A 67512-nucleotide genomic window follows, 5' to 3' on the forward strand; every position below is an offset into this window, starting at 1 on the left:
ATGGTGTGACGGGCCGGATCGGAATTAAAATGCGTCCGGGCTTTACAGAAACCCCTATGTACTTACTATGTTCGATAGCAATATGTTCCAGTTACATTATAAATTTAAATCAGATACCCCAACTTGAACTACAGATAGACCGCTGCAGATTGCAATAAATTGAAAATTTTCATCAAAAATATGCGGAACTTACCGTGTAGCGCACAAAGGTTAAATGAATTGAGAAGCGCTGACAATGTACGAAACTGAAAGCCCTAGCATAGTAGCTTGGATGACATTTTTTCAACGTGAATGGGGTTTTCAAGCTTTTGAACCATTTTCCTATGTTGAATGAAAATAGTTCGTGAGACTATCGGTAATGTTAAAAGAAAAGCGGATTAAAGTAATTCCTCTCCTTTTGCACCTGTTTGTTGGGCTGTTTGTTTTGTTTATCTATTATACAAACGTCAACCGCGACTGACAACAAACTGTACACACAATTTCATGCAGCTGGCATTCCGGCTAGCAAAGGGGGCCGCTCATCGGTAAATAGCTGGAATTAAGTGTTCGCAGTGTTTTTGGGTGCTCGGAATTATGTCCGCGCTTAAAAGTAACGCGGTCGTCGTGTTATCGCTTGTAGTAGTGCGTCTCCAGTCCGCCCTGTATTCGATAATTTCCGATTGCGACGAGACGTACAATTACTGGGAGCCGTTGCACTATCTGCTTAAGGGCAAAGGTTTTCAAACATGGGAATACAGTCCCGAATTTGCCTTGCGGTCCTACAGCTACCTATGGCTACACGGACTGCCGGCGAAAGTGTTGCAGCTGGTGACTGATAATGGTGTTCTTATTTTCTACTTCGTCCGGTGTCTACTGGCTGTAACTTGTGCCTTGCTCGAGTATCGCCTGTACAGGTAATCATACTTACACACAATGAAAGACAATCCTGTATAATGCCGTAAATTGATTCATTTTCTCGTTTTTTTTTTTGTTTTACGTTATCACGGTTAGGATTTTGGGACGGAAATGTGGCGGCGGTGTGGCTAGTCTGTGGCTGCTATTCCAGCTTACCAGTGCCGGAATGTTTATCTCTAGCGCTGCGCTGTTGCCCAGCAGTTTTTCCATGTACATTACCCTAGCAACGATGGCTGCGTGGCTGAATGAAGATACGCGAACGGCTATTGCGGTAACAGCATTTTCCGGACTGATTGGTATGTGGCCGATTCTCAACACCTCCAGCTTTCAGAACTGTTGGAAACGTACTAATCCTTTTTTTTACACTCAGGCTGGCCTTTCGCTGTTATAGTGGCCGTTCCCTTCGTTCTCGAGCTGCTTTTTAGAAAAAGAAAGTTTTTGGATTTCTTTAAAAATGCCCTACTCTATGGAGCCATGTACGGTGTGCCGATAGTGCTCATCGATAGCCTTTACTTTGGAACATTTACGGTCGCCGCGTTAAACATAATCCGCTATAACGTGTTTACCTCCCACGGACCTGATTTGTACGGCGTAGAGCCTATAATGTTCTACGTGAAAAATCTGTTTCTAAACCATAATATTACGCTTTTGCTCAGTCTGTCATATCCGTTGGTGGTACTGACCGCTGCATGTCTTGGTGTAAGGAACACAAAAAATCGACTCTCACCGATGCAAGGCCTATGGTTGATGTCACCTCTCTATTTATGGCTTTTTGTGTTTGCCATACAACCGCACAAAGAAGAACGGTTCGTAAACAACGATATTATTGGGTTTTTATCACGTTCATCGTTTAATATCTTTCTTTTTTTATAGATTCATTTTCCCCGTCTATCCCTTATTTGCACTTGGAACAGCACTGCTAATGGATCAACTGTTTTCCCACATGCGACGCATCCTCGGTGCAGGACGCTCCTCCTTTCCGAATCGTCTAATGGGTTTCGCCGTCCTGGCAGTGGCACTCTGCCTAGGTGTATCGCGAATGCTGGCCACGTCGATGTACTACCGTGCACCGATGAGCGTGCTGAGTGACCTGCCTCCAACCAATGAGGAATTGAGCGTATGCTACGGCAAAGAGTGGTATCGGTTTCCCGGGAACTTTTTCTTGCCCCCGAACTATCGGGCCCGGTTTGTCGAGTCCAGCTTCACCGGCATGCTGCCGGCATACTATGACGAAACTCAAAACGGCACGCAAATTGTGCACGATTACTTCAACGACCAGAACATGGGCCATCCGCACATGCTGTTCGAGCTGAGTCGATGTGATTATCTGGTGGATTTCGACAAGGGCGCGTTTTACGACGAGCTCAGCGCGGAACCAAACTATTCCGTCGACAGGAAGACGTGGTCTATCGCTAGTAGCGTCGAGTTCGTGCAGGCCGACGAGTCGGCATCATTTGCTCGCGCTTACTATGTACCATTGGTGTCGTATCGATATTTAGTTTGGGGCAGGTACAATCTGCTGCGACGTAACAAAATGAAACCTATATCGTAAACCTATTTGGCTGGTGTGTTGCTACGGAAGGACTCATCGGGACCCTTCGTCGGTCGTGGTCTTTGAACATCCAGGGTGTTGAGCCAAAGAAGAGGAAGCAGCTGTCAGAATATGTGTTCGTAAATGAGGAAGATTCTATGTTGGTGATTCATGGTGATCCTAATGCCATTACGGTTGTTACACGTGTCTTACCAGTTTGCCTAGTTATTTAGAGATTTTAAAGTGCAGTCTATTACGACAAATATCATTAAATATTGATTAAAATATATACTTTTCAACTAAATAATTCATCCAGCTTAGAGTTAATGATCCACATCCACAGCCGCTTGTTGCGGATTCTTATGATGGCTTTTATTCACCCCTCGGTCTTTATATTTAATTTTACTGTAGAACAAATGTAAAAGAACGAGAATGGCTTATGATACAGCGCTGATCGCAATGTAGCAAAACAGAGATAAAAAATTGCAATAAAATTCTCTTGGTACCATCCTCAATTCAACAGATGCTAAATTGCGTGAACAACCGTTTACAGGGTTTCACACTTTATCTCAAGACCGCGGGACCTCTTCCCGAATCTGTCTTAGCCAAAGCCAAGATTGCGGTATGATGCTTGAAATCGTTGATGATACCTGAAAACGTTGATGATACCTGAATTCATCGGATGCAATGCTGAATCTGCGGCACATTTCTCGAAACACACTGGTCCGCGCCGAGGACATGCGGTCGAATATTTTTTTACACGGATAACCTTTGTGTACATCAGTCTATTAGAAACACTCAATTATCCTTTTCGTTTTTTTAACCAAAAAAAGACAATTTAATAAAATGAGTGAATGCATATTTGTTTAATTAAAATATTTACAAATGTTAAGAAAGTAGTTTGAACTGTTTAAATAATCTTTTCTGGTAAAAACACGAAAAAATAATTCACTGTTTTCAGTACACTGATGTACACAAAGGTTATCCGTGTAAAAAAATATTCGACCGCATGTCCTCGGCGCGGACCAGTGTGTTTCGAGAAATGTGCCGCAGATTCAGCATTGCATCCGATGAATTCAGGTATCATCAACGTTTTCAAGCATCATACCGCAGTCTTGGCTTTGGCTAAGACAGATTCGGGAAGGGGTCCCGTGGTCTTGAGATAAAGTGTGAAACCCTGTAATGTTGCTAATCGTTTGCTAATTTGAATAGCTGTCAACGCGTCGGTATATACTCGCTAGTTCGTCGATCGGAACGTTCCCCGTACATCCTTTCAGGCAATCCGTGTTTTCGGAATCGTCCCGTGATGCTGCGCTGATCCACCGACAAGTGTTGCGATGTGGGTCAAGCTTTTCGTTTCGTATACCAACTAAACCTTACGTACCCGTATCCGGTTCTGTTCGAAGCAAGGGATGATACGTGCAAATCCTCTGCAAAACTCACACCGCTGACAGCTGTAGTTGTTTTTGTCTGTTTGGGTGGGGAGGCAGGTGGGGTGATGTGTACACCGCGAACGATGCACCGAAGAAAACCCTTGGCTTCCGAGAAAAACATTTTCCCCCTGTATTTGTCGGTTACCACGCCCGTTGCCGTTGCTGTGCTTGCGGACAGCAGACAATAATTGCTGGTGGTGGAGGTGTCCCGTTTTGCCAAAGTGTTTAGCCGTACATACCAACTAACACTACGGTCGGTGTGTTTGATCGCAGCATTCTGGCCTCATTGCTCTCACTACGCGACCGTGTGCATGAAGGCAGCATAGCTGGACAAAAAGAGCAGACTAATCAAACTTCAATCCTAATCTCGCAGCCGCAGGTGAGTGGAAAGATAAAGAACCCTCGAGCAATAACACTTCATTGGCACGCGCTAAGCAATACCACGGCCACAATTAGAACAGCAGCAGCGGAAGCAACAACAACCGGGGCATACGAGATGTACATGGAGCTTGTTTGATTTGTTTAAGTGAAGCAATAATTAAGCAAGCATGCTCCCCCTAACCATTCTTGCTCTGTTCGTTTTTTCGGTGTACGTGGAGTAACGTGTTGCGTTTGTTGGCGCCTTGTGTTGTTGCGAGAGTACAGTATGTTAGAGAACTTTTCAACTAGCTTCTAATTTTTTGTTACCACCTTTGCAGCATTATGTCGAACTACCGTCCCCGGGGAGCGATAGCGAAAGTATTTTTCGATCGGCTACATAACGACGATGTTATCCAGCAGATCGATATGACCACGGTAAGAGCCCTTGGATAATGGGATGGCGTTAATGGGAGGGAGGAAACATCGGAAGCAATCAAAGGAAAGAGCGTTTTAGTTTATGTTCGATTGTGCACAGCCCACACAAGCACGCAGCGGGCGGGCAACAAGTGCCGATAATCGATTAGAAACTGTGGATACTTTGATTCATTTTAATCGCCCACTCCAGATAACGGAGTATCGGCGGGGTGAGATCGGTCACGTACGTGAGGGCAATCATTTTAGCAACTCCCCATTGTTGACTGTATTTACCTGCAATTGCAACTTTTATTAATTTATTTATTCATTTTTTTTTATATATTTCAGTGGTATACTATGGGCAAACTGCCCCGAAAGTATGGTAGCCTTTACCATCACCTAAACGGTCCAGACGAGCTAACGCTCGAGTGGTTGGAACGGTCGAAGAAAACGTCCGGCCGGTTCTGGTTGCAGCTGTGCCACGAGGTAGCGAAACTGTTTCTCAACATGTTCATGACCCAGACCGACATCAATGGTTTCCTGAAGCGCGGATCGATGTTTATACTTTCCGAAATGCAGTTCGACCAGTTTCTCACGGCTGGTGGCTTTTTCCAGCATCGCGAAAGGCAATCAGCGGTAGGTGTTAGGGGAAGGCTCGGCTCGTTTCAACGGTGTACTGTTTAACGCTTCAAACTTTGGTGCTCTCTATCTCTCTCTCTCAACCCACCTTAGCTTAGCGTATGTGACATCGGCGCTGGTGATGGAGAGGTAACGTTACGCTTGGTGCACACGTTGCAGCAGAAACGCAACTGGCAGGTAACGACCTACGCCACAGAATCCAGCTGGACGATGAGGAACCGACTAAACGAGAAGAATTTCATGTAAGTGCACATGGATTGGACTTATTTGTCTGTTTAAGGATATGAATGGAATACTAACGACGTTTCATTTACAGTGTGCTGGAGAATTTAAACCAAATTCATCAAGCAGATCTCATCGTATGTTTTAATGTGCTTGATCGATGTTTCGATCCACACGTTATGCTTAGTGATATTTACGAATCGTTAGATCAGACGGGATTCGCATTAATAGCGCTGGTGTTGCCATACAGCCACTATGTGGAGAAAAGTAAGTACAAGTTGTTCAATTCTTCTCATTTACCTTCAGTTATGTTTTCTCCGCGGAGATGGCGCACAAATGCATTACATTTCATGCTTAAGTCATTAGTAAAGATATTCGTTTTAAGTTTTTTGTTCGTTGTACACGTGCAGTATTCCTGTTCTTCCTTCCTGACCCTTGTTTTAAAAACATTGCTCAATACATTAAGGAGTTATTATATGAGCGTGGTTATCTTGATCAATTGCTAGATTCCAGCCATTTACCGCTAAGAACGTTGCTGGAACCGTGGCCACCAGAGAAGCGGCTCACGGTCGAGGAGGAACTGGAAATGTTCTTCGACGTGCTGCAGGCGGTCGGATTCAAGATACGGACATGGACCAAAGCGCCATACCTGTGCGAAGGTGACCTGCGCCAGTCGTTCTACTGGCTAACGGATTACGTTGTACTGTGTTCAAAATAAATGTGCAATCATTCCAGTTAAAGATAAAGGAATAAGATTTATGTGGTAATCTACGGTGCCGTTCCTTCTTTGTATCAATGCATTTGCATGCGTAAATAGTTAGTTTTGAAAGAAACTACGCAGTAAACTCCTGACCCGAGCTGGCTACCGGTCATGCCACTTCGTTCGGTTTGTTTCGTTACGGTCGAAAAAAGAAAAAGAAACACGATTGCATCTGTAAAGGTTTAATATACCAGAATTATAGTTTATTTCGTTTTTCGTTCTCCTATGCAAGTAACATGTGTTGAAAGTGATATTCTGTAAACTTTTGAAATATTTGCTACACAAAACATGATATATAATATGTATATAATCTTGTAAAACGGATCGTGCAGACATAGTCGCACGGCAAAAAACATGCCTCTATAAACGAGAAGGATGATGAATGTGTATAAATTAGCCACCAGTGCGCCTGCATATGCCCTCTTTATGCCGTTGATCAATGGCTACGGTTCCACCAGATGCCGCGTCCAATCCCATTCTCGCCTTGGTGTGTCGTTACATAGCTACCGCAGCACATCGGCTCCGTCAGCTTACACTTTACCGTTACCTATGCTTTGTGTGGATATCGTTAACATCTCCATCATCATCATCATCATCATCATCGTCCTCATCGTCATCGTAATCATTGTCTAAGTTTCAAAACCATTTGTGTGTATGTGTGTGTTGGCAGCACCGCAACCACCACCAGCAGTACGATCACTGTCACATGGTGGAGCGCTTTGCTTGATTGTGCTTCTGGTATCCTGTTCGTTCGTGCCGTTTTCATCTTCGTGTCACGTGTTTCGTTGCGTTTGCGGGTTTCCGTTTTCCTTACGAAAACAGGCGCTTCTTTTTGCGATTCTTCATGTCAAGCTCGCGCGAAAGGCTCATGGTGCGCATAAATTCAGTCCGCGATCCTCCCCCGCTACCGATCCCGCCGATCGTGCCGCCAAACGAGAGCTTCCGCTCGGTTGGCGGCGCATCGCGCCCACCGGCCGTGCCGCCCCCCGCTCCCGGCCCGGTGCGGCCGGTCGAGTAGCGGCGCGAGCCGTGCGGCACCGGCCCAACCGCCAGCTGATCCTTCGAGTCCTGAAAGGAGGATCGGCGCGACCCGGGCAACGATTTCGAGTAATCCTTCCCGACCTGGTGCACCTCGAGCGTTTGCATCTGTATCTCGGACTGGGTCGAGCCGCGCCGGCTCCCGGAAACGGACCAGTTCGGATGCAGCAGGTACCGGCCCTCGTCCAGGCTGTCGACATCGTCCGAGATCGAGCGCTGAAAGCGCGTGCCGTCGGTGCTGCCGTACCGGCCGAACGAGGCGGAACTTTCGTCGATCGAGCTCTGGGAGCCGGTGGTCGAGCGGCGCCGGGAGCGGGCGGGCGGCACCGGACCGGAGCCGCGCAGATGGTTCGGATCCTCCAGCCGGTACCAGACGGCCACATCGTCCAGGCAGGCTTTCTGCAGCTTCACCGCACACTCGCCGAGAAAGATGGGCTCCGAGTGGGGCAACAGATCGTAGAGCACTATCTCTATCTTACGGTCTAACAGATTGTCACTGAACACGTCCTGGAAGGTAATGGTCGCGTTCCAAATGGGATTCAGAGAGGGAGTGGACACTTCGGTCTGGGCGACATGCGATTCGTTCCTAGAAAAAGGGAGGTGGAGGGGTAAGAAAGAAACCGGTTTCAGTGCGTTGAGATCGTGAGAGCCGTGGGTTGGGTGGGGTTGAGTGTGGAGAGGCGGTGTGTGAGTGGAGACAATCGTTAAAGAAATGAAAATCTTAACGGAAAAACAGAAAAAGAAAAATTGCCAAAAAACAACGATGGAGCAGTGTTTTGGTAGGGGCGGTGTGGGTTGTTGGCTGGTTGGGGCTTGGTTTAGGTGTGTGAGTGTGTGTGTGTGTGTGCGTGCGTTCGTTTTCCTTTTCCATCTGTGCCCTGTCTGCGTGTTGTGTGCAATGGAGCGATCGAATGATAGTTGTTGTTTGTCGGCCATGTTTAACCGGCCACCGAACAAGATGGAGGCGCATGATCATGTGCTTCTAATGCAACTCGTGTGACGTGTGCGCGTGACTGTTGTGGGAACATCAAAAAGTTGTTTTTATATGTTAATAAGAGTGTGTGTGTTTGTGTGTGTGCGTGCTCGTGTCTGATTTCGATGGAACGCTTGATATTACGTTTTGGGTAGCAACTTGATCGACGCATAGGCTTCGGGATACATGCCATAGCCCAGCGATTCATCGCGCTCCGGCAGGTCATCGGCAGCCATCACCGAAACGACAAGTTCGTTTCGCTCGCCGTGATAGTAAACATGCACCTGAACCCTACCGGACACTAACTTGCCCTTTGCTATCTGTTCCTGAAGGAAAGAAAAACAGAGAAGGGGAATAACATTAATCTTTCCATCGTGTGCATGGTTCTTGTGCGTGGTGGCAGTGGGATTGTATACTGGGTGTAAATGTCCTTTCCTGCACTTCCTCTCTATACACTATCGCTCTCTCTCCCTCACGCCCTATCTTTCTCTCTCTCTATCTCGCTCGCTCTATTTCTCTCTCCGCTTTCTTTGATGTTCGGTTCAATGTCTGTTTCCTCGCTCGCTTGTACTATGAATGCATCATGCACGCGCGTCTATCGGTGGGTGCGGGAGGGCATGCTGGCCAGGGGGACATTTCAGCACGTGCCGGATGTGTGTTACACTGCCGGTTACTGGCCGGAACAAGAACGGAACAAACATATCAACACAACACACTAACGAATACTCCTAACAATAGCAACAAGGAAACAAATTGGCAAGGAATGGCGAACTCCTTCCCCCTTCCCCCCCATTACACAGCCTCGCAATAGAAGGGAGAATGGGGTGAAGGGGTTTGTTGGTAATTTGGTTGCTCCTTTGACTAACTTTTTTTTAATTTTAAATCCAAAACAGTAACGGTTACATTGTGTGACACGTTTCCAAAGAAAACGGCAAACGGGAAGGGTGAAAAACAAACGAACAAACAATATAGAAAGCGGGTGGCCCATGGGATGAGTGGCATTCCAGGTGAAACATAGAGCTAGGATTTCCAGTGAAGTGTAGTGTAGGGTGGGTGGGTGGTTTTATGGTAAAAGCCTTTTTGTTGTGGCATGATGGCCATCGTTAGGATGGTAAATACAACAAAAAACAAACAGAACACCGATACAGCAAAACCGAAAAGCAAATGCACAAGAATAGGAAACAACAGTGTGTGTGTGTGTTGGTATGGATGTTTGTTAAGTAGTGGTGACGAATAAAACAACACACGTAGAACAAGAAAGCGATGGGAGGAAAAAGCGCACATCGTTCATTATCTAATTTCATCCCACAATTTACCTTTCCAATGCTGTCGGGTGCATGTGTACGTGTGCGTGCGCATGTTTGTGTCCGTATGTGTGTGTATTTGAACGTGTTCGGTTTACTATTTAGAGTAAGTGATTAAATAAGAACTATAAAGTGGGACAGCCTGCGGTGCATGTGCGAGTTGCAGCAGTAGCAGAGGGGTTGGTGGTTCAGTAGGTAAGCTGCGAACGATGTTACGATCGCATGAGTGTTGGAGGCGGGAAAGGAACAGAAGAGTAGAAAACGAAAAATCTAAAACCACAATAAAACTGTGTTCCTTTCGAGCCGAGAGCTTTTCCACTTGACCCGACTGACCCTCTCGGTATGGGGTGGGTTTCGGTGCATTCATGGCTCTACTATGTGCTCACTACCGATCTCGACAACGCTCCCCTAAACCTCTATCATCCTCTCCTCCTTCCCATTTCCCCCATTCACCACCCTGTACTGGGGAGGGCAGGGGTTTTCCGGAACGAATCACATGGTCGCCTGGTTCTGTTCCTCGGGGCGATCGACCGATCGCCGCTGTGCCTGCATTAGATGTCAGCATAAAGAGGGAGGAGGCACGCACGCATATGAGATTCAGCACGCTCAGCTGCAACTAATGGTGGTTTCTTGAAGGTGGTGGTGGTGTTTGTGGTGGCAAAATAATACGTAAAATCTGTCTAAAAAATACAAACAAACAAACAATACGATTAGCAACTGACAGCAGGATAGAATGTGCATGTGGTTAATTTGCCGCACGATCGAAACGCCAACGGCACGCTCAACTGAGGCGCCTTCGGCAGGTGGGAGACAGCGCGCGCGTTAAGCAGCTTAGCAGTAAGAGCAGTAGAAAAGGGGTGGAAGAGGTGAGGTGGGTGGGGGGGGGGGTGAAATGGCGATGAGAAACGAAACGATGCGTGTGTGAGTTGTCCTTGTTCTGCTGGCGCGATTGTCTCATCAGCGAAAGCCTTTGTCCACGATGATCGTAGGCCGCCTTTCGGTTTGGGCGATGAGCGCAGCACATGGTTTGTGTAAAATGTGTGGTTATTTGTTGTTTTTAAATGCTGAATTATTCAACGGTGTAAAATAACAGCCGTAGATACAAAAACACACACTGAGGGACATCGCAAATTGTCCTACGACGTGGTAGAACAATTTTCCATCCCTTCAGTGTGTGTGTGTCTGTTTGTGTGTGCGTGAGTGAACCACTCAACGTTGTGGAAGATGATGAGGATGAGATGGTGGAGTTTTAACGATCATTTTGACGATGCTTTTGGTATTGCAATTAAGACAGCAGATTAAGACAGTATGTAACAACTAAAACGACAACGATAGAAAAAAGAAACACAACTACAACAACATTTTCTACTGCAATTAATTTGCCTACTGGATACAATTTAATTGTAAAGATGTTTTTGTTTGCTCGCTTGTTTCTGGTTTGCCGGCATTTCTGTACGCAACGGGGTGTTTTATACAAAAACAGAACAAGAACGACAACGCAACGGCGGAACATACAGATGGCGTCGAGAAAGGAAATGAAATTAAATCAACTGCCATCAGCAGCAGCTGCTAGGGTTTGGTGGTTTTTATCGGGGCATTTGCTATTGTCTCACCGCTCGGACCGGGCAAATGCAGACGTTACTTTTACCCCGGTAGCGTTACGCTGCCATGCGGATTGCAGCTTTTGCGCCTAAATGTAGGCAAGATCGGTGTAGGTGATGTTTTGCACAATTTCCACAAGATCAATTCAATCTTCAGCATGGTAGTACCGATCAACAGAGAAGCGTTTTGTTTTCATCCTGTTTTGAGTCTGCTGCTGATGATGGTTGATTGAATTTCATTTTTTGTGTTTTTTTAATTTTAATTTGCTACTGACAACTATGTATCCTTTATACTTTGAATATTGTTTCCCTTGCATATCTCTGTTCTCTGCCCAATTATATCTTTCTTTTCTGCGCCCTTTTTGCCTTTTGTTACGCCCTTTGCCGTATCATCCTTTGCTAGTTTATGTGCCTTTTATTTGGTTCTGTCTGTTCTGCTACTCTTCACACTCCTGATCCAACCCGAGCAGCAGCTGTGTGGCATTTTGGGCCGGGCACATGCTTGTTCCAGCTTGTTCTGTGACATAGTCCTAGGTTTCTAGATCTTGGATCATTTTCGTACGTACGTTGCTCTAAATAGGTTATCCACAAAATTGATATTTTTAGTTTATTCAGCTTTTGACAGGTGTATGTATGTTTTTGTTAATGAAATCATCGTTTTACATGCATTCGCTCTGTTCTTACTTCTGCTGTTGTTTTTGTTGTTGTTGTAATCGCGAGTTGAAAAACACTTGCCACAACTTGTTCAACTAGTGTCCCAATGTGTATTTTCTTATCTGTCGGTGAATTTAGGTTTCTGCTCATGGTTCAAATGGATGATCTGCAGCTTTTCCTTTTGCTAAACACGTACCTACTTACTGTTTTGTCAGTTGCCGTGTCCGGTAATCAACGAATAGTTTTAAAAGCTCAAAACGACTTGTTTGGCTCCAATTGTTTCGACATCCTCGTCGTATCCGTGAAGTCCTCGCTGTGTCTGTGTATGTTTTATGTTGTGTGCGTGTTGTGTATGTGTGTCTTTACTCGTTATAATAATATGCATTGAGTATAAGTATTGATGTATATATACTTTTATATATATAAGTATGTATATATATATAGATTATTGTATCCTTTTCCCCATTTTCTGTTGGTTCTTATGCTACTCAAAATATAAAATATTTAACTCTTTTTCTCTCTATCTCTTTCCCGCATTGTTTCTAGCTTTGCCTTTTTTTCATCTAATCACGTGTATACGGGCTATAAACAGTACAAGAAAAGTCGAGAGCAGACCCGATTGTGTGTTTCGAAAGCGCAACATTGTTTAGTTTATACCAATTAACTACAAGAAAGTAAACTGTATTGCGGAGCCGATCCTCCGGGAGACTGACTTAATCGAACGTCTTGCTTTTTTAAGTTGATTTTTGTTCAGTATAGCTTAGTTTGCAAATATCTCGCTGCAGTGCTCCATTAAACGTAGAATGTTTTGACCATGAAAATTGTCGGGTTTTGGGCATGTTGGTTGGTTTCGCCTACCCTGGAGCCCTGTTTGTCCTTATTGTTTGCTACACCTGCTCGCTCGAGTACAATGCCAAGTGTTCAGGAGTGTGCGTTGGCTCTGCTGCCTTCCTCTGCTTACTACACGCTACTACTTTGCACTACTACTCTTGCTACGGGTAACGGTTACATAATGTAGTTGATATTTTTGTTCCTTTTTCTGTAGCTCGCTCTTTGCTAGTACACTAGTATGGGTTTGTCTGATCGAATGCGCTGCAAGTTATCGGTTTGGCTGCATGTACACGCACATCAACTTGATAGAAAAAAGAGGAATAACGTATTGATAGATTTATACCGGTGTTTTAGGCAATTTGCGTCTGGTCGGCGAAGAGGGCGATTTGTCCATCGTTGCTTCACTTTCTGCGGGTAGGCCAAGAACAAAGAAACATCAGCATCTCATTGCAGTGCCGAGTGCTCAAAAGGCGGGGAAACGGTAACGGCTCTTACCTGATGCTAGCGTATGCACATTAGTGTCCGGTAAAGCTCGTGTCGAGTTGCTGCTACTGTAGTTCGAACTAACGTTCATGCCCATGCCGCCCTCGTCGAGCAGCTCGCACATCTTAAAGTCGGTTGCGTGCTCGACCAGCAGTTCGGCCGTGTCACCGGTGCGGTCCATGATGGCACATACCTCCTCGAAGCTGCGATCGGTGAGAGAGGTTCCGCACCATTCCAGGATCTAGTGGAAGAATAGAAGACGCCCAATAGTCCCAACATTGTAGTGTATTCCAATCCTTGTTTCCCTTCAACCCTCTTAGGGGTGACCCGTACCTTATCGCCCTGTTGGAGACCTCCTTTTTCGGCTGGGCCACCCGGCACGGTCCACACGATGTACGCAAAGAGTCGTCCATCGGTACCGGTTTTACCGCCGACGACACGCATTCCAAATCCTCGTGCTTTTTGTCGTGCAAGATTGTGAGATACAGGGAAAAGAGATCATAAATTATACTCAAGCAACCACAAATGGGGGAGGGGCAATAGTGTTTGTGAACCTACTTCTGTGTGCTTTATCTGATGGGTCTCTTCGCAGTAGGACGCTCCGCTTGGCGGCACACAGTGGCCCCGCGTCGGCATCGTGTATCACGATCTTGATGCCTTCGCCGTCGAGCGATGTCTGCCGTTTCGGTGCCTCCAGGTCCTCCAACGCCGGGCACTGATAGACTGATATGTTCGCAGAGTTCTGGGCAGTTTTGTCTTTCAGTGCCGGTATGTCGGGTCTGCAAGCGATAAGAATAGGAGAAAACCAAACATAAAACTATTCCACCTCACAGGGATGTTCCCAACATTAGCCTGCTAGAAAAGGGCATCTTACAACTGCGATCCACGTCGCTTGTGTCGTCGATCATCGTCCACAATCAGTCCGGCCGCCTTCATGTCAGCCATCGTATGGTCATCCCCACCGAACTCGCCTCCGTCCCCCATCATCTTCATAGACGCGCGGCGCGATGTGCTGATCTTTTCGGAATCGTCCGGGGCCAGCTTTACCGACTGCATCGCGTTAATCAGCACACCCGGCGCGTACACGTCGTACGCCGACTTGCGTCTCGGCATCGGGGGCGGCAGGTTGAGGCCCGCCTCGGCCAGATTCGTGTCGGAGCTCATCGTCTTGAACTCGTCGTCGTAGCTGCGCTGGCGCGACATCTTGGTCGATGGCCGGCGGGAAAAGACGCGCGGTGTTCCCAGCTCCATCTCCTTCCGGCCGGGCGGGCTGGACGATCGGCTCGGTGCGGCACTGTGACCCTTGCGCCAGTCCATATCGTTTTTCGGGTTCTGGACGCCCTTCAGCTTTTCCAGCTCCTTCAGCGACGCCGGCGAAACGTCCGAATGGCGACGCAGCTCGGGGCTACGGGGTGGGGCCAACGCCGAACCCTTGCCATCGTCCAGATGCTGGTTGAAGCCTAGCTTGATGTCTGAATGGCGCCGCTGTAGCGTCTCCATAACCGGTACCTCCAGGGCGGAGTCGGTTGATTCTTGCGGTATGCAAATACGGGACGCCATCTTTCGCCGACAGACGCTACATCGCCAAAGATCCTGTTAGTAGGGGGAAAGAACGTCAAAAAAACAGACGAACGTAAACAGAAAAAGGTTTCCACCGTTAAAAAAAAAAGAAATAAAACAATCCCAAAACATTCTTTCTTGATTAAAAGAAGCTCGGCGGGATGACGCAGCGACTCCAATTAGACGCAAGTTCAAAAAGAAAGTCTCGACCGAAAAAAGCCCTCCCTCCCACCCCTCCTCCCTTTCTCCGGCCCACACTTACCGAGTCTTCCGAGTCCTGTAGCTTGCTGTAGCTGGCACAGTCTTCGCAAACCTTCTGATCACACTCGACGCAGGTCTTTTTGAAGTCGTTCGGTTTAAACGATTTCAAACATATCCGGCACGAACCGGACCGTGTGTTGAACTTGTTGCCTTCGCTCGCCGTCTTCTCGCTGGCAGACGCATCCTTGTACGGATCGTCCTGTGGCGTCTCGGTCGCGTCCGGTACCAGCGAAGGGCGCGGGGACATTTTGTTCACTTTTGTTTTTTGTTGTTGTTGAAGAAGAAGAAATCAGTTCGGGGTAAAAATTAGCTTTCAAATTGTTGCTTCCACCAGCGCCCGGAGTAATAAGTAATAAGTAGCAGCAGGCACTACACTATTGAAAATGGTTTGTAAAGCGAATTGCATAACTTTAGGCGCGTTGCCATGCAATCGCTTGTTTGTAAGTTTGCCATTTCGCGCTTATTACATTCGTTTGATACCGGTAAGAGTGCTTACCTCTGTCCTGGGCCGTCAGCAGCGATGTGGAAAGGGTTTGCTTCAGCTTCCCGAACGCGCCCGTGTTCTCCATCGATGGTTGCTGATGTGACGCCTCATCGGTAGCAACCATCTGCAAATAATAGGACAGTCGCAAGAGAGTACGTTGCTTAGCAGTGTTGCTTTTGTCTCTTGTTTCGCCGTACGTCGAGTAGACAATAATAATGAAAAGCACAAGGAATCGTATCTCTTCGCTGGTCAAAAAACATTAAAACAGTGGAAATAGCACCGCTAACACCAAGTGCCACCGTGGTGGTGGTGGTGGTGGATCGGTAGAAGGGCTCGAAATGAAATGGCACTATTAAATTCGTTCGTTTTCTCGGAACGCTTTCAATCAACTGGTGCTTGTGTTACGTTCGCCCCGTAGATTTGGCCCCGCGTCCCTTGCAGTTGCACATCAAAGCACATCGATGCCGAACCGGGACGTAATCTGCAAGAAGGGCACTAGCCAACGCACTGTAGAGGCGGACAATCGAAAGGACAATCAAGTAACGGGAGTAGCTTTAATATCTATTGACACAATATTTTAGCACCGACACGATGACTCTATTGCACGATCATTTCCATCGTCCTTCCCACCCCGTTACCAATGGGTGTGCGTGTCGAACAGTGCTTACTCTCCTCTACAGGGTAGTATTTTTACGACAAACCCTTATTGTACACGGCACTCACACTGGTGCTGGGAAAGTTCGCAATGAATGTTCTCCCCTGCTACTGCTGCTGCTCGGTCGTTTTCTGTCCCACAACCATGTAGCGCTTGTATTATTGAAGAGGGTTAGCACTTTGTAGGTTTGGCATTTCGTGAAATAATTCTTCGCGAACAAGGAAACACAATGTTTACTTTTCCACCGCAAAGACGTACCGGGGAAAAGGGTAGTCATGTGTTATTGTGAAACTGTGCACCCATCCCCACTAGAGCCTGTCAGCCCACCAGTTCGCAAGCTCACCTGTGCTGACGAACCCTGCCAACGTGTGCGGAAGATGCCCGTTCTAAAGGATGGTAGCGTTCTACAAGCCATTGTTTTGTTGTTTCACCCGTTTCCTTCCTCGTTGCCTGTTGAGAGTGCTGGGTTGGGTTGGGTGAGTGTTTTATACTGGCGCAAAAGCCTTTCAAACCGTTTTCCTTCGGCTACAAATGCCGAACGTTGTGTAATTAAAATGAAAAACTAGGAGCGCCCGAACACCCGCCACCCCCCTTCTCAGTTCTCTCAGGCGGCGAAGGAGAGAGGGAGTGTTGGTGAGGGACGTCTCGGAAGAAAACACGGGAAACACTTGGCTTGAGAATGGAAGTTGAATTGCTTCGCCGTACAAAACGCTGCGCTATTGTGCTGTACCGAAGGCAAGAGGCTCAAATGCTATCAAGTAGGAATTGAAAGCTGGGAGAGTTTGTTATAATTATATTTTTTTGTTTTGCAAATTCTTCTTTTGGGTTTGTATGAAAAGTAAGCTTTTGGCTAAATACGGCAATCCCCTTGCGCTGGAGAGTTTTTTTCAGAAAAGGCTTTTTACTTGAAATGCGCATCAAACGCCTTTAAAAGGCTTGCCCCTCGGATGTCGTTTTCTGAAGCGATTGCTTCTGCTCTCATCCGGGGCGGCATTAACTAACGTCCACTTTAAACCGGCCGACGGAGCTTTACAGCAGACCATTAGCCTCCAGTCTCCAAAGCGAACTCCAAACTCCAAACTACCATCATCAGTGTGGCTAATAATTTTGGGATGCAAATTAAATTATGCAATGTTGCGTTTCGCATTCGCCACCGTACTGGCAACGTTATGCAAAGCGGGTGAGGCTGTTTTTTGCTGTTCCTTCTTCGACTACGCGATTCGGAAAAATGGCATCCAGGGAAAAGCTTCGTTGTACAGCGGGATCACGTTGTGACAACTGAAAGCGTTTGTGTGAGGGGATCCCAGGGAAGATGATGGGTGTTTTTTTTTTCTGCTTCCCCTGCGACTGTTTCTGTGCGGGCCGGAAACAGCAAATGCTGCATAAATGAGCAAGAAAGCAAGCTGCTCCGGAAGCTCCAGGGATGCATTACGTCGGTCGAGAGCAGCGCAGGTATGGCGGTATGGTGGCCCGGTGCTTCCTCCGGTCGATGTGTCCCATCACTAGCTTGCTCCGGTGGACAAGGATTAGAGACCAGATTGAAGGGGGGAGTTGTTTGCTTTGCTCCTGCTCTCCATCTCTCTGTCGCTCTTGCTCGCTCTCACTCTTGCTCACTCACTTCGCGTCGCTGCATGATGTTCGGTGTGCAGGCGCATAAAAATGATGTCTTCAACTGCGCTACTGCCCATATCCCCTCTGTACTTACCTTCTTCATGAACGACATTACGTTTGCTGGAAGCATTTTGAAATGTTAAATTCCACCGCAGCAGGCAGCGATCCCCTCGAGCGTGTGTAGTGTGATGACGTAGATGTGCTGCAAAGGGAGGGAAGAACGAGACAAAAATAAGAGAGATAGACGTTGGAAAAGTATTGAAATGGGGATGTGTTTTAGCTCCTTCCGTTTCTATCTACCAGCACAATTTCATCCAACAACCAGTTGATGGTAGAAAGATGGACAGAGCCACCGGGTGATGATGGGTGGGGAAGGGTGTGGGCTGGGTGCACTGGGGGCTGTAGGATTGATATTATTTTTTGTGTTGCTGCTGGGGTAGTTGTTGGTTTGCTCCGCTGCCACCATGACCACCCCGCTCCACGAGGCGAAACGGTCACATCAACGGGACACGGTAAACGGAGGAGATAAAATCAAATGCGATTTCCGAGCAATTTGTATGTAATGCGATATTGAAAAATTTGCTGCAACATATTGAAAACGAATGAATGCGCGCGGGGGGCGGGGTGCAACAACACCCTCCGTCTGGTGGGAAATGGTGAAGAAATAACAACTGTGATGTGTTGTTTGCTGTGCTCGGTTTACCCGTGCGCCAACAACGGCAACAATAATATTTCTCGAGAAAATAATCCAGTTGTTGACAATCTGCTACAACAGGCTCGTATGGGCGTTTGTACGAACTTTCCTCGCCTCGCGCAAGGATGCTCGTTAGGGTGTGCCCAGCCGGGTGTAATATTTTCGAAAAAAAAAAAAATAAATAGGCAGCGCTAGATTTATTACACGCTGCTATTACAAACCACAATCGATGCGAATGGCCTTGATAGAAGTGTTCGGGGCGAATTAGGAGAATCGTCGGATGCGAAGGCACCACCGAATAATCTTCAGGCCACTTTACGCTGCCACTGATCATGACTGATAGAGATGATTGAAAACGGGGAAATTGGCAGAATAATTAAAAGAGCGGAAAGATTGACACCACATAGTATTTCCATCAATGTTTTTGTTGTCCGAGGCGTGAATGATTTTGATGTAGAACAGAATTTTAACGTTTTTTTAACCGTTTTATAAACTGTTGTTTCTTTACCATGAATGGACAACACAAACGTTTGCTTATCGAACCAAATACTTAAAGAAGATGTGTAGAATAAAAGGCAAAGATCTTTATCCAACTCGCCAAATCTACAAAGGTTAGTCACCGAAGATACCTGACTAAATACTACAATTCAGAAAAGGCGTGTGGCTTTTCGGGAACCATTACTTGGCTTTGGCTAGTTAGAGAAGAACAGTTCTCTCAGTAAATTGTGAGGCGTTAAATTAATTCAAATTAAGTTTAAAATTGTCCAAACTCTGTGTGCCTGTTAAATCGTAACATCATGAAATCTTGAAGATTCAGTTGGAGCCGTATCGAAGGTATTTGTTATCATCTACTTCTGTCGCTACCCCGGGTGTACGGTGTAACCACAGACGGCGTCCTGCTGACTGGTGGACGTCATGGAGGCCGCACCGTTGGAGATAGACCCAAATTTATATTCTTCCCTAAACCGCATGATAAACTTGATATCTAATTGTATTACAAAATGAAAATATTCAACACGTTTCGAGAAAAAAAAATCTACTCAAAAATGGATGCAAAGTTTGCACAAAAGGAGATAATTACTAAGTTAAGGAAAAAATCAGCTCAATAGTGTCTAAAAACATTTAAAAACAATGTAAAACGCACAAATTCAAATCGCATTTTAGTTGGGAACTCCTTCAAAATACAGGTTGTTCCCGAGATACGCTATTAATACGGACCGAGTAGAAACTGCGTACATCAAATTTTGCGGTTTCCAACGAAAATAATGTTTGCGTAATTTGGATACTAAATTATTTATTTCATATGATTCTGCCTGAAGATTACAATTTTGAGCCTTTTTGAGTGATTCTTAAAATTCGACCTGCAGGGAAATTATTTTGCATTTGATAATTGATGTGTCAAATCAGTACCATTCGTTCAAATAACTGTGAAATTTAGAAAACCGCGCTTCTCCGAATCTGCGTGTAAGTGTTACTGTGTATCTACTGGACAATCTAGTAACTAGTTTCCAACCTTCTAGAGCTAACGAAGATCACATTAATTAACTAGACCGCAATGCTCTAAACCAGCGGTCGGCAAAATCCGGCCCGCGAAAGGATTCGGCTGATTTTGAAGATGGGAAGAATCTTTTCGTATACAAATCGTACTGAAGATCTTTTGAAATGTAATGTTATACCGTTGTATCCTTCAACTTTAATTATCGTAATGTGCAATGACAGAACAATCAGTATGGTCGAACTAGAGTTAAGTATTCTCATATGTAATAAAAACATTGTTTCAACACGACAATAAGTCTTTAAGAATGGAGAAAATAGCATACGAAATTTTGTATAGAGAAGACTTTGACTAAAAACTAAAGTCTGATTGCAGTAAATTTATTTAAAGTTTTGCATACGGCTTTCCTTGATATTTGATATTTATTTGTTAAATTCAATGGGCCTTATGGTGGCCCTCTCGAAGCGAGGTTGCATAAATGTTATACAAAATTTTAAATATGAACTTAAACGCAGTAAAAATAAACTAACATAGAGTAGAGTAGGTCTCGTAGTACGACTTAACAACATGCTCGTCATGGGTTCTCAAGCCGTTCCAAATTGACCGTGTCGCCATACGTAGGACTGACTATCCTGCTATGGAGGGTTAATCCATAAGTCACTGAAAGCCAAACCCACAAGTGGTACAGGCAGGTCTTGACCGACAACGGTTGTTGAGCCAAAAGAAAAAGAAGAAGAAGAGTAGGCCGCACGGCACGACTACAGTTCATAAACGACATGTCGGATTGGTGACGATCACAAACGCAACGACCTGGCGCGGAGCGAACGCGGTTTAGGCAGTGGTAATCGCTCCTGCGTACGTTTTCTGAAAATGTACAGAATTTGACACCCGCTACGGGTGACAGTTTGAAAACGCACGCGCCAGAATATAAACAATTTTGATTTTTCCGCACGCACGCCCGCATGAGCGATTACCGTTGCCTCGTCTTTCGATTTATTCCCGCAGATTCATCAAAGTATCCCGCACTCTTGAGTTCTATAGGAAAACCCTGTAACTGTGTTTTTACACTAGCTCCTTCGAACCCTACTCCTTTGAGCTTCATTCGCTACTGTACACTATAACTTTCAATATCATCCCCTAAATTTTACCCACAGAGGCAACATATAAAAAACTACCCTTTTATTTTACGTTTCAGTTTTTACTTCCTACAGTAACTATTAACAGCACACAAGTACCTCACCTCTGGGCTGTTGATAGTAGCAACATGTAGGCTTTTAAGTTTTAGTACGTTCGCGGCGCTCATCTCATATGAAGCGTCTGGTTGCTAACGTACCACATAACCCGTACACCGCTTCCCCCCACGGGGAAAGGCCCTAATGTACGGGATGTAAGTTACCTTCGCTCTTTTTTATTCCCTACCTGTTACAGTTCACACAGAGAGCAAATAAAAACCAACTTGCTAGTTTGGTGGTTAACTATGAACTGCTTTATTACTAAACATGGCATAGGCTACTATGCCTAAGAAGTGAAATTCTGCTGAGGCAAAATCCCACTGTTTGGTAGCCATAGTAGTCATAGCCTACTACATCTCCCCCTTTTTAATAAAGGTCGTATGATGAGAGCCATCGAGGGATTCTCGGTGTTCGTACGGAACGACGTAGTAAGCATCCGATGGATTCGGATGCGACGGATTCAGATGCGATAGATTCGGCTATGACGGATTCGGATGCGATGGATTCCGATGCTGATGCAGATGGTTGTTCATTGGTTGTTGGCGGGTTGAAATCGGTTGGCGGATTTTCAAAAACAGGAACATCAGCTGGCACCGTAGAGTTCAAATTAATAGCAACATGATTGCCAGCTGGTTTCACTGTAGCAGTAGTACCAACTTCTTCTAATAAAACTTCCCATGGAAGTTGTTGTTGTTCTTGCCCAGGGGTTTCGGAACCGTAGCGAGAACGCATTTGGTTGACATGCGATCTAACCAGCTTCTGTCTTCCATGCAAGTCAAGCGACACGACATAGTTAACGGATCCTTTTGGTTCAATGACTCGACCAGGAACCCACGACTTTTTGTTGTGTACGTGTTGTTCAACATACACCAAGTCATTCTCTACAAATGATCGCTTGACCGCTCCATGCCGTTTGTTGAATTGTTCATTTTGTTTGTGGTTAACGGCTGCAGTCGGAGGATATGGTTTCCTCAACAGATCCAACGTAGTGCGCATCGTTCTTTTTAAAAACGCTTCGGCTGGAGACGTTCCCTTAGGTGTGTTCCGGTTGGGTGTTGATCGGTACACTGAAAGAAACGTCTGTAGATGCTGTAATGTTGGTGATTCCCCCTTACCTAACTTCTTAAGGCCGCGTTTGAGGGAATCCACGAAACGTTCAGCTTGGCCATTCGACTGCGGGTGGTATGGAGCAGTACGAATATGGTTGATGCCATTCTCACTGCAAAACTGTTGAAACTGTCCGCTCGTAAACTGCGTTCCGTTATCTGAGACTAGCGTGTCTGGATTGCCGTAACGGGAAAATGTTTCACGAAGCAGGTCCAAAGTTGTTGTCGTGGTGATGGATCTAGTGCGAAAAATTACGTGTCTCAGCCACAATCATCTGATGTGTGACTGGCAGATTGTTGATGGAGTCTTCGAGAATCGCCTTTGCTTCGGATTCGACATAGACGGCAGCTATGACGTAATCCTCATCTGGTCTGCGCTGTGATGACATCAGCCGGGACAGGAAGTCTGCGTAGCCGAAATTCATCGTCGAGATGTGCTTGATCTCGAAGTCATACAGGAGAAGTGTCAAAGCCCATCGTTGCAGACGATTGGCTGTGTAAACTGGTATTCCTTTTTTCGAGCCGAAAACTTTGAGTAGCGGTTGATGATCGGTTTCGAGAGTGAAATGCCGTCCGTACAGCATCTTATGGAAACGGGTGACAGCGAATATCAACGCCAATGCTTCCTTTTCCACTTGGCCGTAGTTCATTTCCGCTGCCGTCAGTGAGCGAGAAGCATGTGCGATTGCCTTCACCTCACCGGTGGGGAAACGATGCATGACGACAGCGCCTAGACCATACTTCGATGCGTCTGCCGCGACGATGATCTCCTTAGATGGGTCATAGTGAGTAAGCAGCAGGTCGGAGAGTAAAATGGTCTTGAACTGCTCAAAAGATTTCTGACACTCTTTTGTCCAGTTCCAGCGAGCATCCTTTTTCAGCAGGTCATCCAGGGGAGCCCTGAGGTGCTTCATCTGTGGAACGAATCGACCATAATAGTTGATAGCTCCGAGGTAGGAGCGAAGTTGCTTCACGTCCTTCGGGGGTGGCATCTTGGCAATGGCTTCTGTTTTGGACGGGTCAGACCGAACACCGTCCTTGTCGACGATCAATCCAAGGAAACCGATCTGGGGAAGCGCGAAACGACATTTTTCAAGGCGTAAATGGAAACCATACTCACGGACGCGTTCGAGAACAGCATAGAGGATACGGTCGTGCTCCTCTTTGGTGCGGCCAGCAATGAAGATATCATCAAGGTAAGGTTTCACTCCAGAGATGCCAGCCACCATGCTGTCAATAATGCGTTGGAAAGCACCAGGTGCCGACTTGACTCCTGGAGGAAGTCGGTTGTACTGGAAAAGGCCGCGATGTGTGTTCACGGTAAGTAGCTTGCGCGATTCCACCTCGACCTCAACTTGTAGATAGGCGTCTGATAAGTCAAGGTGTGTGAAATAGCGTGCCCCAGCCAGCTCCGCGAAAAGATCGTCAGGATGAGGTAGAGGATGACGGTCACATTCCAGCGCGTTGTTCAGCCCCGTAGAATAATCACCGCACACACGGACCGAAACATTGTCCGACTTCCGTACGACGACTATTGGTGCTGCCCAGTCCGAGAATTGAACTGGAGAAATTATACCGTTTGTTTCGAGCCTTTCGAGTTCCGCATCTACTTTGGGAAGAGCCGCATACGCCACTGGTCGCTTCGGACAGTAGCATGGACGGGCATCAGGCTTCAAGTATAACTTCACTTGCGCTTTTGTGCATCTACCCAGCGTGCTTCGGAAAACCTCCGGAAACTGGTGCTTGAGGCGATCAACATATTGGTCAGAGTTTTGATGTACGACGTTGACCAAGCTGTTAATCGGTACGGACCACAGATCAAAGAGATCCATAGTATCGATTCCCAAAACGTTGAGATCGGCGCTATCAGAGATGAAAATGCGCCCTGTCTTGGTCACGTTGTTAATAGTGATGTCGGCTTGAAACTCTGCGAGGAGATTCAAATCACTACCAGACGCTGTGACAGCAGATTCATCGGTCGGTTGAGTGGGTGGTCGTCCGATGCTAGCCCATGTTTCGTTCGAAATGATGGTGATGTCGGACGCCGAGTCGTGCTGAAGCTTGACTGCTACCCCGTTGAGCTCGACCGAGACGAATTTGCGTTTTCTTCCGACGTTGCGAACAGTGTAAATGCCATTCGTCTTCATGCTCTCTTTGGGCTTCCATTGCTTGAAAGGCTTGGATGCAGCGGGCTTACTGCTTGAACAGTAGCCTTCTTTATGTCCTTGCTGCTTGCATCTAGTACACATGTGCGATGCAAACGGACATTCACGAACGTAGTGCAGTTCCCCACATTTCCAGCAGGGTGTCTTGGGCACTTTGTTGGTCTTCTTCGAAGAAGAATGATTCTGGTTGCGCGAAATGGCGTTGACGGAGCAAGCCTCCTTGTTTTCCACCATCTGCGAGTCATGCTTAAGGTTGGCCACACGATGACATTCTTCCACCAGGTTTTCCAAAGTCACCTTACTTGCAGCTTCTCCTTGTTCAACAACTGCAGTTTCATCAGCTTCCAGTTTTGAAATCAATCTAGCTCGGATGTCCGCATCCCGTGGCGATTGGAGTCCACAGACAAATCGGAGAGCTTTGAATTGATCCGACGTGAGCTTGGAAAGTTGAAACGCTTCGCAGTGTTTGTTGACCATGGCAGCATACGAAGTAAAATCATCCGCGTCACTCTTGGCGTACTGCAAGCACTGGTAACGGGAGTGAAAAACCGACTTCTGGCGACCAAACAACTTCTTCAGTTTTGTAACGGTCTCATCCAGAGAGAAATCGCGAGGATGCTTTGGCAGAATAGTGTTCACGTACTTATCGTGCAGAGGGGTGCTTAATTTGCGTAGAAGCAATCTCACACGGGCGACATCGTCGAGAGAATGACCATCCTGAATGAAGACGTCTTCGTATCTAGCGTACCATGCATCAAAGAAAACTCCTGCGTCCGGATCGTACAGGAAATCTTGGATTCCATTTGCCAACGACTCGATTGTCTTCTCGCTTCCGCTAGCCGCCGTCGAAAAAGTTCGATTTGCTAAATTTTCGATCTGCTGCTGCTGCTTCGCGACGAGATTCGTGAGTTGGACGATGGCGTTTCGCAGATCCTCTTGGGACATTTTCGTTATTTGATGATTTCGCTAAAAAGACCTTCGAGATACTTCTGAACTTTTCCTCGTCGCCAAATGTTACAGTTCACACAGAGAGCAAATAAAAACCAACTTGCTAGTTTGGTGGTTAACTATGAACTGCTTTATTACTAAACATGGCATAGGCTACTATGCCTAAGAAGTGAAATTCTGCTGAGGCAAAATCCCACTGTTTGGTAGCCATAGTAGTCATAGCCTACTACACTACCAAACACTAAACAACCAGCTCCTGCTGTTCAAAGGTAAAGGATACTATGGGGCACACACACACACACACAAACACACGGCACAGTAACAAGTTTATCCTTAAGGCCCACTTGAACCGACCACCCATGTGGCTGTGTTGAACCACATTTATGTAAACCGTTGCCACCTCTCCCAGAGCCCGTCCAGAGCCAGCCTGGTGAATGCATGCGGTGAAGGCAGGCGATCGCATTGACGCTCAAGTGCAATGGGGGCAAACGCGTTAGCTGGGTCGGCTAGTACTGTGTTGTTGTGTTGCGCTCTGTGTTGCTATCCTTTCTAATAAACAACATTCATTCTGCTGACGGAATAGGAACAGGAAGTGCGGTTCCGTGCAAAACGGGAGAGAATGGAGAAGAAAAAGACGAGATATGGACCGGGACGAGGTGCATGATGCAACCCGTTTCACCCATGTTACAACACCGCCCGACGATGTATGCCACGCGCGCTCCACCCGCTCATATGCTCGCCGGAATGCATTTATTAAACTAGCATGAGCTGCGCACATTATGTTATGAGATGTGTGTGTGAGCTTTTCACTGGATTTTTTTGTTTTGTTTTGCCCGCTACTGATGCCTTCCCATCTACAACCATCAAACCTCGGTCCTAGGGCCTAGCCCTGCCCTACTACTCCATTAGCGATAGAGATACACTCACACACACACACACACACACACACACACACGGGGGTGAGGAAGATGATGCTGCACGATAGTGGTGGATGCGACTGATGCAGATGCGATGCTGTAGTGCGATATGAGCAGCAAAAGCACACAGGAGGGAAAAAAAGGAAAAGCTATGGAACAGCGAGAAAAAATGGTAACCCGTGTGTACATAACGTGAGCGGCACAGCGCCGTCGATATTTAGTCGCGTAGATGGGAAGGTTCTAATGTTTCTGCGAGCGAAACGTATTTAGCAAACCGACCTGCTGGTCGGTGGCCCCGGATGGAAACGAATCCATCCTTGACCTCTCTTCCGGTCCAGGGCATGGAACGGAGCAAAACGGGACGCGCAACCCCAGGGGGAGTAGTGCAACATTATTTCGAATGGATGAGTTTTGGATCCTGCACGAAGCATGTTTCACGGGCGCCGGGAAACTGGATCCCACCAACTACCAGTTCTAGCGCTGTTTTCACCCAACGGGGCGGCAGGTACCGTGCGGGATAGTGGTGCCGGTGGAAGAATAACACGGAGCGGCTGGATCAATTTTTGCGATGTTATTTTAGAGCCTCGCGTGTGCTGTGGAGGGGATGCGGTCGAGAATTCTGAACTTGCCGAACTGCCCGGAACAGTTTTGGGATAGTTTTGGTTTGCGGGGGATGATTAGCCGCCGGCCTCAGCATACCCTCGGTACGGGGGGGCAAGAAGGAGAAAGGGAGGGTGAACGGTGGTTAACCGTTCAATCCGGCAAAACGAAATTTTCGGGGAATCTTGCCCATTTACGATGAATTAATTTTCATTTCATCACATACCTTCGGAAAGGGAAGATTTGTGAAAATTCGATCGAGAAAAGCAACAGAAAAAAGGGCCGTTACACTGCGACGACGACACCGATGGAAATAGAATTTAAGCCGTAAGCCGTTAAGTGTCTGTGTGTGTGTGTGTCCCAGTCGTTTGGAAGCTTTAATATTTAACGAACGTGCTGGGAAAACTTCATTCTGATTGGGGGGCTTTTCCTGTGTTTTCTCAACTGCATGTGTGCGCGTGTGTGTGTGTGTGTTAGATGAGATTGAAAAATCAGAAGTAAGCTGAGAGTAAGAATGATTGGAATCAAGGAATCAAAAAATCGATTCCCAAACTGATGAGCGGGTGGAGTGGGTGGAGTGGGTTTTTTTTGCCGCTTGGTTCTGTTTTTATTATCACCTGCTGGGTGCATGAACAGCTTTGGGCAGCAGTCCCACCCCCACTCCCACCGCTTTTCCATCACAGATTGACGCTTAATGCGAAGTGCTTGGAATTCGGAAACCATCATCAAGCGCGTCAAGGCGGGGTAGGGGCTAAGATATGGTCGCTTTTGTTTCATTCCTTTTGCCATCGCACCAGCCATTCAGGCTAAATATCCGGGCGACTTGGCGACCGCCATCTTGCTCGATCGCACAAACGCGTGCGAAAGCGCTCCTCTCTATTTGGATTTTATGCTTTTCTGCGAGCCTTGATCCTTGCCAGCAGAGGTGTGTGTGTGTGACGGACGTTTCCGAGGTGTCGACATACATCGGCGGGTGGTTGTGGTGGCTCGGATTTAATCGATAACGGTAATGGGGAACGGCCACAGGGTGATTGCCATATATTCGCAAACCACCAAGCAAACGACGGGAGGAGAATTGAAACATGGCGACGGAGGGGCCCTGCTTTATTGTTTTAAGCGAAAGCGGCAAGAAATTACATCTACACATCATCCGCGCACAACACAATGCCTGCCTTCTGCTTCTCGGTATAAACCAAAAATTACAACTCAATCATAGCTGCCCTCGGGATGTTTTGTTGCAGCTGCTGCTGCTCGAGTGGAGAAGACTGACGGAGGGAGGATTGGAGAGTCCCAACAGCAGCCTGTTGCTTGGATGGTGCAAAAAAACCAAAAAGGAAAAGTGGAAGAAAAAAACAACCACCCCGTGGCCGAAAAACCGCCATCTTCAATCTGCCGCTCGGGTGTGTGTTTGTGTGTGTTGGCTGGCACGAAAATAAAACATGATTGATTATTATCGTTATTACTATAATACGAAGGTATTAGCCACCGGATACTATTTATAGCACGGTGAGGCAAATAAATCAACAGCGCTGCGCCACCATCGTGTCTCCACCGCTCAGCTTCATCCGAGTGTGTGTGTGTGTGTATACGAACACACGAACACAGCTACACACGGGCGCCCCGACTCCAACTGTGCACGGATGATTCCTTCCCAGGTGGCCACCTACGCACGGAGAAGGTCAGCTTTTCCTTCTGTCAACCGCAGACACACGCACGCACACTCTACCAACCCACACACACACAAACACACGCACACACGCACGCATGGAGAGGAAGAACAAATTGTAAAAAAAAGCAAATATCCTCTCCATTCGCACTCCTGGGTCACTGCGGGTTGGTGATGGCCACACTGCGACTGATTTGTGGGTGAGGTCAGCTTGCACGATGTGTGTGTGTGTGTGTGTGTGTGTGTGTGTGTGTGTGTGTGCTCTGCCGAACCACCGAAGGCTCATCATCGTCCTCATCATCATCACCACTAGCCAAACCCCAGCCAGCATTCCGTCAGCCGTACCGGAATCTGACGTTAAACCGTACTGCCTGCTCGATCGCTGTGAGGATATGCTTCCAAGGAAACCCTCTTCCCCCCCTCCTCCACCCCACCATGTAGCAGGTAGTAGCGGAGGTTTTGTTGGGGGTGTGCAATGTGTAATGGAAGACCATTTATAGAGTAACTGAGAGAGCGTAGAGGTGTGCTCCATTGAGCAGTGGGAGAGTGCGAGAGAGTGTGTGTGTGTGCGAAATGGAGGAGATTACTAAATGTACATTATGTACTACTTGAGGCTGGGGTGCTGATGGGGAGTCGACGATTTTTGGCTGATTATTAGCCTTCCTCCCTCTCTTTCTCTCTCCCTTTCTCCCTCTTCTCCTTCCCTCTACTGAGTGTAAATGTCCGCTCTGGTGTGCCTTTCGCGAATAGGGTAGGTGTGTGTTCGTCCCTCCAATACACATGTTTTCGGGATGCCAATGTGTGCGTAAGGATAATAGAGAGCAGCAACCAACGACGGCGTTTGGTTTTTTTTTTGTGTATGTGTCTGTGTGTGCGGTAGCATAAAATTGTGTTTTGTTCCCTGGTCCTTTTTTGTTGTTTTTCTCTGCAGCCCGCTTGGAAAGGTTACCAACAACGTTGTGTCTATATTTACCTGTAGCGTGATACGTGCCTCCCTCCTCTGTCTCTTGCGCGAATGTCCTACAGTGTGTCCTTATTTTCCACCGCTGACACTCGTATCACACGGCTGGTGACGCTAACGGGAGCTGACTTCAGCGGATGCGATGCTGTCATTGGCGGTATCATGCGCGGCAGCTGATGGATCTAAATGGGGCACGTACGACATTGAACCACTCTGGTGCTGCTGCTGCTGCTCATTCATTTGTTGCACATTTTCTTCAACACACACTCACAAATTCACTTACACAGATACACTCGCACGGACGTACACAAATGGAATGCTTCCCTGCCAATCTTCTCTTGGGACGAGCAAGAAAACCTGGAACAACGGTGGAGCAACAGCGAGCGTTGACTGTTGCAGAATGCGGTCCGATAAGGGAAGAAAGCAGCGGAAATAGTTCGGGAGGCCTGCCGTTCGGCCGTGTGTTTGCGTGTGCTTTATTGCTCTAAAATTTCCAGCACCGAGCAATATGCGTATCGCGCACACGGTTTGTTGTCGCGCGTGCACTGCACAAAACACTGCTACAGCAGCAGAATGGCGAATTGGCACTGCGTATCCTGGCAATACCCCTTCATACGATGCGGGCGAGCGGGTGAAAAACACACGGGCAGCCTACTCTCGGGGGACTTGCGCTACTAAACTTTCGCCTGATTGCCCTTGATCTAGTAAGCTTGATGGCCGTCTCTACGCAACAGCTACGAATGATCCTGTCCCTTCCCCCGCCTTGGATGGATGAAAAATGGGCACCACACAAACCACAAGATTCGGGCGAATAAATTAGGATGCCATGCGCCACCACGGCACGGTGAAGCAAGTGGCACGGTTTGGCCTACACCTGTGGAGCGGATGTTGAACTGTGTGTTTCGATGTTGGGTATTATCCTTGCTGATGCTGCTGCTGCTGTGCAGTGATCTCTGGCTCGAAACCCCGTCGCAGAAGTGTTTGCCCACCGTGTACCGTGCTCTTCTCGACCCCTTCAGAGACGGGTTGTGATTTATGCTGAAGGGAACTTTGGTGGCACTTAAAATTGATGCGTTATCGTGTCTACGGGGCGGCTGTTTGTGCAGTAGTGCCCCAGGAAAATCGTCACCAGTAAAGCTGGAGTACTCCTGCGGGACATGCGCATCAAGGGCCCCTTCTCGCAGGACGCGCCGTGAGCAAGAGCGAAAATACGCGCGTACAGCGTACGCATACACACTCACGTTCGATTGTTTGCTGTTGAGCGAGCGATGAAATAAATACGAGAGTTTTCCTCATTCTTTATGGTGTCCTGTTGCGCTGCTGCGGCAGGATGGGGAAAGCCACCCATCCCCAGCCACCCATGGAACCGCTCGCACCGTGCCCGCCTCTTCGCAATGTTTATCGTCATGCTGTCGCTCTGGTTGGATTTGAAATTCAATTAAAAATTGATAAACAAACGGAAAATAACCATAAGAAGCAGCGTGCTGGGGAGCATCCATGCGTATGGTCAGCGTTGATGAGACTAGTTTACACTTATTTTGCGGTTAACGCATTAATTGGTGGAGTTGGTGCACCATTGGCCATGTTGCTGGTGCCGCCCAACTTGACGGAAGGGTATGGCCGTGGGCCGTGGTGGAGTGTACGCGTAGGAATGTCCTTGCAGTGGAGCATGTGATTGGTGGTACAATCTAATTGATTTCCGGTTTTTTGGTTTCCGTGTTGCGGGCGTGTGCATTGTTGCGCTTGCGGGGGAAGAAAAGTTTCAGGTTTCGTTCGTTGGAAAATTGTTTTTTGAGTTAAATGGCAGTCGAAAAGGGCAACCGAACGGTTGGGAGCTTATAGCGATTCGTTTTGATTAATCTGCATAGATAATTCATAAAACAAATTCCGGTTGAATCGATAAGATATATTTCATGCTGATGTTTTATGGCTAATGTACCAGGATGCAAACGAATAATTTTTCTTACAAAACAACAATCAACAAGTGGTGGATGGGAAAGAATTACGCAAAAATCAATTGCAACGATCGGTTTAGTGTTTGTTAAGAAAAAGTGTTAAACCTTTTCTTAATATGGATCTGAGCAAATCGTAGTTCAATTGCTCTAATTAAAAAACTGTAGGGAGCATTTTTATCCAAATGCGTATTTCCCCATGTTTCATTTATCAAAAAAAACGAATTCACTACGAATTCAAAAACGTTTTCAAAAATTCCCACAGAAGCAACACAGGGCACAGTGTGCGACGCGAACAGCAGCTGCGCTTGCGTCAATCGCGCTGTCCGCTGTCAGCATAAGCTGTCACACGAAATGACAACTGAAAATCAACCTGGCATCACTGACAGCTATTGTGTTATGAGAATTCTACGCAAGGAGCGACGGTGCAGATAGCTGAATTTCGTCGAAAGTCTCGAAGAAGTAAGTTGTTGCAGCGTTTTCTCCCCCGATCCGCTGAAATTCGCTCCCTCCCAACCCTAACCCTGAGCCGGGGGCAGTCCGTTTTGCCGATATTGTTCGCTGCCTACCAGTTAGTGCGTGGTGAAAAGCACGGCCCCGTTTTCTTCGGCAACAATTTTCATCCATCGACTGTGGGCAGCGATGAAAAGTGATGTTTATGTTTGGCCGATCGAAAAATTCGCTTACTCATGGGCAGTGGGCTAGCAGCGGTGGTAGCGAATGGGTTTGGGTGGGCGGTGGTCGCTGGTGCGTGCTTTAAATAGAATACACGATTTAGTTCTCTTTTTTTTTTTTGCTTTTCTGTTTCATGCTTGCCATTGCCGCCACGCAGCTCTACAGAGATGTCGCTCAAGCCGCGCAGAATAGCGTTCGACGAGGTCTGGAAGGAGCTGCGCGAAACGGTACAGCAGGTGATCACCCTGCAAGACATCAAGCGCGACGTTTGGAACAATCGATTTGTGTAAGCAAGCCACCCTGTTCTGCAAAGAGAATGTGCTTATCCCTCCCCGCGTAGCTGCAACAACAAAAACTAGGCCACGGCCGACTGTACCGTGGACCGGCAACTGCGACGACAAAAACGTTCGCCGAACGTCTTTGTGTGCCGTGTCTTGGGTGTTTGTTGCGGTTGTCACAATTCCTACTGAAGAGGTGTTGTCTCTCCCGTTGCTTTCTTTCTTCAGCGATGTGTACGAGATATGTGTGGCCCATCCGGAACCGTTGGCTGATCGGTTGTATTTGGAGACGAAAACGTTCCTAGAGAATCACGTGCAAACGTTGCTGGAGGAGCGAGTGCTGATCGGGGACAGTCAAAATGCTTCCAACGAGCAATCGGCCGGCACTGGGTCGTCGTCTGCCTCGCCATATCTGCTGCTGGAACGGTACTACGACGTGTGGATGGAGTACAGCAGTGGTTCGCAGTACTTAAATCATCTCTATCTGTAAGATACCCCGCTCGGTACGCTTTACTAGCTCGTTCATGTACTAATGAGTCGTGGTCCCGCTCGCATTACAGGTATCTCAATCAACAGCACATTAAAAAGCAAAAGCTGAACGAAGCGGAAGCCGTGTACGGTTGCAGCAACCATGGTGATAATCAGGAAAAGATGGAGATCGGTGAGCTGACGCTCGAGATCTGGAACCAGTACATGATACAGCGGCTGGGCAACGAGCTGGTCGACCAGATACTGAGCGGTATCAACGCGGAACGGGTGAACAATTCCAGCGGACAGCACAACAAGAGCACGGAGGTTATTCGGGGCGTGATACAGAGCTTCGTGGCGGTGCAGGAGGACCGACGCAAGGGATCGCTCAAGCTGTACCAGGAGCTGTTCGAAACGCGCATGCTGGAGGAAAGTGGCCAGAACTTCCGCATCGTCGCTAGTGAACTGTTGCAGGTGAGCTGATGGTTAGAGGGTCAACTAAAGAAAATGTTGACACAGCATATAAAACATTGCTTTTCGGGTTTTTTTTTCAGGTGTGCAGCGTAAGTCAATATATGGAAAGAATAATCAAAAAGTTTGAGGAAGAAGAGAAGCTGGCTAAAATTTATCTACATGAAAGGTACGTCCCAAAATTCAAGTAAAAAAATGCTAAGCCACTTCATTAACCATTTTGGTTTTGTTTGGCCAGTTCCCTGCCGAAGTTGCGCAAGGTGTGCGAGGAGGAAATGGTGACCAAGCACATGAACTTCCTTTACTCCGAGTGCAAGGAGATGGTAGCGACTGAGAAGAGCACTGATCTGCGCAATCTGTACATCCTGCTCAAACCCGTTACGGACGGTTTGAAGCGACTGATCGAGGTGTTCCTGGAGCACATCAAGGAGCAGGGCAAGAAGACGATTTCGTGCATGAAAGGTGACTCGGTAAGTAGCGCATGCGGTAGCCGTTTTAATCCGTCGGATGCCATAACCAATTCCACCTCCTGCTGTTCGCAAAGGTACACATACAATTTGTGGAAAACATGCTGGACGTGCATCGAAAGTACGAAGAGCTGATACACACGACGTTCAAGTCGGACCCGCTGTTTCTCGGTGCGCTCGATAAGGCTTGTGCGCGTATCATCAACGAGAAGCACAGCAATAATCAGGTATGCCGTAGCGCCGAGCTGGTCGCCAAATACTGTGATAGCTTGCTGAAGAAATCGAAAACGACTGAAGGCGAAATCGATCAAAAGCTGACGCGCAGCATCATCATCTTCAAGTACATCGAGGATAAAGACGTGTATCAGAAATTCTACAGCCGCATGCTGGCAAAGCGGTAAGAGAGAAAGAGAAAGAGAGGGAGAGAAATCGTTGAATAAGATATTAGGTACATGACTTTTGTTCCTATTTCACAGATTAATTCACGAGCAGTCGCAAAGCATGGATGCGGAAGAATTGATGATTAACAAGCTGAAGCAGGCGTGTGGTTACGAGTTCACCAACAAGCTGCACCGCATGTTCACCGACATTTCGGTGTCGACGGATTTGAACGCAAAATTTAGCAAATATTTGAACGATAACAAACACGAGACTGGTAAGAAGCTGTTTCATTCTCTGCGAAATGTCCACGAACTAACGCAACAACTAACCTATCCCATCTTGCCCGCAAAGGTATAAACTTTTCCGTCAAGGTGCTGCAGGCTGGTGCATGGCCACTGGGACCAACGCAGGTGGTCGCCTCCTTCGCCATACCGCAGGAGTTTGAAAAGTCCATCCGCCTGTTCGAAGAGTTTTACCATATCAACTTTAGCGGGCGCAAGCTAACCTGGCTGCACCATCTGTGCCACGGCGAGATGAAGCTGTCGTTCGAAAAGCGCAACTACATCGTCACGATGCAGACGTACCAGATGGCGATACTGCTGATGTTCGAAAACACGGACAAGTACACGTGCAAGGAGCTGCAGACGTCGCTGCAGCTGCAGCAGGAAATATTCCAACGGCACCTGCAGAGCCTGGTGGAGGCGAAAATTTTGCTGCTCAACGAAGAGGTAATAGAAGTGTAGTGGATGGCGGCAGTGAGCCCGCGCTCAACTTGCAACCCCTAACCAATTGTTTTGTTTTGCTCGCTTTACTCGCAGAAAATGAATGACGATACGGAGGTTAGCATTAACGTAAATTATAGCAACAAGCGTACTAAATTCAAAATCACCACCAATCTGCAGAAGGAAACGCCGCAGGAGGTAAGTGAAGATGGTTGTATCAAGGGTTGTTTTTCTTGTCTCATCACGATTCTTGTTCGCAAACAGGTGGAGCACACGATGAATGCCGTCGATGAGGACCGAAAGATGTATCTACAGGCAGCGATCGTACGCATCATGAAATCTCGAAAGGTGCTGCGGCACAACACCCTGATTCAGGAGGTCAGTAACTACGCCTGCTACCGACACGACCGAGTAGGCGGCATAGGATTGTGATAACAAAATGTTCCATTTGCTCCACTTTGTCCTCTAGATTCTTTCCCAATCGAAAGTGAGTTTCGCACCAAACGTGTCCATGATCAAGAAGTGCATCGAGTCGCTCATCGACAAGCAGTACATCGAACGAACGCCCAACTCCGGCGATGAATACAGCTACGTGGCATAAGCTGTGTAACGTTCACGACTTCCTACAACCCCTACACTCCCCCCCCTCCATCCACTTAATGCGCACCACGGCGAGGGACCCCGACTATAGACTAGAGCTGCATGGAAATGGTACGGATTGTTAAACAATACTCTTGAGGAAGCAATCAGCCGCCTCCCATATTGTTGTGTGTGAGCCCAGGGCAGCTGCTCACGAATTAGTTTTGATCGCGCAGCGATAGTAATCCATGTGCAAAATCTTGGAGCAAGTAATACAGTGAGGAATCTGAAAATTGAAAATTTAATTTAAAATTGAACAGTGTCTTCTCTTACTATGTGATGGAGAGAAAAACAAGGAAGAACCGCGGGACACCAACAATCAATCACTCGCGGGACCAGCTGTAGGTTTCATGAACATTGATTACGGCTTACGGCTGAGAAAAGTCGCTATACATCACCGCTGCTGAACGGAACAGCTAATTAATGGAACAGATTGGGTTTTTGTTGGCATGTGTGTGCGTGTGTGTGCGTGTGGGTAAATCGTAAGTTTTTTTGGTCGTTTTTTGGTTTATTCTCTCTGTGGTAAAAGAGAGGAGGAAAAAAAACGCGATCGCGGACGTGTTTTGTGTTTTCGGGCGATCTTGTTTTTTGTGTATCATTCTTTTTTTTTACTGTAAATACAATCTTTTGTACGTGTTCATGTTTTCTCTAAAGAAAAGCGACAAAGAAAAAAAGAAAGTGTTGCATTTTGTGTTTTTTTTAATTCCTTTTTTTATTATCGGTATCATTTAGTTAGCATTTATTCCGACAACCTAAACCACAAAACAAAACAAGAATTAGAAATGTACGCTTCTCCCTAGTAGCTTACACATTAGAAGAAATATCATTAGCAAAAGAAAAATCCACCTGATTCCCCGATCGGGAAGCTGCGGGATGATGCGGAGTCTTTGTTTTCCGGCACTCTTACACACAAGTACGCTATCTAACGAGTGAGTATGAGGTATGAGGGTGTTTGTGTGTGTGGCAAGAGAGAGTAAAAGTGGAACGATCGTGCTCGGCAACGGGCAATGTAATAGTGAAATGCAATTTAATACGGCTGTTTCAACCCCCCCCCCCCCCCCCCCCTTTGACCGACGATCGGTCAAATGCACTGCAGAGCAGCCTCGAATGCAGTCTTAGAGCAGACTGAAGAGTAAATAGCTACCGATGGCATACACCCAGAACAAGCTGCTGGAGGTGCCGAACACGGTGGCGAGCAGCCACCCCAGCAGGGCGAAGATCAGCACCTGGAACACCAAATCTACCACGAACAGGCTGTGGAAAGAGAAGGAAGCGAAGGTGAACAACGGAACCGAATGGCGGCAAAGTCGTCAGTCACAGCAAATCCTTACACTTTGTCCTTTCGGCGGGCGGCATCGAGCGACTTGGGATGCTCGTTGTTGAGGTAGCGCCGAACGCCCTGCGTCAGCTGTACGAAATACTCCGGCCATTGCAGCTGGGCAACGTTGAAGTTAAACAGCTGCTTATCCTTCTCCGGCAGCGACTGGGCCAGCTGCTGGGTGGCCGGGTTGTGATACTTCCACTCGGTGAAGATGAACTTCTCCAGCCGGTTCAGCGACTCCCACACGTTCGTGTGGAGGCGCATCAGCATGGGCCGACCGCCGGTCACCCGCAGCAGCAGGTCCAGCACCAGTGCGGGCAGTATGTGCACAAAGATCGAGGCCAGCTTGTACACCCATAGGCTCGAGACGAACTTCAACCGTGGGTACCTGTAGGCGGAGCGTCATAGAAATTCGCAAATCATTTGGGGTCTCGCGGGTGTGTTCGAATAGCACGGGACAGTGTCCGGCACCTACCAGATGGCCGATTTCAGCGGGTACTTGTGCAGATGATCGTTCACATGATCCACGACCGAGTTCCACTTGAACGGGTTTGATGTGCTGGAGGTACAGTGGAACACTTTCACCTCGCGGAAGCTGTGGGGCGGAAGATGAAGCAAACACGGAGCCCATTGTTAGCTTGCCCAGGAACTGGTAGCGAACGCTCTCTGAAGAGCTACTCACCTGTTTGTGCCCATGTACCAACCGAGTACGAGCGTTTGGTTGACGACGGCATCGACCGGGATGTAGTCGTAGACGAGATCCACCCCGACGGGCAGACGGCGGATGACGCCCTTGGACGCACCCATGAGGAAACCTTGCGGCCCGTTCTTGGAGATTGTCCAGCCGGGGGTAGGCTCCTTCCAGGCACCGGTAACTGGAAAGCAAACCCCATTTTAAGCTACTTTTGTCTGCAAAATTCGAACAAACGACTTACTCATGCTCGGCCGAATAATGGCGCACGGGAACTGGGCCGCGTGTTTGTTAACCTCATGCTCCGCCAGCTGCTTGGTAAACGTGTAAGCGTTCGGGTGATCTTTCAGCAGTCTAAAGAAGCGAGAGAGAGAGAGAGAGAGAGAGAGAGAGAAAAAAGGTAAGTAATGAGGGTCCCTGTGTGTGTGTGTGTTTGCGTGGTTTCCTTCAACTCAATATCACTTACTTGGGCAGCAGATCGTCGAGCGCCGCATCGCTCAGCGTGTCCACCAGATCGACCACCTTCTGGGCGGTTTCCGTGCAGGGGTACAGCTTCTCTTCCGCTTCCGTTAGGTACGAGTTAACGTACGCGCTCGATATGTGCACCATACTCTGGGGGAAAAAGGAGGGCACAAGACAAGACAAAAATTGCGCTTGCGTTAGACGAGCGTTTCTTCTCCCACCACCACCATCCATCGTGCCGCGCGCATACCTTCAGATTGCGCATACGCGTGCACAGCTCCAGCACGCGCTTGGTGCCGAGCAGATTGATGTTGACCGTTGGCCGCAGCGTGGCCTGAAAGTCGAGCGTGGCGGCCGAGTGGATGACGACGTTGGTGTTTTCCACGACCGTGGCCTGGTCGGCCGGCGACAGGCCGAGAAAGTTTTCCCCCACATCGCCCGACACCGGTATCAGCTTCTTGAAGATGTCGTCCGACTGCGTTTGGAGCAGTTGCTCGAAAACCTTGTTTCGTTTTATTTTCGCGATAAAAAGTGAGAAATTAGCTTACGAGGGAAAGACATTTTGAGCCTTATAATCTTACCGGGTTCTTTGTAAGTTCCTTCAGTCGCTCCTCGATCACTTTGCCCTTTTTCGGGCGCATCAACAGATAGATGCCAGCAACCTTTAAGGGGATAGGGGAAAAGAGGGGATAAATAAATTAACCACAATAAACCACAATCGGTAAGAGTGTTACGTTTTATATGCCGAGATAAATCGATCATTGCATTATTATATTGGTTTTAATAGCTCGTTCGGCGTTAAAATCAGCGGACTGTAAAAACGGTACATTATCAACAACCAAAACACCCGCCGTAAGGCCACAGCCTTACAAGAGCTCAACATATTTGAAAGTAACTTTCCTTGAGCAAAGCGTGTGGCCGGAGTGAGAGAAGGGTTTAATTGAGCTTGGGAAAGAAAAATAAACTACCACAGAAACACCCACCTCCTCCGCACTGAAATGGAAGGCAAAGAAGAGCACACACAAAACACAAACAACCGGACACTGGTGCTGTGCAGCACACAGCTACCATGAAATTATTATGATGCGCTAAATGCGTACTCGCGCGATTCCGGCTCAAGTGAAGCGATAAAATCATAGGCAAAAAGTAATGCACTGCGTAATGCAATGGCTTCGGGATGGAGGGTGATCATAGATGGTTTCTTCTCCACTCCCTCCTGCTCGGCAGCGCTCCATACCGGCAATAATTCAAGGTCAGTACGGGAAGCAAGATGATGATGGAATGGACGGCACAAAGTACGCAAACATTACAACCTTCTCTGCCGCATTAGCCGCGAAGAATAAACACAACGGGCTAAAAGAAATCGCTCCTCGTGGTGGCAAGAAAACGGCGTTGCAAACAGCAAACAAATGTCCGAAGCGTAAAGCAGACACCATCATCCCCCCCCCTCATCTAAACCCCTTTTCGGGGGGTATTGCGTCGGTCGGAAACTTCACCCTCATTGACGCATAAGATCCGCCGTGTCATGGCATTATTCATTAGAGCGAATGGATGGATGGTGCCTGATGACGTAGATAGCGCAAGCGAGCGACCGCGCGAGGAGGAAGTGGTCGCTCTTTGGTCGCCGTTGAAGAGATTAGATTCGCCACCGACGGTGTCGTTTGAATATTTTACATGTATTGGAATTGGTTTGCGCTTTGCGCTGTGATCGTCCTCACTGCAGTTTGCTACGACGAAAGCGATCGTACAGCAGACAAAAACTTGACTTGTTGATACAAATTATTATTACAAAAAAAGGAAGCAAATTTAGTTACATCCATACCCGAACTCTCTTCAGCAAACCAAGTGTGTGTTACGTGAGCGTCTTCGAGGCGCCCAATCTGATGTGATGATGATCGCGCAACGCGAGATTATTCAATTGCCAACGCACGCTCTCAATATGCATTGATACGCTGATCAACGATCTTTTCGATGGGGGGGAGGAGAAGGAGGATCGCGTACACGTTGAGCTCTTAATAAGAAATCCCTTTTTTCAGTATACGTTGTAAGACTGATCGTTACTTACCTCTGGTGCGGAGCGCAGGATCTTCTCGATGATCGCAACACCGAGAAAGCCCGTACCACCCGTTAGGAAGATGTACTTGTTTTTGTAGAAGTTTTGCACCTCGCTAGCCATCGTGCTCACGGGGGATGATAATATTTGGTTTTATACACTCCAAACTATACTTTAACTACACCCAAACGCCGAGTGTTATGCCCGACCGAACAACCTAAAGCACTGTGAGGGAAATTAATGTAAACTATATATTTTCCAGCGCTCTGCACAAAAACTGCTTTTGCTGCTGCTGCTGCTGCACACACGCGTGCTACTGAGCGGCGACCAAACACGGACTGACGATGATCTAAGATTCGGTGCGCGCTGTTGCTGGCGGACACGCGGACGCGATCTCTGCGTATGCACACTGCCAACAACACTACACTGAACGCACACACACCCATACAACCACACGATCGATCTTGGCTGATGCGTCCGCTTGCTGTATGGGGAGAGGGTGCGTTTCGTGCGGTCCCTACCGGTGGGGCTGGTTTTGTTGTTGTGGTCCGGGCCCTGTCCGTCTATCCCGCTGTGGGACTGCATGTACGCACCCGCGACACGAGCCTAACCTGTGACGACCGGGTCGGGCACCGTTTTATGTAATGGTGAAAGTTAGAGCCTAACGGAACGAAGCAAACGAGCGAGCGAGCGAACGAACGATTTCTATGACCACTAAAGCGACGAACCCTCAACCATCGTTTGGGACTGGGCGACTGGGAAATGGAAAATAAATGCTTTTCGAGGGCAAACCGCCCGAAAACCAGAAGGGCCCGGGCAAGAAAGACAACACGAAAGCAACGCGCGAAGAAAAACACGTCACTTGAACGGCATAAGTAGGTTTCGGCAATCCGAAGATTAGGAGAGGTGGGAGGCAGCACCGTTTGAGCGGCGTGCGTTTCTCGCTTTCCTTTGCGCACGCGGGACTAGCGTTTTTTGTGTGTATGTGTGTTGTTTTTTCTAATTCCAACCTGAATTAAACATTACGCTTTTCGGGTAGATTAGGCGGTGGAAATTGGTTTATTCATCGGAAACACTACAGCAACCTTTAGAGCGTGCGATTGAATAAAAAAGCTAGAGCACTTCACACACACAAACACACCCTTTTTGGGCGATCGCGCAACGTTTCGACACGTTTCGGGATTTGCCGATGAAAACTGCACGAAACACGATCGGGTGGAGAGCAGCAAATGCAACAGCAACCGCTTCCGTCAACAAAGCCGTTCGAGTGGGCGTTTCCCGGGGTGAATGGGGATTGCGGGAGTGGGGGGATGCTGAGGGATGAGTACGGTCGTTTGTGTGTTTTGTTTTTGCTAATCCAATCACGAGTAAGCAATGCAAAATAATGTTTGTTTGCTCCAGTTTTCAATTATTATCTAGTATATTAATTAAATCAAATAAATTAAATTTCCATAAATAAATTGTATAATATAATTGTGATAATTGTTGTAAAGGACATTGCAACAATTATGTGGCTACATAAATTGCAATGTTTTTAAATTTACACAAACGACAAAAGAAAAAGTTACACCTTGGGGAGCATCTATACACCTTGAGCAGATTGACGCAGCGTTTGACGTAAAGTCGATATGTTGCTGTACCTTTCGTTAAGAAATAGGGGTTGTTTTGACGTTAAGTTTCGTTAAGCGCAAAGAGCCCTTGCACAATGCCCTGATTACACCTTACACGATGGTTAAGGTGTTATTTTTATTTTTAATTAATATGTTTTTATTTATACTGTCCTGGTTTGAGTCGTAGAAAAATACAGATTCATTAAAAATAAATAAAACATGCTCAAAACACTTTAAAAATCTAAACCAATAAGCGAACAAAGCTAAAAAGCGCAAAGATTATATACAAAAAACACAAAGCAAAAGTTTTGCGCTAAATGGAAGACACACTTAACGAAAAAACACTTTCTAAAACAAAACGTCTTCAGTGCAGCACAAACCAGCCCACACACACACTCTGCTACTTCCCGAACCGCACGCAGCATAAATATTTTTTTCTCTCACTTTCGATCAACAAAACATTTCAATTAGTGCAGCTATGCGCCTGTTCTGTGCGCCAGACGGGCTGGATTTGCATCAAGAACCGCTGTAGAATTGAATGGCCAACGCAGCGAGACGCAGTGTTTCCAATTTTCTAATAAAAAAAGGTAAGCCAAGATGGGTTCGGTTTGCGGTGATGGTGATGGCGCATGTCGCTGCTGTTGCCGTGTTTGCACAAGACGTAAAACTGTAAATAAACGAAGCGGAAAGACACCAATCCAGCGCGTAGCGGGAGCGTTATTAGAGGCCTACCCTTATTTTTGTGTATTATGCAGACAAAAAAAAGTCCGTCCATTGGTGTGTTTTGTAATGTTGTGTGATTCAGTTTTGGTTGGGTTTAGTGATGGTGCATAAGGTTTGGAGGGCTTTTTTTGATGTCGTGAAAAGTGAGCAAAGTGCGTGGGGAAGGTTATGAGAAACACGCATTTCCGCGCTCCCTTCTCGAACAACAGCAATGGTGAAGGACGTTCAAAAGATTAAAGTTTTGCCTAAAGTGAGGAAGGAAATAGCAGATGAACCTAACTGTGTTGAATAGAATCCATACGGCAGTGTTGTGTAGTTACTGGAGGCACCAATTTCCCTTACTAAAACGCCATTCCCTGCCCTTTAGCCTAAGATACTCATGGTTGAATGAACAGGGTGACTTAAATGCGAAACAAGCGACGAACCTCGCTGCAGTATACGGTGTTAGACTAAGAGTGTTAAATAGCGAATTTATCATTTTATTTGCAATCTCTAATATAGAAATACACTTCAATATTGTTTTAAATACACCACAAAATATACAGCACCACATCAAAATTTGTATTATATATTGTTTTCGCGTGTATATATCTACACTTGTTGAACGGAATATCACACATTTTGTCTATTGCAACCATTTTTATAGTAAATATGCTCAAAACATACAATGCAAACAACCACTTTCCATTGATTTCAGATAGTTCCACAATCGAAGAAACATGGTGCTAAAGTGTACACTATCAGTATTGTTTTGTAGTTTAATGTTAACGGTTGGTAAGTACCTCAAGAGCAGTTTTGCTTAAATAAAGACAAAAGCACGTACTGGAAAGAAATCATTTAATGGCACACCATTCCCCTCATCATTATAAAAAACGCACTCATCCAACCTAATAACACACAATTTATTCACGCCGAAAAACAAGGAACGATCCACGCTCAGCTGCTGGACAATCGGTGCTATCTGGACGGTGGCGGATCGGCCGTAAACTTCTTCGCGAACGAGGACATCACGGTTGGGGCGGTGGTCGGCAGTCTGCGCGTGCTGGGCGACCCGGGCAAGGACATTGTGCTGACGCTGCGTGAAAAGGACTCGCCCGTGTACATTGCGCCCGGTACGAAGGATCTGATCGTGGCGAAACCGCTCGACAAGGAGGGTCTGATCGGACCGTCGGCCGTCTTTGTGAACGTGATTTGTGAGCGCAAGTTTTCCGACGAAGCGGTAAGCGAATGGGTGTGGTGTGCGGGGTTGGGTCCTTTTTTGTGAAAGTATCCTTTTCTTTTTGTCCGTCCACAACAGGGTATTATCATACCAGTCAACATACGGGTGACGGACGTGAACGATAATGCACCGATGTGGATCGGGGCCCCGTACAAGCTGAATCTTTCGGAAGTGACCGTGATTGGAACGAGGTACGCCTTGCTGCTGTCTTGTGCTGTCTGTGAGCGCTTTCACAAAGATTTCCGTTTGCAGAATTCTCCAAGGCATTAGAGCGCACGATCTGGACCAGCCGGGACCGTACTCGACCGTAGAGTACCAGACACTCCCTGGGCCGTACTCCGACTTTGTCGCCTTCGTAACGCCGCTAGAAGGTACGCTGGTGCTGAAGAAGTACATCGACTACGAAACGGTGCAAAACTTTACGGTCAAAATACGCGCCCAAGATCAGGGCAAACCGCCCAAGTACTCCGACACCTACGTCACGATCCGTGTGCTCGATTCGGACGACCAGAATCCCAAGTTTGATCGCGACGTTTATTACGGCCAGCTGCTCGCCGGGCCCGGGGACGTCAGCATCACACCGGAAACGATCCGTGCCGAGGATCAGGATCGGGGCATCCGGGCCGACATACGCTACTCGATCGTGTCCTCGAACGGTTCGGAAGATGAGCTGAACTTTGAGATACACCCAACCACAGGCACGATACGGCAGAGGCGTGCCCTGCCGCCCTCCCAGGCTCACCACTCGCGCACGATCGTCGTCAAGGCGACGCAGGTGGACAACCCGGACCGTTACGCACTGACCACCGTCATACTGGCGCCACCGAAGGGCAGTGAAACGTCACCAAGCGCCATGAGCGTGCAGCCACCGGTCGGTGGGGCGGAATTCGTTCGCGGCACGTTCTACGTAACGGTGCGGGAAGATGCTGCGCCCGGCACGAAGGTGTCCCAGCTGGTCCCGGGTGGCGGTGGCCGGGCCGACGAACCGGTCCGCTACCGTATCGTGGGATCGCCGCTCGCCCAGGAACAGTTTCGTGTCGGTCCGGGTGGTGAGCTAATGCTTGCCAGGTCGCTCAACTATCGCCGCACCTCGCAGTACACGTTTGCGATCGAATCGAGCTTGCCGGGGGGCGAACGCAACACCAGCACCACGGTCGTGGTGGACGTGCTGCCCGCCAACATGTGGGAGCCACGGTTCCGCAAGCCGTTCTACTCGTTCGCGATCGACAATCCGCTGCACGCCCAGCAGCTGCCGATGCTGGTCGGTCGCATCGAGGCGGCCGACGGCGACCGGACGGACGAGCTGTCGTTCGTGCTGAAGGGCAACTACAGCAACCTGTTCCGGGTCGACCCGTACGGCAACCTGTGGCTGGTGTCGAACCGTACCGATCTGCCGCTAGCGATGCGGCTGCTCGCCACCGTCACTGACTCGGGCACGCCCCAGAAGTCGGCCACCGTACCGGTGGTGGTGAAGCTGAAGCCCGAGACGGCTTCCCTCACCTCCAACCTGCTCGTGGTGAACATTGTCGTGGCGTGCGTGCTGGGCGTGCTGCTGCTCGGTAGCTTGGTGCGGTGCGTTTATCGGCGCCGCAAGCGAAAGGTCTCGTCGGCCGACCAGATCGGGGGCCATGGTGCGGGCGGCCACGGTGCGATACCACCGCTCAAGCATGGCGTTGATTCTAGCCGCTTTCTGCTGCAACGGCCCGACCAGCGGATGCTGGAACGGCCGGGCATGCATGCGGGCGGGCGTCTCGCGGCGGACTGTGCCGCTTCCTCCACGCTGGGAAGCGATAATCAGGACTTTTTGGAGCACGAGGGAGCAGGTAAGGAAGGAGGAGGAGGAGGAGCAGGTGGTTTTATCGGGAAGTTTAGTGCAGTAGGAACGATTCGTTACAGAAAACCCAAGACGATCGCAAATACACAACACCCGAGCGCTCGACCGGGAGGAACTGGCCGGGCAGAATCTAAACCACCTACTGCTGCAATGGCAGGAAAAGTACGACGAGAAGGTATGTAAAAATGGCTATTATTATCATTTGATTTGACTCAAGAGATCTAAAGCGACATAACTAGAAAATGAGCTCCATATACTCTAAAAGTTTGTTGAAATGAATTTCATATTTGGCATTTGCGGAGAAATTCACCTGTTCAGCATTGACATAAGCCTGAATGTATGCAATATCATGTTAGCGCTTATTAATCGGCAATCATAGTAGCAGACGATAAACGTAGAGTTGAAAAAAGGTTAAAAGTCAGATATTAGTAGACTCCAAAATATCGGGCCTGTTTTTCCATACAGTGGTGGCCACCTAAAGTCGGACACCCAGTGGCGGATTTAACGGTGCGCGGACTGAGCGGCCGCGGGGGGCCCCGTCAATGTAGGGGCCCCGTGTATGGTAATTCCAGCATATAGAAGAGTGTGTACAGTAGTCTCAGCGAGATCTTCTGTGCTAGATAGGGGCCCCATGGATGAAAGGACTCATAAACTATAGGGACCCAGTACAGGGATTCTGAGGACCCCCCCCCCCCCCCGCCAGCAAACCATTAAAGTGTGTTTGATTCAAAACTTAATGCAGCAATATGCCCCCCCCCCCCCGCTCGACACCAACCGTGGGGCCTCCACTGCTTTTAACGCTTAGGGCCCCCAACACCTTAAATCCGCCACTGCGGACACCTCATATTTTCACCTTTTATCTGACTTTACGGCACCATGAACAGTACTCTAGACTACTTATAGGAAAACTTTCTTTACACGTCTTTGAAGACACTCTTTAGCTATGCACATGCAAAAATTAGACCGATATCTTTTAAAATCTCTGTACATCATTCATAAATGTTATAAAATGTATGAAATTTGTAGGGTCCACTGAAAGTCGGACAGTCTTCATTTCATAGCTAAATGACCGCGTAGCATGCCAAAATTGACCAAAATGTTTCATACTTCATTTGATATCAGTTATTAAAGGTCTATCGACTAGTTTGTGTGGTCAGCTGCGTATTACATAACCTAAGCCAAGCCAATTCTAAATCAAAAATTAGATTTTAAGAATTCCTTGACTGTTTGCCTTAAACTTTGAACAAAATTTCACTTCCTTAATAGCGTAAAGCCTATCGTTATAAATTTGTTATAACCGATAGCTCTGACGCGGTCTTCTAACATTCTGTTTTGTTGTCTTATCCATTGATTATATTCACGAAGTCTTATGCTCGATGTCTCACATATGAATCATTATTGTTTGTGTTGTGGGCAGCCGTGCCGACTCCTTGACTTGCCGTGGCAGTTGCGCTGGGGCAGTTGCGTCGGGCCCCGACGGCATTTCAAGTTTACTGTAATCTCCCAACAGCAAATTTAGTGCCGCTACCAACCCCCCCCCCCCCAACAACATTTACCATTTACAGAGGGCCTCAACTCGTCTTTCCGCCTAGGGCCCCCGATACCCTTGATCCGCCACTGTGTGGTCTAATAATCTTTTGAAGCCTATTGATCAATTGATCTGAGTAATTAAACCAAAAGTAAAAAACGCAACTTTGTACTGCAGTTTGCATACCTTAAGATACCAAATCTAAATGTATTGCTTATAGAGAATTGCATGGACCTTAAACACATACAGTGGCGGTCACCTAAAGTCGGACACCTCATATTTTCACTTCATCTTCATGAGGTGTTATCATCTCACCTCATTTTCACCTCATACAACTAAACGTACTTTATTTATTTTAAGTTAACTTATTATCTCGATGTATCTCATGGTTTGTTTCACGCTCATTTTCAGAACAACGGCACGGAGGATATGTCGATCGATGACAAGCTGATCGTGTACTTCTAAGCCCCAAAACAAAGAGACCAAAGTTTCGCCAGCACCAAACTCAACGATTCTAACAACTGAAACATTAGACTGAAAGCTGTGCTTTTGAAATCACGCTACCTATTTGTAGCATGCAACCTTGTACACGAACACGAACGCACCCGTTTTTGAACGAAGTCTTGAAGATTTGCCTTGCCAACATCTGGTTGTTTGTCCGCGTTTTTGCGCGGCACTTTTCGTCTTTATTTATTTTACTCTTATAGCGATCGCGCAGTGATCGTGCACCCAGTTCTGCTCCACTCTAGGGCAATAAAGCAAACCGTACGTAGCTAGGGGTACTTTGTACAAATAGCGTTCGTTTATTTTCTTATAACTTTTCTACACCTAACCAAGGAAAGAAGACCGTACATACGTGTTCATAAAATTGAAAACATAATTTATTGCTTCCCCGACCGGCTTATCAAGTTATCGCTTATTTTAGTTCCTTCCATTCGCACATTTCCCACTGGTCCCGCGCTGCTCACACCCACACTGGTCAACCCCATCCCACGCTACGGACTACGAAACGACTTTCCGCGGCGTCATCTTTACCCAAAGACCACCGCGCGCTCGCAACGTCATGCGGAAGATGGGCTGCACCTCCTCCTTGCCCGGTGCCGGCGACAGGTGGAAGTTCTGCAACACTCGCGCAATGACCGTCTTCATCTCGATGTACGCAAACTTGTAGCCGATGCAGTTGCGCGGTCCCGCACTGAACGGTAGGAAGGCGTACGGGTTCTGATGCGGTGCCCCATCACCGAAGCGCTCCGGATCGAACCGCTCCGGGTCGGGATAGATGTGCTCGAGACGGTGCGTTGCGTACGGCAGGATCATAATCTCCGTCCCGGTCGGCAGGTTGTACTTGCCCACTCGTACATCTTCCCCGATCTTTCTTGCCATCAGCGGGACGCTGGGGTACAGTCGAAGGCTTTCCTTGATGCACGCTTCCAGATGGCGCAGCTCGCGGATTCCCTCGGCCGACGGTGGTTTGGAGCAGTCCGTACCGATGTGCCGTTCGATTTCCTCATAACACTTGGCCTGCTGGTCCTGGTGGCGGGCCAGAAGGAACAGTGTGAAGGCAACGGCAGCACCTACTGAATCTTGACCCTGAAAGAAGACAGCAGTTAGTCTCACAGGAATGGAAGTTATATTTCAAAAGCGTAAACACTCACTGCCAACATGAACGTGCAGGCCTCATCGATGATATCGTCCTCCGTAAAGTCGGGGTTTTCGTTCGAGATCTCGATCATAAAGTCCAGCAGACAGCGTCGATCGGACGGAGAAAGTGTCTTCAGAATTTCACGTCGACGACGAATCATCTACAAAGAACCAAAGTTAACGAATGAAGCTTACGGAAGGTCACACCATCCTTACCTTCCTGGAGAAGTCATCGAGCTGTTTCTTCTGGTTGAGTTCCGCAGTTGCCGCATCGGTAAGTTTGTAGATCGAGTTAAACAACAGCCACGGATGGGTGATACGGTACGGTGCAACCACTTTGCCTCTGTGGGATGTGTATTCGAGGGTGAGACATATTTGTGGCTTTCAAAAGCTTGCTTATACTCACTGTCTAAAGGGAGACTGTTCCATCTCTTTCTTATCGACCGATTTCACCGGCACTCCCAGAACAGCCTCTAGAAAAGGCAAAGTTAGGTATTAGAAGCCATATTGACGAGAAATACACAATCTATTACCATTCAGAATGTCCAGCACACAATTGTTCACGTACTCGGTAACGTTTAGTACCGTTTCCTCCTTCGGCAGCTTGTCGATCAGAAACGATGCACTGTCCGTGAACGTGTCGATAAACTTCTCCAGTATTGCAATGTTAAACGATGGCTGTATCAGTTTCCGATGCGAGCTCCATTTGTGTCCTGAAACACGAAATGCATCGTGATCCATAGTGATCTAGCAGCAAAAACGATATAGCAACACAGTACACCTACCACTGCTGGTGATCAGTCCACGGCCCAGGAAGTTGTGCAGCAGCTTGTAGAACATGGATTTGTTGGTGTGCTTCTTCGAGGACAGGATCACCTTCAGATCGTTCGGATCGAACACGACAAACATTGGGAAGACAAATATCCAAACGCGCGCCAACGGGCCATAGTTTTTATACGCCTGAGCCATCTCACGTGTAATAACTGGAAATCAAAAAGAAAGGCGCAGGATGAGTATAGTTCTACACCTCGAAAGCTGATCGCTTAACCCTCTAAAGCCTTACGATCCTTTCGGGCAATGTCCAAGCAGTTGCCAATGATGGGATAGGACTTCGGACCGGGTAAACGAAACGCGAGCGCACATATCTTCAGATAGTCCGAGAAGATGTACAGCAGGACACATACTAGGATCAGCGTCAGGTAGGTGTACAACTCCACCGCGGAGGATTTTTCAAGCTGGAAGATAAACGGGAAAAGAAAGAGTCATTCAACTGAGCAAACTTGAAGCATTCGCTTGGATGATCACAGTCCCCATTCCCGGAACTGATGATTACATTTAATTGATCGTCTATAGAAACAAGTAATTTACATGTCTGATTGGTGAGGGACGGGAGTCCACACGGGATGGGAAACGCAAATAGCCACTGTTTGTGTGAGTTTTTGTTTTGTTTGTTTACAAACTGATTGCGGCCGCTACACACGAAAACACTGTCAAAAGATGGTCGTTGCGGGGTATAATTTTAGAAGTTTTCGCTGCCTGCTTGATCATGCCAAATTGCACTTCCAAATGGACGCATCACAAACGGATATTTGAGACGGGATCGTCCCACCCTAATGATCACACTCGATCGTGTTTACCAATTGCATCTGTCGACACGATGGCATTTTTTAACACATTGCATTACCCCCACAGTCACCATTGGGCGGCCATTCGATTTAAAAAATGATGGCAAACAATTGATCTCTTGAGGGCAGTACTTGAACGGCCAAACGATGTGTGTGTGCGCAATTTACCCTCATGAAGAGAAGCATGGACATTGCACAACCCCTGCTCATAACGCGAAAGATCATCGATCATGTCGTTTTGGTGTGTTATAAGTCCGCCGCCAGCTTTTCTCCACGCCTGCCCTGATTGAGCGTACCAGAGACGCGATTGCGCTGTTTTAATAATTCTCGCAAGTGCGCGTCCACCATTGAAAGGAAACCATGCTGGGTGGCAGCATCTTTCAGGACCGGTCGATCAGGTGAAGTGTAATTCAATGAGGTTTTCGTTTGGTCGGGGATCATTAGAGAGAGAGAATTGCCGAATTTCGTTACCTTGAAAGCAGGCGGAGAGGTGAAGTACGTCGGCTTTGGTCGATGAACTGTTGCGTACCACTGCTTGGCACCGATGTTCGAGTATGTGAGTACAGCTCGTTTTTGGGGAGGGTTTGGTTATGATCAAGGTTAAAGTTTTCCAACCATGTTTGTTTTTTGTTTGAAATCCAGCACATGTATTTTTTCTATATCTCATGCTTTCTTGTTTAATAAAATCACATTTTATGTTGTTTGGCTGCCACCGTTACAGCACCTATTAACAGTCGGGCGCGCGCAAAAAAAAAGGTTTATGTACAACAAATGGAAACCCTCAAAGTACGCTCGGACTCATCCACGACCAAACTCTGGCGTCATTCGTATCGAAAAAGCCTGTTACTGCTCCCGTCAAGTGGCTTCCCTGTCGATGGCAATTGAGCCAAAGCACGTCAACCCAGCTCTAACCTACAAACGGTAATGCACGATGGCCGGATGTAACGCGAGGTACGACCAACTGCCACCCCCCCTGGTACGTACAGCATCCCTCCCTCTTTGCGCACGATGAGTGTTCAATATTTGCTATCGTATGCAAGTGTGCGCGCTTCACCCTCAAGTCCACCAGCAAACGCAAAAGACTTTAAGAATGGAAAGAAGTGGTGCAAAAAACACCACCAAAACCACAACGAAACCATCGATTCCACAAGGGGTGCTAACTGATTGACACAATTGACGGTACGATAGGAGCAAAAAAAAATAAGACGAGCAATGATAATCCAGTATTTGTGGTACACACGATGGGTAAACCGGTGGAGGATAATTGCTATTTATTGATCGAAACGAAAAGTGGCGCGTTGTGTGTGTGTGTATGTTTTGGAACGTAAGTAGGAAAGTAGCGAAATCATGGCGTTTATGTGGCTTTTTTGTTGTTGTGGCTGTTGTCGGATGTTGAGGATGAAGGTTTTTTGTTTATGTTTCGCTCGAGAACGAAATCGCAACGAAGGGGGTAATGTGTCGTAAATAGACGTTTCAATCGGCAGTGTGCGCGTGGAAATGGGTCGAATCGATTGGTTCGATTACATTATTTTAAGCAATCGTGTAATACGCATTGACTGCCTTCCAGTCCGCTGTGTAAATATGTACCAGACTTGGATAATTTAACGGAAATATGGAGGGTTTTGTACTTAAACAAAATATGTAAATGCAGTACGGTATGCTTCAGAAGTTGTACGAAATATTGGCTTTCTACCAAGTGGATTAACGCTACGGATCGTTTATCACGTTTACCTCTAGGGCAGGTGAAAGAAAGAGTGCGATGAAACGGGCATGCACTTATTTATTAACTACTTAGTGTATTCAATCAAGTTCCACATTATAGAAGATAGATACTCATTTCAGTTTATCCCTTAACTATCTTTTAGATTTGTATAGCATTTTAAATGTTAACTTCATTTCCGAACCATAAAATCTATTTCCGAAAATTGTTGATCGATATTGCCGCAAAAAACTAATCAACCACTTTCTCAAACCCGATTGAATTCGGGAACGATCGCAGCGATTGTCAAAATGACATTAAATGGTGGTTTCCTTGGATGAACATTGAACATTTTACCATATTGTACGCATAACTGAGCTGGATACTCATACAATAAATTAATGCAACCTTGTATGAGCGTTGTTGTATCTAGGCAACTGCAACTATTGTTCCTCTTCGATTGAGTTTGGGAAAGTGGCTGAATAACAATATTAATGAAGTATTAATAATAATAATGTATGCTGTAGGTTATAAACGTTTGCTTATGGTACTGAACTGGCTTGAAACTGGCACTGATTTTTTCAGGGATTTTTCTGTTTTCCATATATTTTTGTATTTTTTTCATTTTCATCTTCAAATCGACAATTTAGTATCAAACCATTCAAAATATGTTGGGAAAAATACTATAAATCTTGAGACATAATCAAGCTTATTTGGAAAACAGCATCAATACATCGTGCGACAAATTCATAAAACTTGCAAAAACACCTTATGAAGATCCTTACGAAAGCGTAAAAAACTATACAAGTCATAAAAAAGTTGTCTAGAATATGCTTTTTTAAAATGATGAACTATATTATACTGCTTATTTTTTTTTCTTTGGTGCAATAGCGGGTTATTTTGCTTATTCCTTTTAGATGAATTCGATTATCTATATCTTATTTATTTCTACATCAGGAGAGTCAATTCTAAATAAAAGGGACATTTTGGATGGAAAACGATCAACATCCGACAATATGGGAAACGAGGATTCCTACCGTTTTGGTACATGTGGTACATGTCAGGTACATGTTACATGAGATGTATCGTAATAAATCGTTAGAACAAAAGAACAAGCTGTCCTCCGTAGTGTCTCATAAGGCATTTGCGTCTTATAAATTGAGAACAAGTCGTGAGTCGATTTTTTCCTAACAAATATTGATATATTAGAAGAAGTGAACCAAACTTATGATAAGAATTCACCAGAATCTTTGAAATCTTCTTCTATTTGGGGCCGAATATCCGAAGACGGCCAAGGCTCGCCTAAGCCTAAGGTATCTCTGACTCTTTTGTGCATTCTAAATACAGTATCGTTTAGATATTCTATGGAACTGAAGTGTAATTTCTATAATTATGTATTTCACATCTAAAACACATTCACACTTTTGTTATTTCTTCGTATCAAACTTAGGACGTACAAACACTATCTATTCATTATTTTCAAGAACGAACGTCTTTGCTTTGCAATATCATTTCGCTATCACTTTCCAGCCGCTTCAATCATCTCACTAATACCGTAAAGTCACACACCGCTTAAACCGTGGCGCAACACAAATCACAAACTACTTAGCCACCCTACATGCCTACCGGTACGCTGATAGCATTCTAAATCAAATCACCCGCCTCACTGGGTGGTACACGGCAGGATGGCAGCAATTTTTCGCACACCGAACTTTGTCACCCCGCAAATGCAAAGGCTGGCGCTGATCGTGCGTGATCTCGCAGCCTAAATGTCCACTTACCGCTTGAAAGAATGTCATACTGGTATCTAGCGTACTGCGCGACCGACGCGTTCCACCGAAGCAGCCCAACAATCACGTCCTAATCCGATCCGACTGGTACGGGGATCCGCTAACTACTACCGGGTTGGCGAGTTCCGACTGCTCCCGGACTGCACCGGAAGGTTTTGCACAAGTGTGGCGAGAATTTTTACGGATGCCTGCGCACAGTGCCGGTTACGTGCCGCAATTATCACCTAGAAGCGGTTGCTTCACGTACTTATATAAAGTTTGCAGTGCCTTGGTACGTACCATCCCGGTTTGTACGATGTTGTACAATTGTGCCGATGTGCCAACAAGTGGTGTGGTGGGGATATATCGCAGCATCAAGACATCTGCCCCGGTGAAGGCTTCGGACGTCGTTCTCCATAGAACGGTGATCGAGTGGACGATGGAGCATCAGCGTTTTGCGTTGGTATTGACATCGATAGAGCGCGAGCGGCAGTCATCGATATAGGAGTTTGGTTGTAAAAAATCAAACATACACACACATTCACTCTCCTTCGGTACACCAAGATCCTCCAACAGAATCTTCACACAATTAGCGAAACCGCGCGTTTGTAGTGAAGAAGCTGCCCGAACGCCTTCAAGTGGGGGAAGCATGCGGAAAAGGATGTGAACGAAACAAACGAAAAAAAGAAACACATACAAACTACAACAAAAGCCGAAATGAGCAGAGAAAAAAATAGAATCCATGTAAAAAACACCCCCCTCCCATTGAGCAATAATTTTGTTTATTTACTTATTTACTCCTTCAATGCGCGGAACGGGCCACCGGTGGCGTTGGTTCATTCTGAGATTTGTGTCGCGGCAACTGAGCACGTAGCGTCTAAAAACGCGCAAACCCTCCACAATGGTCACTTTGTACCCTCAACGGCAATCCACTCCACACTTCGTCCACGTGTTGCTCTAAACCAAGGGTCTCCAAACTACGGCCCGCGGGCCGCATGCGGCCCTCAAGAGCTTATAATGCGGCCCACAATAGCTTTGCCAGAGTTAATATAAATATTACGTTATTATGACTTATTCAAATAAAAATGTATTTTTTACTTTTTGTACACAAAAATCAAGCTTTAGTAACACGAAACTGTACAAGTATCGTTAGTATTTTGTTGTAAAAACGAGATTTAAACGTTCACTCATCATTTAAAGGTAGCGTCAAATGGCCCTCAACTTAGTTATTGTTGAAGTAATGCGGCCCGCGAGCTGAAAAGTTTGGATGCCCCTGCTCTAAACATACAGACAATTGCTTCCACGGGGGTACACGCGTACGCACGCCAAGCGACGGGATGTAATCGAATTTTCGTATGTTGTTGTTTGCTACACTTAGCGCTACCAACAGTTGTTGAGTTTGCCTCCGGGGAAGGGGATGTGATAGCAGAGGCACAAGAACGGTGGCCAAGAACCTGATGAAGCACAGGGCTGATGACCTGCCGTGTCCTTTTTTGAAGTTGTTCGGCATGGGCAAACAATTGGACGATCGTTTCCGAAAAAAACAGTCTCCCCTCAAGTTTGCTCTTTCAATTGGGAGCTACAAAGCTGAGAATTGTTGCACAGTGAGATACGCTTTTTGCTCACCCATGTCCAACATAATCACCACCCGCAAACCTCCAAAAACAAACATAAACAGAGCAAAACGGGACTTTTCCCTTGTGTTGCGTTGTGAGTTTATTAGCGAATGAACTCATTCCCAAAACAGCGTGTGACAGAGCGCCGATCGGATGTGTTGTGTGCGATCATGTACAGATCGGTATTAATTTCCATCCCAAACATAGCAACGTGGTTGCTAAGAAACGTAGCAGCTTTGTTGTTGTTTTTTTGCTGTGGGAAAATAGGGCAAACTGGGTATGTGATCACGCTCCGTCCGTATCATAATCAATCAACAATCAACAATATAACAAGTCCTCTATGGATCAATTTCAGATGATGTGACGTGTGTTGGATGCAAACCTTTCTTTCGATTAGACTTCCAAATATCGTTCTTTTTCAAAGTATTTAGACCAACCAGTTAGTTGTTCTAAAAGTTCTGAACCAGAGCGGCATCACATCCTTTGTACCTAGTCAACTGCATTCGATCTCTCTTTCTCGTGCTAATCTCTATGGGGAATTGTCCACAAAAAAGCCTGCCTAATTCATCAATCTTTCATCAGTTTAACGGGCAAATTTCATGTAGACGAACGGAAGAATTACAGAAAAATAGTTAGGTGAACACAGTTCGTGCATTCACTTAAAAGCACTAAACAAACTCATCCCTTCTCATTCATTCTTCTCATCTCGACTTCCAAACGTCTGATGCTTTTGCACAATTTGTGTAACATTGAAATGGAATTGCTCGATGCAGTGCAATGCCGGAAAATCTAATCAAGGTTACGATCGGGCCATCGATTCACAAGGACGCAAACGGTACGATCGCCAATCGATCGGTATCTTATGTAATTTTAGCAGATAATCTATCTGCCGAGCAATTTACCTACTGCATGATTAGCTCATTTGCTGTTTGCATTACCTCATCACCTTGAACAATCAATTTTTTGGGAATTAATGTATGGAATTTGATTACTGATTGTACAATGCCGAGCAAGGATCGATTATAATCTTTTCGGGTATGAAGTTCGCTCAAAACTGGGCAAACTGCTGCTTAAGGTCAGAAAGAAAAGCCACCAAGACACAAGACCTTTCTTTATCACATTCTCGCGAGTGAATATTTATTTTATTATCTAAAGCACATCAAAACACGCACACACAGTTATGGACGACGAGCGCCATCATTTAAAAGTAGAAAAACTGGGCTACACAAATAAATAAAAACAGTCTTAAACGGTCTACTACCTTACGTCTATAGTAGAAAGCTGCCCCTTGCAACCGTCCCCCTACTACTCCTCCTCCTCCTCATCCTCCTCGTCTTCCTTTTCCTCCTCCGCCTCCTCCTCCTCCGGCTGCTCGTCCCCTTCGGTCGGTTCCGGCACGGGCTCCTCCGGTACCGGTTCCGGTTCGGGCGTGGGCGGTTTCGGCAGGACGCGCGGCGCCTCGTTCTCCACCACCACGTCGTCCATGCGCTTGTGCTTGTGCGTTTGGACCCGCTGGTCGAAGCGGAGCGGGATCGACACCTGCCGCGACATCTCGACCGACTTGACGTCGTTCCTGGCGATCAGCGTGTACTTGCCGCTGTCGCGCAGCTGCGGATCGTTGATGATCAGCTGCACCGTCGTGATCTTGGTGCGGTTCTCGTAGTAGTGCTGGTTGAAGATCTCGTACTTGGCGTTGCTCTGCAGGATCGGGATGCCGTCGTACATCCAGCGGAACGTCGGCACCGGGTTGCCGCGCACCCGGATCTCCAGGTGCAGATCGTTCGTCGTCGGATGGTACAGTTCTGTTCGGGGGGAAGAGGGAGAAGAGCAACAAAGAGGGGCAATATTAGGAGCTGCAAAAAGCTATCCGATCAAGTGCACTTACCTCTCAACGGTGTGATGAACGTTGGCGGCACCAGCTCAACCTCGTCCTTCTTCTCCAGCTCGAACACGGTGATGCGGCACGAGTCGGTCGCCGTACCGTTCGCCGTCTTGGCGACGCACTTGTACACGCCCGTGTCTTCCAGCCGCAGGTCGACCAGATCGAGCGTGCAGTAGCCCTGGCGCGTGACGTCACTGCGGCAGCGCGGTCCCATCACCAGCGGCTCGTCGTCCTTCAGCCAGGTAACCTCAATCTTGGCCGCATCCGAGCAGCAGCAGTTGAGCGTCAGGTTTTTGCCCTTCTTGATCGTGCCGCTGCGCAGATGCGAGATGAACTCGACCTCGATCGGTTTCTTCCAGCGCTTGACGCGCGGCACCTCGGGCGGTGCCAGGCTCTTGCCGCTCGAGATCAGCTGGCTCAGCTTGACCTTCGGCTGGGCGCCCGGCTGCGGTTCCCGCTGGCGCGGCACCTCCTTCGGCCGTTCCTCCACCACCTGCTCGGGGGCCGGCTGCTTGGGCAGCTTGCGGCGCAGCTTCTTGATCTTCGGACCGCGCTTGACCGGCTTCGGGGGCGATTCCACCTCTTCCTCTTCCTCCTCCGCTTCTTCCGCTTCCTCTTCCTGCTCGGGTGCTGCTGGCGGGGCAGGTTGCGGTGTTTTGGCCGGCGTTGCCGGCTTCTCCGCCGGCTGTTCCTCGGCTTCCGGCTGTTCCTCGGCTTCGGCCTCCTCCTCCTCGCTCGAGGTGTCACCGGGCACGTACTCTTCGTACTCGCTTTCCGCCTCCGTGTCCGTCTCCCACTCCCAGAACCGCTCGGGCGTCTGGCCCTTCAGATAGTACGAGCCATCCTCCAGGAAGACGACCTCCCGGTGCTGTCTCGGTTCCACCACCTTCTCCTCCTCGAACGTGCGGCGCTTGTCCGCGTGGTGCATGTGGTACATCGGCATCGCGGCCGCCTTGCCCTCGAACCGCAGCGTGTACTTGAGCTCCTCCGTGCCGAAGTCGTTGCTCGCCTTCACCAGGTACCGGCCATTGTCGCGGATCTGCGGATTGTGCAGGCACAGCTTGTGGATGCCGTGCGGTTCGCGGATCTGGATGAACTTCTCGTTGTTCTCGATGATGATGCCGTCCAGGAACCACTCCACCTTGATCGGGCCCGTGCCCTTGATCTGCGTCTCCAGCACCAGATCGTCCACGCGCAGATCGTAGTGCTGCGTCATGCAGCGCACGAACCGCGGCGCTTCGCCCTCCGCCACCGGGATGCGCACCGGCGCCGGCAGCACGTTCAGCCGGCAGGTACCGCGGATGACGGCGCCCGACTTGTCCTTCACGACCACCTCGTAGTCGGCGGTGTCATCCCGGGACGCCTTGTTGAACGCAATCACGCCCGTGCCCTCCTGCGCGTCGGACAGGTTCTTGATCTGCTTGGTGAACTCCATCGGTTCGCCGTTCTTGTACCACTTGAAGTCGGCCTTCGAGCCGAGCACGGTACAGAACAGACGCACCGGCTTACCCTCCACGATGTTGATGTCGTGCAGCGTGCTGCCGAAGCGCAACACCGCCCGCGCATCAACGCGCTTCGCTTCGTCCGGGTTCAGCTCGGGGAAGAGGCGCAGATACCGTTCCTTGCGCAGCTTGTCCTTATCTTCAGCCGGTTCTCCCTCGGCGGGAGCTGCCACTTCCACCGGTGGAGCAGCAACCTCCTTCGGCGGTTCCGGTACCGGTGCGGCCGGTGCAGCGATCGCCGCCTCTTCTTCCGGCACGACCTGCGGCTGCGGGACGCGCTTCTTGCGCAGCTTCTTAATCTTCGGGCCACGCTTCGGCGGTGGCGGCGGTGCCTCCTCCTCATCCTCGTCCTCCTCATCCTCATCCTCATCGTCCGCCTCGACCGGTTCCGGCTGCTTCGGTGGTGGCGGTGGCGGCGTCTTGATCAAAAAGTCGGGCGACGGCGACCGGGACGGTACCTTCTCGACCGGTGCCGGTTCCGGCTCGGGTTCCGGTTCGGGCACCTCGGGCTCGGGCTCCGGTTCCGGCGACACGTAATCTTCGTACTCGCTCGGCGCGCTCGTATCCGTTTCCCACTCCCACAGATGCTCCGGCGTTTGGCCACGGATGTAGTACGAGCCGTCCTCCAGGAAGATAAACTCCCGGTGCGGTCTCGGTGCCGGTTCCGGCTTCGGCGGCTCCTCGTACACGCCGTGCTTCATCAGGTTCGGGTCGTGGTACCGAATGCCGAACACGTGGCTTTCGGCGATCTTGCGCTCCATGATGCGCCGGACGGCATGGCGCAGCACGTCCTTGCCGACCACGTTCGTGGCCTCGCAAGCGTACTGGCCCTCGTCCTTCGCCTGCGGGTCGTGGATGGTCAGCTTGAACACACCGCCCGGTTCGCGCATCGGGAAGAACTTCTCACCCGTCGGATCGACCAGATCGATGCCGTCCCGCAGCCACTTGATCGTGGGCATCGGGTTGCCGCGCACGTTCACCTCCAGCACCAAATCGTTCGTCTGGATGTCGTAGTGCTCTAGGGGAGAAAAAAGACAAACAAACTCCAATGAGGATCGTGCTCTCCTCTGCAAACAAACAACGCGAGCACTTACCCTTAACATTGCGCACAAAGCTCGGCGCAACGTGCTGTTTCTCCGGCACCGGGTACACGATCACCTTGCAGGTCGTCTCCACCTCGCCGACCGCATTGCTCGCCGTACACTTGTACGTGCCGGAGTCGTTCAGCTCGGCCGACAGGATGTGCACTGCGCCGACGCCCATCTTCGTGTCGTTCTTCACGTTCTTGCTCCAGACGAGGGGAATGTTGTTCTTGAACCACTTGATCGTCGGCTTCGGACCGACGCACGAGCACACCAGCTTCAGTTGCGATCCCTCCGCCACCGTTTGGTTCTTCAGATTCGCCTCAAAGTACAGCTTCTGCAGTACCTCCACCACCTTGTGCTTGGTGGGCTCCTCCGCGATCGGGCCGGGGATGCGGCCCTTCAGCAGGCCCTGCAAGTTCTTGCGCCACTGTTTCGGTTCCTTCTTCTTCTTCGGTTCTTCCGGTGCGTCCGCTGCATCCGCAGCCGGCTCGGCACCTTCGGCGGCCGCTCCGGCAGCGGGCGCATCCTCGGTGGTCGCCTCCACCGCTGCCAGCGCCTCGACGACGGCCGAAATGTCCGGCTCGGGGCCGGCCTGGTGAGCGACGGAGGGTGCACGGGACACGGAGCGCGACCGCGTACCGTACACAAAGCCGTCCTCTTCCGAGCGCGTGATCTGCTTGTCCGCATGGTAGATACCGTGCGTCAGCTGGCTCTGGTAGAATTCGCGCCCCTTGAACGTGACCGAGTGTTTCAGCTTCTCCTCGCCGGCGTGGTTCTTGGCCGTCACGACCCACTTGCCACCGTCGAGCTTTTCCGGATTGTGGATGCTACGAAGTAGGGGATTGGAAATTGCGTTAAATCAGATCTAAATGAGCGGGATCTCAATATCTCTATAAAAACAGGATCCGTCAGTCAGTCAGATCACTCAACTTACCTCAAGCGGTACACGCCGTTGCCTTCGCGGGAGATGATCACGCGATCCGTCTCTTTGGTAAACTCCATGCCGTCCCGCTCCCAGGTCAGCTTCGGATCGGGAACACCGCGCACGTGCACCTCCAGGATCAGATCGTCCACTAGAGAGTCGTAGTAGTCTGCAACGACGAAAAAGGGTTGGCATCAGTACCTCAATTCCTAACCCCATCCAATCCACAACGACCTTACCGATGACCCGCGTGAACGTCGGCACCGTTTCGATGTCCTTTTCCGTCGCGAACACGGTCACCGTGCAGGAGCACTCGATCTCGCCGAAGCTGTTCTTCGCGTACGCCGTGTACTCGCCGGAGTCGGCCACCGTCGTCGGCGTGATGCGCACGCACCCGAACTCGACCTTGGTCGCGTTCACCACGCTCTTGCTCCAGACCAGCGGCTTGCCGTTCTTCATCCAGCGCCAGGTCGGCTGCGGCCCAGTCACACTGCACGTCAGCTTGATCGATTTGCCAGCCGGCACGGTTTGGTTCTTCAGCTTCGTCTCCCACATCAGCCGGTTCTTGGAGTCGCGTATGACGAACGGTTCCACCGGCCCATCCTCGAAGCGGCGGCGGCCCGGCATTGCCTTGAACTTTGGCTTTGGAGCTGCTGCTGCTGCCGTCTGCTCTTGTGCAGTAGCTTCCGGTGCCGGCGCTTCTGTATCTACTTCGCCGGCTTCTCCTTCTGCTGGTTCGACCGGTGGCACTGGCTCGCCTGTGGCCGCCGGTTCCGCTTGCTGCTGTGCCTGTGACTGGGCTTGGCTAGCCGGCTGCTGCTGCTGCTGCTGCTGGTCGGTTGGTGGAGTCGGTTCCGCCGTCAACAGTAGACTGGCCGCTTCCTTCTCCTCGAGCCGCCTTTTAAAGTAGTCCGCGTGCTCGATGTGCTGCACGTGGATCAGCTTATCCTTCGACGTGAAGCTCACCTCGTGCGACACCTTGGCGGTGCCGGCCGAGTTGACCGCCCGGCACTCGTACACGCCACAGTCGGCCGGGGCCGGCTTGTGGATGCACAGCTGGTACACGCCGTTCGGTTCGCGGTTGATCAGCAGCTTGTCGCCGAGCACGATGTCCTCGCCGTCCTTTTGCCAGCTGATCGTCGGCTTCGGCAGGCCGTGCACGTTCACCTCGAGCACGAGATCGTCCGCCCGGATGTCGTAGAACTCTGCAAAGAGGCAAACAAAAGAGAAAGAGGGCGTGCGCGTTAGACAGCACTCCTGCTAGGCCCACGACGTCTTCCCCCCCAACAATCTACCTTTGACCGCGCGCGTAAACGTGGCCGGCGTCGTCTCGGCCGACGGCAGCGTGATCACCTTCAGCACGCACGTCGTCTTGATCTCGTTGTGGCTGTTCTTCGCCGTGCAGGTGTACTCGCCCGCATCCTTGCGCGTCACGCCGTTGATCACGATCTGCCCGATCGCGCCACTGTTCATCAGCTTCACGTGATCGCCAAAGTCGATCGCGCGCCCATTCCGCTGCCACTTGAACATTGGCAGCGGCCCATTCGCCGAGCAGGTCATCTTCACGATCGCACCCTTCGTGGTGGTGACGTTGTGCAGCTGCCCGGCCCACGCGAGCTTGTTCTTCGAGTCGCGAATCACGTACGATTCCGACTCGTACGGTTCGTGCACGTCGTCGCCGCCCCGGGCCGTGCGGCCACCGCCCGCCAGCCGCTCCTTCGCCTCCGTCTTGATGCGCAGCTCCTCGCGCTTGCGCTCCTCGATCTCCTCCTCCGTCAGCAGCTTCCGGTCGGCGTTGGTGATGCCGGGCAGCCGCATGTACGGCACCTTTTCCACGAAGTCGACCGTGTGGGACATCTGGCACCGGCCCGCCTCATTCTCGGCGATGCACGTGTACCGGCCACTGTCCTCCGGCGTCGGGTCGTAAATGTTGAGCTGGAAGATTTCCTCCCCCTCGAAGGTGGCCCCGATCCGCTGATCCAGCACGATCGGTTCCCCGTCCTTCAGCCAGGTGATGGTCGGTTCATATTCCTTCTGGAACATGATCCTAGCCTCGATCACGAGGTCGTTCAATGCATGGTGGAAGTAGTCTGGGGAAAGAAGCAGACACAAATTACACAATGACAACGTTCTCGCGGCAGCAGCAGCACGTCATCACACTAACCTCTGATTTTCACAAAGAACGGCAACTGACACTTGGGCTTGATCGCGTCGTACACTTTGACGTGCGCCACCGACGGTATCTCGCCGCCCCGGTTCTTCGCCAGTATCTTGTACTCGCCCGCGTCCGAGTGCTTCAGGTGCTTGATGGTGAGCGTGTACAGGCCGTCGGCGGCGGACGTCTGCAGGTTGGGCGTCCGCTCAATCTGTTGATCGTTCTTGAGCCATCGCACCGTCACCTCCTGGCCCTCGACCGTGCACTGTAGCTTGATGGTGGACCCGGCCGGGGCGCTCCGGTCCGTCAGCTTGGTGAGGTATAGCGGTGGTCGCGACGCCTTCCGGAGTCGCTGGAACTCGGCGTCCTTCTCCTTCTCCGTCGGCTCGGGCGTCTTCTCCTCCTGCTCGAACTTGATCAGCGCGATCTCGTCCTCATCCTCGTGGAACACGCGCCACTGGGAGGGATCCACTTCGTCCACGGACATGTCGCTGTAGGAGTAGGATAGTTCTGACGATAGTTCCTCCGATTCGCTATAAGACTCCTCGGACTCGTCGCCGTCCTCTTTTAAATCAGATTCATCGTCGTTCGGCCCGCCGTCGGCGGCAGCGACTGCGCCCGTCGGCTCAAGCTCGCGCGCTGCCGGCACCTCCTCGCCCTCGCCGGCACCGTCCGCCTCGTCCACCGCCTGCTCGTCGCCTTCAATCGGTTCACCCTCCAACGGTTCGGTGTCTTCGGCCGCCGCTACGTCACCATCACCGGCCGCCGCATCAGCCACCGCTGGGGGTTCGTTTTCGCGGCTATCTTCAAGTTGGTCCGTCGAAGTTTTTTTTTGTCCTGAGATTCGTCAACCGCCGGCGGTTCCTCTTCCACCAGCGGCATCACCACCAGCTCGGGCCGCTCCTCCTCCTCCTCGATGATGGTCACCTCGACTGCGGTCGAGATGTCCTTGCAGGACGCCTCGTCAATGACGCAGCCGGACGAGAAGAAGAGCGAGATGTACTCGTCCACGTTCGTCACACCGCCCGACACGTCCATCACCAGCGCCTTGTCGATGATGGCCTTGCAGGAGGCGACCTGCACATTGCGATTCTCCCCAATCTCGAACGGCGACTTTTCGCGCACCAGCATCATCTCCTTGCGCAGCGGATCGTCCACCCGGAGGCGCGAGATCGAGACCGAGCGGGAACTGCGCTCCCGGGACGGTTCCCGCGAGTAGGTGCCTTCGCGCGACATCGAACGCCCGCCATCGCCGCCCGGCTGCTGCTCCTGCTCCGTCACGATCACCTGCGGGATCACCTCTTCGCTGTTTTGCTTGCGTACCATCCTGGACGCTTCCTGGGAACGGGACTCGTCACTCACACGCGCTGGTTAGGAACTCACACTCGGCACCACTTTCACCCTTTGTAGCCTTCTCCAACTTTTCACTAGTTGTCTAGCACTAGCAAATCTTTGCTTCGATCTGTTCGATCACCACGTTCAAGGACCTGCGGCAGTCGTCGGTGAACTAGCGTTGGATGGCCCTGAGCGGTGAGACTTTTAAATAATCCGAAGGGCGCAATTTCATTGTCAATGATGCGCGGGCGTGATCACTTTCTAATTTTACCGCACCCGAAGCAGCGCCCGGACCGGTGCAAGGTGCCAAACTGTTTCCGCCAGACGCCCACGGCTAGGCCATTTTTGGGGGTGGCGGGAAAAGGTGAATGTTTGGGTAGGTGCGAAGATCGCCAAATCAAACCGATTCTGGCAATTCTTTGCCCGTGCGTTACTCACAGGCGAACGCAATCGAAGCCCACACGCACACGAATCGTGCGATCGGTTCTAATTTTGGGACACACCAAAACACACACACTAACCGTGTTGCCAAAGTCAAATGGTTCGCGTGAAAAATGCAACTTATTTGCACCCGGGCACTTCCTTGATTTTGGTTTCGGTTTTGCACGGTTGAGCCGTGAGAGGCGTTGTTGATCTTTCTGAGCTGCACTCTCTCTGCGAAGGAATGCAGAAGCTTATGGAGGCCAAACTCAGCGGGACTATGTTTATTTAAAAGCTCTTTAGCTCTTATGCAGTTGTACAAATAATGTATTTTTGTGTGCGTCTGTTCAACATGAATGTTTTGTATGCACTCCAATACATGCCCTGCTGTAATTGTAATTTCTTAGTACATATTAAGTGTCTCATTTAGTGTGTAACCAAAATCATTTAAAAACAAAAACGATTGTAAATATTAAATCATCTGAAAACATCGAATTTTATTTAAGACTAATAATACTGAGCCCACTTATGCCCTGCTTAAATTGTGTAACGTTGATTGCAATCCACGAACACGTTTCCAAGTATAAGACCATTCTCAAATTCAGTACAAAAATTAATTAAAAAAACAGTTGTAAGTAGAAGTCTGGTTTTTATGTCTTTTTTTACTTCTAAAAAAATAGCTACATATTTCATCATCCTATCAAATTATAGTTTCGGCAGGTGTATATAGTATAGGTGTGTACCGGTTATGAGTTTTGGGAGTTGTTGGATATTTTAATGACAAAAACAAAGTAGATTTTTTATTTTTATTTTTAGCCTATTCATATTGTACATTGACGCAAATAAATAATGATGTTGCTGAGACGGCTTACGTGCTTAGACTAAACTTTATATTACAATTATTCTTACACTAACCTAATCTCTTACTTATTACATCCCCAACACTAGTATATACAACGATTAGGTCACGCTCTGGCCGTGCACACATCTATAATCTTGTAAGGTACTGCTCTAGCATTGATGGTAAAGGTTACTATTGCGATTCGTTTTTATTTCTGAAAAAAAAACCAACTGTGCAACTCACCATAAGTTTAAATACGATCAAGTAAACACTTTTTTTCGAGGACAATGCTTGCCAAATTAAACTAAAAATTGATAACCGCAACCCTCAACTAACGCTGTTAAGTAAAAGTGGCCATTTAAGTCAACTACTGCTACAACTACTACATCATCAACAAACAATATCGCATGACGCTCGACCACGGAGGAAGTTAGCTATATGAGCATATCCTCCAGTCCAGAACAGATTGTCCCTGATATACGCTATTAATGCGGAGCGAGCAGAAACCACTGATAAGAAGTGATTTTTAGAATTCGACTAATCGGCATTTAACAATTGTTTAAAATTCATATAATTTGCTCAAAAAACTGTCCAATTTCGCTGCGTATCTTCGAATCGGCGTATAAGAAGTATCACATATCTCGGGGACTAGCTGTAATTGGTTTGAATATTTTTGTTGTCCTAACTACATACTGAAATAAGTGATAGTATCAAGCTAATACTACTGAGCATGGTTTGATGAGCTTTCAATTTGGCATTAATATTATAGCAAAATGAATCTCTGAAGCAAATTAATTTATTCATTTAAGTTTGATTGAAAGACAAAGTTGATGTCAAATTCCTTATTCAGATGCACTATATTTAAAGAAAATAATTTAGTGGATTCAAATCTCCCTCATTTTATTTAGAAAAATCCAGTAGAAATATTTAATATTAGCAAATTGTCACTTGTATTTACTTTTCATCATTAATCGCAACGTTACCCCAATATTTTCTGCTAGCCGGGTAAACTCTTTGGCTTTCCTTTATTTCCGCAACACGACGCAACAGCAACACCGGAGAAAGTTCAACCGCTCTGTCACCGAAGTCATAACACTGGCCGACTATGACACAGAAGAGAGGAACACCTCCAAAAACTGTCCTACCGTAGAGGACCTACAAATGTGCGGACGAGGAAACCACGCATTAAATGGTCGCTTCTTGTTCGACACGCATGGTAGCGTAATACCAGACTGCCAACACAGCCATCCGACCGAACCGAAGCCATTTCTGGTGAATGATATCGGTGAAAAATGCGTAAACGATTCATGGAAAATGACGTGAAAAATGTTCCATATTTCATACAAACTACAAAACGGATACATTTTTATGAACTTTTCAATCGTAAACAAATGTAGTCTCAGCTACTGAAAGAACAGGAAGGTGGCATTCACTTTCTAATTTAATCCCTGTTACTAAGGTGGTAAAACCAGGAAAGTAACGCATCGCACCGATTACACAACGATCCTCGACCGCTAGCGAAATCGTACACACAAATCGTAAAAGGTGCATCCTGCGTCGGATAAACACACATCCGCGCACGATCACACCGACCGACCGACGATCACCTTGATCTTTAAAAAGAAAAGCTAGCATGGCAGCATGACAGCCAAACGCATTTGCACCGGTAAACAGTTATTGGATGGCGTCGTTGTTTGGCCCGTCCCTTATGCAACCGTGTGCAGCACGCAGTGACAATCCTTCATCTCGTGCGCCCTCGTGTTTGTAGTGTAGTGCCTGCATGCGAAGCCTATTTTCCTCTCAGCATTTAGCAAACAAACACACACACACACGAGCTCAAAAACAAGCAGCAACAGTGCAAATAGTGGACGGGACTGTTTAAGGCACGCATCAATAGACACTTATAGCTTTTCGCGAACCATCTAGCATTCGGTAAATAAAATGGCACTGGTCAAGCATGTTTTGTGGTTTCCATTTTCCCTTCCCCTTGCAATTGAATCTCAAAGTAGGTCTCTGGTCTTAAGGGGACATAAA

The 67512-nt window shown here is 48.3% G+C and overlaps 10 protein-coding genes across 15 annotated transcripts; 4 read left to right on the top strand and 6 right to left on the bottom strand.

The window, feature by feature from the left end:
- The first annotated feature begins 465 nt into the window (after positions 1 to 465).
- On the top strand, positions 466 to 2940 carry LOC120950057 (alpha-1,2-mannosyltransferase ALG9). Its single transcript, XM_040367796.2, has 4 exons — positions 466 to 893; positions 991 to 1190; positions 1265 to 1700; positions 1768 to 2940. Exons 1-4 carry the CDS (start codon positions 574 to 576, stop codon positions 2444 to 2446), a joined length of 1635 nt encoding a protein of 544 aa, XP_040223730.2. The 5' UTR covers positions 466 to 573; the 3' UTR covers positions 2447 to 2940.
- Positions 2941 to 3646: 706 nt separating this feature from the next.
- On the top strand, positions 3647 to 6260 carry LOC120950058 (protein-L-histidine N-pros-methyltransferase). Of its 3 annotated transcripts, none has more exons than XM_049610917.1 (6): positions 3647 to 4237; positions 4557 to 4653; positions 4981 to 5268; positions 5365 to 5513; positions 5588 to 5760; positions 6000 to 6260. In XM_049610917.1, exons 2-6 carry the CDS (start codon positions 4561 to 4563, stop codon positions 6209 to 6211), a joined length of 915 nt encoding a protein of 304 aa, XP_049466874.1. In that variant the 5' UTR covers positions 3647 to 4237; positions 4557 to 4560; the 3' UTR covers positions 6212 to 6260. The 3 variants fall into 3 exon arrangements, with proteins under 3 accessions (XP_049466874.1, XP_049466873.1, XP_049466875.1); XM_049610916.1 differs by lacking the exon at positions 3647 to 4237 and adding an exon at positions 4298 to 4447; XM_049610918.1 differs by lacking the exon at positions 3647 to 4237 and adding an exon at positions 4317 to 4497.
- Positions 6261 to 6419: 159 nt separating this feature from the next.
- Positions 6420 to 8716, bottom strand: LOC125906848 (regulating synaptic membrane exocytosis protein 2-like; the record flags this gene model as incomplete). The annotated part of the gene is made up of 2 exons (XM_049607516.1): positions 6420 to 7877; positions 8409 to 8716. Coding segments are annotated over 2 exons (1122 nt in total), but the record flags the coding sequence as incomplete, so codon positions are not given.
- Positions 8717 to 11762: 3046 nt separating this feature from the next.
- LOC120949867 (uncharacterized) lies at positions 11763 to 30641 on the bottom strand. Its single transcript, XM_049610915.1, has 9 exons — positions 29505 to 30641; positions 17803 to 17910; positions 15455 to 15566; positions 14960 to 15213; positions 14012 to 14730; positions 13696 to 13916; positions 13471 to 13595; positions 13150 to 13378; positions 11763 to 13062 (listed from the first exon to the last, which is right to left on the bottom strand). The coding sequence occupies exons 2-9, from the start codon at positions 17836 to 17838 to the stop codon at positions 12992 to 12994; spliced, it is 1767 nt and encodes a 588-aa protein (XP_049466872.1). The 5' UTR covers positions 17839 to 17910; positions 29505 to 30641; the 3' UTR covers positions 11763 to 12991.
- Positions 22471 to 25752, bottom strand: LOC125908293 (uncharacterized protein K02A2.6-like). The gene has a single exon (XM_049610913.1). The coding sequence runs from the start codon at positions 25343 to 25345 to the stop codon at positions 22475 to 22477; it is 2871 nt and encodes a 956-aa protein (XP_049466870.1). The 5' UTR covers positions 25346 to 25752; the 3' UTR covers positions 22471 to 22474.
- Positions 30642 to 31797: 1156 nt separating the features above from the next.
- LOC120949454 (cullin-2) lies at positions 31798 to 36598 on the top strand. 2 transcript variants are annotated; one of them, XM_040366766.2, is made up of 12 exons: positions 31798 to 31906; positions 32277 to 32405; positions 32626 to 32883; positions 32958 to 33339; positions 33420 to 33505; positions 33575 to 33806; positions 33881 to 34200; positions 34280 to 34458; positions 34536 to 34912; positions 35003 to 35104; positions 35171 to 35284; positions 35376 to 36598. In XM_040366766.2, the coding sequence occupies exons 2-12, from the start codon at positions 32287 to 32289 to the stop codon at positions 35505 to 35507; spliced, it is 2301 nt and encodes a 766-aa protein (XP_040222700.1). In that variant the 5' UTR covers positions 31798 to 31906; positions 32277 to 32286; the 3' UTR covers positions 35508 to 36598. The 2 variants fall into 2 exon arrangements, with proteins under 2 accessions (XP_040222700.1, XP_040222699.1); XM_040366765.2 differs by having other exon boundaries at positions 35003 to 35284.
- Positions 36599 to 36602: 4 nt separating this feature from the next.
- On the bottom strand, positions 36603 to 41338 carry LOC120949455 (putative fatty acyl-CoA reductase CG8306). Of its 3 annotated transcripts, none has more exons than XM_049611237.1 (10): positions 41158 to 41338; positions 40085 to 40297; positions 38601 to 38681; positions 38270 to 38521; positions 38024 to 38169; positions 37802 to 37911; positions 37549 to 37741; positions 37342 to 37461; positions 36877 to 37254; positions 36603 to 36799 (listed from the first exon to the last, which is right to left on the bottom strand). In XM_049611237.1, exons 2-10 carry the CDS (start codon positions 40193 to 40195, stop codon positions 36661 to 36663), a joined length of 1530 nt encoding a protein of 509 aa, XP_049467194.1. In that variant the 5' UTR covers positions 40196 to 40297; positions 41158 to 41338; the 3' UTR covers positions 36603 to 36660. The 3 variants fall into 3 exon arrangements, with proteins under 3 accessions (XP_049467194.1, XP_049467193.1, XP_040222701.2); XM_049611236.1 differs by having other exon boundaries at positions 41099 to 41338; XM_040366767.2 differs by lacking the exon at positions 41158 to 41338 and having other exon boundaries at positions 40085 to 40999.
- A 666-nt stretch (positions 41339 to 42004) lies between these two features.
- Positions 42005 to 47781, top strand: LOC120950894 (protocadherin Fat 2). Its single transcript, XM_040369308.2, has 7 exons — positions 42005 to 42269; positions 43103 to 43179; positions 43329 to 43624; positions 43703 to 43815; positions 43877 to 45447; positions 45521 to 45633; positions 47398 to 47781. Exons 2-7 carry the CDS (start codon positions 43125 to 43127, stop codon positions 47449 to 47451), a joined length of 2202 nt encoding a protein of 733 aa, XP_040225242.2. The 5' UTR covers positions 42005 to 42269; positions 43103 to 43124; the 3' UTR covers positions 47452 to 47781.
- A 68-nt stretch (positions 47782 to 47849) lies between these two features.
- LOC120950895 (probable cytochrome P450 4aa1) lies at positions 47850 to 53971 on the bottom strand. Its single transcript, XM_040369309.2, has 8 exons — positions 53733 to 53971; positions 49691 to 49862; positions 49413 to 49610; positions 49161 to 49340; positions 49034 to 49100; positions 48844 to 48970; positions 48642 to 48788; positions 47850 to 48576 (listed from the first exon to the last, which is right to left on the bottom strand). Exons 1-8 carry the CDS (start codon positions 53748 to 53750, stop codon positions 47989 to 47991), a joined length of 1497 nt encoding a protein of 498 aa, XP_040225243.1. The 5' UTR covers positions 53751 to 53971; the 3' UTR covers positions 47850 to 47988.
- A 2525-nt stretch (positions 53972 to 56496) lies between these two features.
- LOC120953351 (muscle M-line assembly protein unc-89) lies at positions 56497 to 66210 on the bottom strand. The gene is given in 9 exon segments (XM_049607521.1): positions 56497 to 57138; positions 57222 to 59799; positions 59801 to 60632; positions 60747 to 61932; positions 62023 to 62859; positions 62892 to 63682; positions 63742 to 64220; positions 65850 to 65912; positions 66172 to 66210. Coding segments are annotated over 9 exon segments (7302 nt in total). The 3' UTR covers positions 56497 to 56641.
- Positions 66211 to 67512: the final 1302 nt, after the last annotated feature.

This window comes from Anopheles coluzzii, chromosome 2, assembly GCF_943734685.1.
Source record: "Anopheles coluzzii chromosome 2, AcolN3, whole genome shotgun sequence".
Classification (NCBI taxonomy): Eukaryota; Metazoa; Arthropoda; class Insecta; order Diptera; family Culicidae; genus Anopheles; species Anopheles coluzzii.

Bases quoted from the DNA above. Each gene is read 5' to 3' on its own strand.
- LOC120950058 (XM_049610916.1), top strand. From the start codon at position 4,407: ATGCTCCCCCTAACCATTCTTGCTCTGTTCGTTTTTTCGGT. The intron at 4,448-4,556 runs GTACGTGGAGTA...CCACCTTTGCAG, and splicing joins GCTCTGTTCGTTTTTTCGGT to CATTATGTCGAACTACCGTC. The intron at 5,514-5,587 runs GTAAGTGCACAT...TTTCATTTACAG, and splicing joins CTAAACGAGAAGAATTTCAT to TGTGCTGGAGAATTTAAACC.
- LOC120950895 (XM_040369309.2), bottom strand. The intron at 49,341-49,412 runs GTAGGTGTACTG...TTCGTGTTTCAG, and splicing joins TGGACTGATCACCAGCAGTG to GACACAAATGGAGCTCGCAT. The intron at 49,101-49,160 runs GTAATAGATTGT...TGCCTTTTCTAG, and splicing joins TGTGCTGGACATTCTGAATG to AGGCTGTTCTGGGAGTGCCG.
- LOC120950057 (XM_040367796.2), top strand. From the start codon at position 574: ATGTCCGCGCTTAAAAGTAACGCGGTCGTCGTGTTATCGCTTGTAGTA. The intron at 894-990 runs GTAATCATACTT...TATCACGGTTAG, and splicing joins CTCGAGTATCGCCTGTACAG to GATTTTGGGACGGAAATGTG. The intron at 1,191-1,264 runs GTATGTGGCCGA...TTTTACACTCAG, and splicing joins AGCATTTTCCGGACTGATTG to GCTGGCCTTTCGCTGTTATA.
- LOC120949867 (XM_049610915.1), bottom strand. From the start codon at position 17,838: ATGCTTCCAGCAAACGTAATGTCGTTCATGAAGAAG. The intron at 14,731-14,959 runs GTAAGTGTGGGC...CCCTACTAACAG, and splicing joins TACAGGACTCGGAAGACTCG to GATCTTTGGCGATGTAGCGT. The intron at 13,379-13,470 runs GTACGGGTCACC...TTCTTCCACTAG, and splicing joins GTCTCCAACAGGGCGATAAG to ATCCTGGAATGGTGCGGAAC.
- LOC120949454 (XM_040366765.2), top strand. From the start codon at position 32,287: ATGTCGCTCAAGCCGCGCAGAATAGCGTTCGACGAGGTCTGGAAGGAG. The intron at 33,807-33,880 runs GTAAGTAGCGCA...CTGTTCGCAAAG, and splicing joins CGTGCATGAAAGGTGACTCG to GTACACATACAATTTGTGGA. The intron at 34,913-35,002 runs GTAATAGAAGTG...CTTTACTCGCAG, and splicing joins TTTTGCTGCTCAACGAAGAG to AAAATGAATGACGATACGGA.
- LOC120950894 (XM_040369308.2), top strand. From the start codon at position 43,125: ATGGTGCTAAAGTGTACACTATCAGTATTGTTTTGTAGTTTAATGTTA. The intron at 43,625-43,702 runs GTAAGCGAATGG...CGTCCACAACAG, and splicing joins GCAAGTTTTCCGACGAAGCG to GGTATTATCATACCAGTCAA. The intron at 45,634-47,397 runs GTATGTAAAAAT...GCTCATTTTCAG, and splicing joins AGGAAAAGTACGACGAGAAG to AACAACGGCACGGAGGATAT.
- LOC120949455 (XM_049611237.1), bottom strand. From the start codon at position 40,195: ATGGCTAGCGAGGTGCAAAACTTCTACAAAAACAAGTACATCTTCCTA. The intron at 38,522-38,600 runs GTAAGATTATAA...AAACGAAACAAG, and splicing joins AGGAACTTACAAAGAACCCG to GTTTTCGAGCAACTGCTCCA. The intron at 37,255-37,341 runs GTAGGTGCCGGA...CTCCGCCTACAG, and splicing joins CCGCTGAAATCGGCCATCTG to GTACCCACGGTTGAAGTTCG.
- LOC125908293 (XM_049610913.1), bottom strand. From the start codon at position 25,345: ATGTCCCAAGAGGATCTGCGAAACGCCATCGTCCAACTCACGAATCTC.